At 41.0% G+C, this 71,579-nt stretch overlaps 2 protein-coding genes across 11 annotated transcripts; both read right to left on the minus strand.

Moving 5' to 3' along the window:
- Window positions 1-14,017: 14,017 nt before the first annotated feature.
- On the minus strand, window positions 14,018-35,030 carry SMARCE1 (SWI/SNF related, matrix associated, actin dependent regulator of chromatin, subfamily e, member 1). 5 transcript variants are annotated; one of them, XM_032321116.1, is made up of 12 exons: window positions 34,941-35,028; window positions 33,666-33,765; window positions 32,902-32,953; window positions 32,688-32,731; window positions 29,591-29,695; window positions 24,502-24,582; window positions 23,479-23,610; window positions 23,056-23,227; window positions 18,964-19,136; window positions 18,325-18,426; window positions 17,475-17,685; window positions 14,018-15,294 (listed from the first exon to the last, which is right to left on the minus strand). In XM_032321116.1, the coding sequence occupies exons 3-12, from the start codon at window positions 32,906-32,908 to the stop codon at window positions 15,086-15,088; spliced, it is 1,236 nt and encodes a 411-aa protein (XP_032177007.1). In that variant the 5' UTR covers window positions 32,909-32,953; window positions 33,666-33,765; window positions 34,941-35,028; the 3' UTR covers window positions 14,018-15,085. The 5 variants fall into 5 exon arrangements, with proteins under 5 accessions (XP_032177007.1, XP_032177006.1, XP_032177008.1 ...); XM_032321115.1 differs by lacking the exon at window positions 33,666-33,765 and having other exon boundaries at window positions 34,941-35,030; XM_032321117.1 differs by lacking the exons at window positions 32,688-32,731; window positions 33,666-33,765 and having other exon boundaries at window positions 34,941-35,030.
- Window positions 35,031-40,451: 5,421 nt separating this feature from the next.
- On the minus strand, window positions 40,452-49,270 carry KRT222 (keratin 222). Of its 6 annotated transcripts, none has more exons than XM_032322266.1 (6): window positions 49,038-49,270; window positions 45,808-45,936; window positions 44,858-45,078; window positions 43,246-43,322; window positions 42,937-43,072; window positions 40,452-42,537 (listed from the first exon to the last, which is right to left on the minus strand). In XM_032322266.1, the coding sequence occupies exons 1-6, from the start codon at window positions 49,131-49,133 to the stop codon at window positions 42,309-42,311; spliced, it is 888 nt and encodes a 295-aa protein (XP_032178157.1). In that variant the 5' UTR covers window positions 49,134-49,270; the 3' UTR covers window positions 40,452-42,308. The 6 variants fall into 6 exon arrangements, with proteins under 6 accessions (XP_032178157.1, XP_032178162.1, XP_032178161.1 ...); XM_032322271.1 differs by having other exon boundaries at window positions 45,808-45,932; window positions 49,038-49,151; XM_032322270.1 differs by having other exon boundaries at window positions 45,808-46,011; window positions 49,038-49,144.
- Window positions 49,271-71,579: the final 22,309 nt, after the last annotated feature.

A 71,579-nucleotide genomic window follows, 5' to 3' on the forward strand; every position in this document is an offset into this window, starting at 1 on the left:
ACAGCGATGGATATTCATGGGTGTCCACACACTGCCCTGGAGAACAGGATTTATATTCTTGGAGAAATCTTCATCCTACCCCCTTATCAGATCTGATTTCTTGAACTGGTTTTCTGATGGAGATGCTTCTCTCCTTCCTCAGCTGCGGAGGGAGAGACCATCTTTGGCAGTTCTTTCTTGAGAACTTAGGTTCATGGTGATGGCTTGCATTTTGAGGGCATTAGAAGGAAATCCCATCAGTTGGCATTAGAAGGAAAAAGCAGGCCTGCTGGGCTCAGTCAGTTTTACTAGCAGAAATGGGAAAAGAATGAAGAGGATTGACTTGCTAACTGTGAACTGGGGAGCAGAAATTGTTTTTGTTTGCGACATGTCCTTTGGATTCCCTTTAATGGTGGAAATTCTAACTTTCCTTAGGTGAGGGGATTAGGTTTACGCCTCTCTGGAGGCTGTGAGTATGATATGGGTTGTGTAAATGATTCTTAGGCGCTATTTGCCCCTGGGCTTCAGGGAACACATAGGAAAAGGGACTCCGGAAGGATGCAGTTCACTTCAAACCTTTAACAAATCCACATCACGAGAACCCAATTAAGATGACTTGCTATAAAAAAGGATTTACCACTTTGCAGCAACTCCACCACGTGATTACTTTAAATAGTTCTTCTTCATTTTGTATCCTTTTTTCCCCCCCAAAATGAATGTTTTTTTTTTTTTTTTTGAGACTGCTCTGTGTGCCTAGATCTGCAGGAAAACCACACAGGCCAGATCTCTAAAACGAACGATGCCCCCTCATTCTGTGCAAGTGAATTTTGGGGTGTCTTGGAGCACCCCCTCCAGTGCCTGGTGAAACAGTCGTGCCACCCAGGAGAGTGGGAAATGCTGCCGAAGAACAGCACCCACAACCCAGCGGTCCTGTGGGGGGCTGGCCACCCCTCTCCAAATGCCGGCAAGATAACATGTGCAAGGGCTCACAGACCCCCTGCCGGAAGCCAGGCATCCTGGGGAGCAAAGCTGGGAAGATGACATGCCAATGGCCCAATACCGGCAAGGCGCCCAGGGCGAGGGCGGCCATCGGGACAGCTCTGCGTCACTCGATTATAATAGCTGGTTCTATTTAATTCACTTTAATTAAAATAGGAGGGCCAGTTTTACCCTAAGGCAGAAGACACTGTGGAGGCAGACCGAGAGTTGAGGTCCAGGAAGCAAAAGTGTCGCCTCCCTTGCCTCTGTCCTGGAGGACTGACATGGCACTGTGTTACTCTTGTAGTCGCCCTTCCACAGTCACCAGACTGTTCTCCAGTCTGAAGAATGCAGATTCTCCTACAAGGATGCAGGCATCACTACTACCTTGAAGGGCTAAAGCCCAAGGCCTCGGATGAGCCAGGAGATGGCATGAAGGGAAATGATGAGTGTGTATGTGACACGGAAGACAGAGGTTTTTTGGGGTTTCGCTTTTTATTTGAGAGAGAGAGAGGGAGAGAGAGAAAGAGAAAGAGAGAGAGAGAGAAGGCATGCACATGGGCGGGCAGAGGGAGAGGGAGAGAGAATCTCAAGCCGGATCCCCACTGAGTGCAGAGCCTGACGCAGGGATCAATATCACCACCCTGAGATCACAACCTAAGCTGAAATTGAATCGGGTGCTTAACTGACTGAGCCACCCAGGTGTCCCCGGAAAACAGTTTGTCTCATTCCCTACTGAAAATGAACTCCTGAGTGCAGAAGTTCTTGTGTTTTGCTCATTGATGAATCCCCCAGCACCAAGGACCAAGTCTGGGGCATTGTAGGATCTCAGTAAATATTTATTCAGTGAGCGCTTCTGAAGTGTTGAATGAGGGAGTCCTTCCAATGAAGGGGCTGCTTCACCATGAAGCCATATGGGAACAAAAGCGGTGTGAGGCAGGGTGCCTGTCCTAAAGTCTGGCCATATGCTAGCCCGATAACAGTTGGCATTCATTCATTCATTCATTCAAGGAGTATTTCCCCAACCTCTCTTGTGTAATATCCTACCCAACGTGAGCCGGGCTCTGAGGTTACCATGGTGACACAGGTTGAGACCACAACTTTCCGGGGACATTCACCGGGCTGGGGTGGGGCTCAGGGGAGCAGTGGGGCAGCTCGTGTCAAAGCCTACAGTCCCACAAAGGCAAACTGGGGCCACCTACCAGCCACACCCCATCACTCTGTACTTCACTACAGAACACACTGAACATAACCTTCCCTCTGGCTAGTCCTTCATGGTTCATCCTGGCTTTGTTCACCACAGGGCCCAGCACCATAGTAAATGTTCAGCACAGATAGGGGTGCTGTTGATCCCAGCAAATGTAAGAACAGTTCTCAGTGCTTTGTGACTTTACTGGGGCTGATGTCACTGGTGGCTAGGGGATGGTGACTCCCATTTAGCTTCTGTTCCTTGGTCCGAAGCACCTGTTCCTTGGTGGAGCAGGCTGGGGAGGACTGGGCATTCCTGGGTTCTCTGCGTTGTTGAAATACCACCTGGCCCCCACTGGGGACCAGCAGGTCATAGCGCCCATGGACTCTAGCATAACACAGAGACAATGTCTTCCACGGGGCCGCCTGAAGATGGTAACAGTTATCCAGGTCCAGGCTGGAAGGGCTTTGACAGGGCAATATGGTGTTAGTATGTTGGGCCAGGGGGGCCTCACCACCCACACATTTGTTCTGATCTCATGATTCTTTCAGGCTTTGAATTTGGAACATCAGAACCCAGTCACGTGGCTGCCACCAAAAGATACTGTTAAAATGCAACTAGAATTTTGTTTTGGTATTTTTTACACGTCACCTGCAAATCTTTGTAGGATTTTCCCCTTCCCAGGGTAAAGAGAGAGAAGAGGAAGTGAAAACAGGAGGGGAGAATTTTCTTATGGTGCCTTTCGCCCTGCAGATAACAACCAAAAACCCCCTTGGGGTTAAGCCAAGACTTGTACTTTTGCGTAGCTTGAGCCCATTCCCAGATGGCCTCATTGGGTTCTGAAAGCTCCCCTAGGTGGGAGGCGGAATTCTGAGTTGCCCCACTTTTCCTCTCATTTGCAGACAGGACGCACTCCTGGGGCTAGAGGCAAGGGCTGGGCACTGGCTATTTCGGGAAAGGAGGTAATTCTTCAGAGCTGTTCGGGAGAGGCGCTGGGGATTTCTGAGTTTCCTCAGGACAGCACACACGCCAGGGCTGGAGGACGCTGCCCGGGTGGAGAAAGGTCTGCAGAAACAGGGATCCTCACCTCCTCCTCTGGGTGGAGCCCTTTGGCTGCAGAAGACAGAGGAGCTGTGCTCCCCGCACCAAGGCAACATCCGCTCATTGCTCCTAGCTGTGGGACTCTCCTGGATGCGGGGGATCCCCTACCCCAAAGCCCAGGGACTCTGAGTGCACCTGACTGTAGTATCTGCCTCCGAGAGAGGGATGACCAGCAGAGTCTAGTAGACATGTCTCCAAACTTTCCTGTTGCTTTAGCAGGCTTCATGGACGACCTGGTATATGGACCAGTTTGGCGGGGAGGGCGGGAAGAACATGGAGGCCAATGGATGACGCCCTGGTCTCCTGATGCAGACAGACATGGACACAAACATGACACAAGGGCTAAATAGAAGGGTTGGGGTCGGGGATGGAGGGAGTGCTAGAATCAGCTGAGGCAGCAGCCGACTATTGGAATCCCAATGGCAAGTGCCAGGGAGGAGTCTCCGGGCCCAGTGCCCTCTGCTCTGGGGACCACGTACTCTGCGCTGAAGATCAGGAGTGCACGATGCGGGCGAGGGACAAGTTCCAAGGTCGCTGGAGTGTTTGTTGTTCCAAAGGCGCCTTTCCTGGGGAGACTTTCCAGGGGCGCCCTTGGGGAGACTCCATTGTGTGGCTTAGTTGAACTGAGGATGTTTGACAGATATCAAATGTAGGGCTACAGGGGACCCCTGCTGGGGGTACAAAAGTGCCCAATAGAGAAGCAGCAGGATGGTTGTGCAGGAAGGCCTCCCCCCCCGCCCCCCGAGGTTCGCAATCTCCCTCTTCTGAGCTCCTCTGGCTCAGGGGACCAAGCAAGTGACCCCTGCTGGAGGCATTCAGTCCATCTCTCTCCTCTGTCTCCAAGGTTCCAGCTCCTTGGGCCTGTGCCCGGGCTTCCCTCATCTCGGATTATGCCCCATCACCTCGCTGGCGAGTAAGCTGTCAGGAAGTACGGAATGAACACGTGACAAAGATCCATCCCTCACTCCCTGGCCTCTGCCTACCATCTTCTTTTCTGGAGAAGAGGCAGCTTGCTTTTGTCTATGTCTGAGGAAGAGGCTGGGGAGTCTGAGAAAGAGGCTGGGGACAGAGCTGGGAAGAAAATTTCACAGCAAATTCTCCCCAGATCCGGGAGAGCTGAAATCTTGTCAGGATCAGGATCCAGGCTCCAGGGTCACCCAGCCAGGGCCACTCGGAATAACAAAGCCGTTTGCTGGTCTGAGACAGGAGGAAGAGGGCAGCAATGTTTGCAAACCGGGCCCCTGGCATTGTAGGAATTGGCCTGGTCTGTGAGCTTGGGCCTGGTCAGTTGGATTTCAGCTGAGGCCAGGAAGGTTCTATCCAGGTAGATTCCTGCTTCTAAATGTCCAAATGTCTTCCTAGGGTACAGCAAATGGGATGAATGACAAGGAGCAAAGGTGCTGGGCATCCTCTCAGGGTGGCCACCGAGGACCCACCCCAGAACCGTGTTTGCAAATAGGTAAAGCTCTGGTACAGAGCTAACTCAATAATGATTCAAATTTCCTACAAGCTAATACTTAGTTCCTTGTCCACAATTCAGGCCAGGCCTTGGGGGTGGGGGTGGGGGAGGCCTTGGGTCCTGGGATAAGCGCTGGGTGGAGAACATAATGGGATGGAGCCTCACTGGTTTCCCTGGAGCCTTAAAACTGGATGAACAGGAAGCATCCTGTTTAAAACTTACACAAACAACCCTAAGCCTTTTCTAAAGTTCCATGGAGAGGGGGCTGGGCGGGGGGCAGGGAGCCTGGGGTGCGTGTGAGGGGCTGAGGAAGGGAGAGGCCGCTGGGCGGCTGTCTCCCGTTGGCACTAGACCCACCTCTGAGTCCCAAAGCTGGCCCTCAGCAGCTGGGAACTTGTCCTGGTGGCCTCCGGGCCACCTTTGTCATCCGCACACACGCCAGGGCTGGAGGACGCCACTCGGCCTGGCCTGGCTGTTGAGTCAGCCTCACGTCTTCATTTTGATGGCAGCTTGAATTTATTATCCTTCAAAGATCATCTGTTGGAAGGACACCCGCCTCTTGTTCCATCTCCTGGCCTGCCTGCGGGCAGCTCTGCAAAGCCAGTGTCTCTACCTGGAGCCTGGGTGTTCCCACGCCAGCTCCAGCACCGGCAGGGTGGGGAGATGAACAAAATAATTAAGCCCCATGAGTTGAAAGGAGAATTAATTCCTTTCTGCCAACGTTGGTCCCTTCTCTTCCTGGGTAACTTCAAATGTATTGATCTAGGACTGTCCTTTGTTTTGAAACAGGTCTCATTCATAGCCATCGTGGAGGGGTTTTTGCTTTATTTTTCAGTGGCGTGTAGCACATGAGAACTTTATATAAAGACAAACTGAGTTTTGAAAAGAGAAGAATTGGGGGCGCCTGGGTGGCTCAGTGGGTTGAAGCCTCTGCCAGGGTCCTGGGATCAAGCCCTGCATCGGGCTCTCTGCCCAGCATGGAGCCTGCTTCTCTCTCTCTCTCTCTCTCTCTCTCTCTGCCTGCCTCTCTGCCTACTTGTAATCTCTGTATGTCAAATAAATAAAAAAAGTCTTTAAAAAAATGTCCTTTGAAAAGAGAAGAATTAAAGAATCATCCCCTCATCTGACCACAAACCCTCTGGATCTAGTTTCTGTCTGGACCCAGTTTCCCTTCTAGTCCTCGTCCAGATGCATAATTTAATTATACATGATATGATCTCCAAAGACATTTACTTTTTGAAACAATCTACTCGGAGAGCATATGTATATGTCCCATGTGGCTCCATCATCTTTCTCATCATCATTAGCCCCCCAAAAATACCTCTAGTCTCATTACTTACTTAATCAGCCTCCTGTGGTTGGAAATGTGATTGCTTCTTCTTTCACACTCTGAACCTAAGTGTTCACCTATTTTTTCTGGACTCTGTCCATCCCTGGGGGCCAGGCAGATGAGGTGGTCTAGCTCCTGCCCCTCTCTCAGAATTCTGCTCTCTCCTCTCCGTTCTCTGATTTCAACCACAAAATGATGATGGTCTAATAATGCAGGGTCTCAGGGCGCCTGGGTGGCTCAGTGGGTTAAGCAGTTGCCTTCAGCTCAGGTCATGATCTCAGGGTCCCAGGATCAAGCCCCAAGTTGGGCTCACTGCTCAGCAGGGAGTCTGCTCCTCCCTCTGCCTGCTTCTCCCCCGATCATGTGCTCTCTCTCTCTCTCTCTCTCTCAAATAAATAAGATCTTTTTAAAAATTCAGGGTCCCCCCACTCCACCACCTACAACCAGCTTTAGATCCCCTTTTAGTCAACAGGGTGGCCAACTTGTCTCAGCTTGCCCAGGACTTTCCCAGTTTTAGCACTGAAAGTCCCCACTCAGTCCCAGTGAAATCAGTCAACCGGAGAGTTTTGTCCCCCCAGCTCCCTGCGTCCAGTTCTTAACAGTGTCCTATAGAGGGCGCTGGAGGCACAGCCCGGGATACAGGCACCCAGGTGGAGGGAGCATTTGTTGGCCCTCCCGGGTGTGAGGCAATACCACAGGGACACCATCAGACTAGCATTTTTGTCTCTGGCCAGAAGCAGTCAGAAAGTAACCCATCTCCCGCAGGAAGCAGACACCTGTTGCAGAAGAGGGCATTACCTCGTCAGACAAGCTTGGTGCTAGGAGCCCTCTCTGTTTCTTGGCCTCAAGAAGGCAAATCATTTATAAATATATTGCTCTTCATCTCGGGCTCTCAGATGACAGCTCTGATGACCCTGCCAGCCAGACACTCCAGCTGTGCTGACCTAGACTGTCTTGGGCCATAGCAGAACAAACTGGCTTGCTTCTTTCTAAGCATGTCTATCAAGTACTCACCTGTCCCTGGTTTACAGACCTACCTTGGGAAGTGGGAGATCATAAAATTCACTTTCACAAATGGGGGGCGCTAATGGGAAGATAATCTTGCTACAAGAGAGGAGACCCTTGCAGATCCTGCTCTGGCCGTTAGCCTGGCTGTGGCCAACAGCGAGTCAGCTATTTCGATAAGCACAGATTTCCTGGTGCTCTACGCTTTCGTGCGTGACCCTGACTGCTGAAGCATAGAGGTGCTCAGCTGGGTTGCAAAGCGTTTAGAAACAGATGCTATCGTGGTGGGGTCGTTACCTATTCTTGTATTTGTTCTCTCTTTGTTATGAAGCTTCATATTTTGGTGATAATTCCTGTTCAATGGGTATTCCGTGAGATCTGTTTAGTAAGGAGGGCCTGGCTGAAAACACCAACATAATGGTGTAAAAACACGGAGCTTCCATTTGTGACTTGACATGTCGTCAGCTTGGGTCTTTCTACCTGCGCAAGTATCTGGGAACTGCCAATTAGGATACGAGGCTTTGTTAATGCTCTTGAAAGAGAAGGTGTTGGTTTTTAAGCCCGCCTCCCTCATAAAAAAATCATTTCAAGAACTGGGGGGTTTATGAGAAAGCAGTGGTACTTTGAAAGAGTTGCAGAAGAGAGAAGGCCAGGGTCAACGGGCAGTCTGAGTCCATATGTCACCGCTGGAGGTATCCATTCTCCCTAGCACCAGACTCCCGTGGGTCTGGGGTGGGAGAGGGAGGCATCCTGTCTCCACCAGGAATTGTGTGATCTTCGACAAGTTATTTCACTTCTCTGAACCTCAGTATGTCCATCTTTAAAGCTGATCTTGTCGGGTTGTTATGAGGGTTAAATGAGATGGTGCCTGTGGAGCACTGAACTCTGAGCCTGGACCACCTGTGGGCCGGGGTTCCACAACACTTTGTTGAAGAATAGAGGGGCTCCCTTTACCGGCCCTCCAAGCTGACTGCCTACTGGCTCAATACTGCTCAATACTGCATCAGCTAGAATATAGCAGTTAAGTAAGGCTTTCTTTGTATTCTGATACACTTGTTTAGTGGGTTTGACTGTTTCCCATGCTTTCCCAGGCTGGCACTCGGTCACTCGGTCTTGAGACACTGTCATCGTCCTCACCACCACCACCGCCCCCCCCACGCACTGCGTGTGTCCCATGTACCAGACATCAGGCAAGGTACTTTCATCTGCCTCTCGTTTGCTTCTCCCAATCACCCCGGGAAGTTAATAGTGCAAGAACTTGTCCCCCATTGTGCAGATGGCGTCCCGGCACATGAACCCGGAACTGCACTAAAGCCTGTGTTCTTGACCCCACTCTTCACTGCCTGTCTTCACGGGGCGGATCTCACCCTTTACAGGTTGGATTTCATGGCTTTTGCTTTTGCAGAGTCCATCCAACTCTGCTGCTGGATACTGGTCACAACTGGTTTTGGGTGTCCAGGGACAACACAAGCGGCTGTGAGCTGCTTGTAGGATTTCATTGCAAGGAAAGTGATCCTGATCTAAATAAACTGGCATGGTGGGAAACATCCAAGAACGACATCAAACATTTGGCAAAGTTCAGTTTGATTAGGCTGGAGCAGGGTTTTTTGTTTGTTTCTTAAGTAGGCTCCATGCCAGCATGGAGCTTGATGTGGGGCGTGAACTCACGACCCTGAGATCAAGACCTGAGCTGGGAGCAAGACTTGGAGGCTCAACCTACTGAGCCTCCTTGAGCAGGATTTTGAGGGTCTGATCTCCCCAGAAGAGGCTGCAAAAGAACAATTCTAGGACTGGCTCCTACGGCTGGTTCCTAGATGAGTCAGTCACTCAGTTCTCTTCCTTGGACCTCAGTTTCCCCTTTTGGAAAATGAGGGGATTAAAGCAAATTGGTGGTTCTCAAAGCTTTGATATCCTAGATTCCTGGGCTCTAATTCAGTAGGGTTTGGTGGGGCCCTGGGCAGGCTCCCTGGGGAAATTCTGATGCTCATTAATTTCAGAATTGTCCACCTGGACCATGACTGACATTTGATTTGAAAGCTGATATTTCAGGATACGTGGAGTGTTTTTTGAGGAGGAGGAAGACCCATCCAGAGCGCACACACAGGAAGAAGTGGTGGGTAAAGTTTAGAGATGCCTGACAGCCATTTGATATTGGTACTTCCTGAAATTTCTGAGACTCAAGTCTCTCAAGTCTTGTAAAAGGTTCCCCAAAGCTCACAGACTGACAGGAAACCACAACAGGGGTAAAATGCAAACATAACACACCCTATCAGACACGCAGGCCGTTCTCCATGCAGCATGGTAACTAGTAGCATTGAGGTTTAGAAGTCATTTGTTTTAAATCTGTGCAGTTTTCTTTCTTTTCTTTCTTTTTTTTTTTTTTTTTGTGGTATGGAGAACTCTGAAGGAAAGGAGATGAGGATTCAAAAGGGAATTAATTTTTACACATTTATCTCCCAGTATAAGAACACTGATCTCCAGGTAGTTTCTTTTGTCTTTAAGTCTTTCAGGTTATTGATCCACAGTGATGAAATTCTAGGACACATACGCAATCTCCATTTCATTTTATTCTCTTGGGCTACAGACTTTTTTTTTTTTCCTTCCAACAAACTGGTTTGTAGGGGTTGATTAACTCTGGCCCAAGATTACAAAGACAGATTTCACTGGTAAAGTGATCTACTCTAATATTAACTTTAGGAAATTAGAAAATAATACTCAGAGGTATGAAAAAACACATGGGTATCTAGTAAGTGCTCAAAAAATGTTGGCCTTTAATATTAGGTCATCACAGGATCAGCTTTCACTAATTTGACCTCGAGTTACAAACTGCTGTTGACTCAGGGGTCATTTCTAAGGAGACAAGGGCTCCCAAACCTCCAGGTAGCAGGAAATATCCTTCCCTTCTAGTGCAGCTTTCTCCAAGGACCTTTATCCAAACTACTCTGCGAGATCCTTCGGATGATTTTGGATAATGTGCAGATCTTCTAAATAATGTTCTTTAGAATAGTACTTATTTAAGTATAAGCATCATTAGTAAAATATATGTATTCAAGGGTATTTTGTTTTTGGGGCTTCTTGGTGGCTCAGTCGGTCGTGTCTGTCTTCAGCTCTGGTCATGGCCTCAGGGGCCCGGGATGGAGCCCCGAGTCAGTCTCCTGGCTCAGTGCAGAGCCTGCTTCTCCCTCTACATCTTTCCCCCTGCCCCCTGCTCATGTTCTCTCTCTTGCTCTCTCTCTCTAGCTCAAATAAATAAATAAAGTCCTTTTTTTTTTTTTTAAAGATTTTATTTATTTATTTGACAGAGATCACAAGTAGGCAGAGAGGCAGGCAGAGAGAGAGAGGAGGAAGCAGGCTCCCTGCTGAGCAGAGAGCCCGATGTGGGGCTCGAACCCAGGACCCTGGGATCATGACCTGAGCCGAAAGCAGAGGCTTTAACCCACTGAGCCACCCAGGTGCCCCCTTTTTTTTTTTTTTTTAAAAAAGAGTGTTTTTATGAAAAAGACCATGGTTTCACATTTATGCTGATATAAAGTTTCCTTCTAAATTGAATGATTCAAGTGGAATAAGTAAGTTGATTCAGAGAAAGCTGTTAAGTAGTAATTGTACAGATGGTACCCAGAAATGGTAGAAATTGGGGCTGTCCGTGCAAATGACTGAGTTTTGAGAAGTACTGTGTTAGTGAATTAAACCCATTTGCTCCCAGTTTTGCTCCATATGGAACTATTAATCAACACTCATTTTATGGAGTTTGCATCTGTACTATTTTTTTTAAAGATTTTATTTATTTATTTATTTGTCAGATAGAGATAGAAAGTGAGTGCACAAACAGGCAGAGTGGCAGGCAGAGGCGGAGAGAGAAGCAGGCTCCCTGCCGAGCCAGGAGCCCGATGAGGGACTTGATCCTAGGACCCCGGGATCATGATCTGAGCTGAAGGCAGCAGCCCAACTGACTGAGCCACCCAGACATCCCTGCATCTGTACTATTATAAACATTTTGTGTTGGACAGGACCTTAAGGTCATCAAAGAACAACCCCTTCTTATTTTAGACAGGTGGTTTCTGAGGTCTCGGGATGTTCCTTGACTAAGGGCAGTACATGGTGAAGGAACTATGATTATCCTCCATTAGAGAAAACATGAATGTTTTCTAGTCGTCCAGACCTCAAGGGTAGAAAAAGGCGTAGTCTTTTACCCCCAGTTCATTAAGAGACACTGAAAGAGAGAAACTGTATCTTATGGCAAGATCTCAAGGTGCGCTTGTCTTGAAATACCTGAAGGTCTTTTATTTAGGAGAGGATTACATTTATTCTTTTTGATTTCAAGGTGTGGAAGAAGGACAAGGGGGTTGACAGGAAGGCAGATTTTAGCTCAGTGAGGAGTACTTCAACTAAACAACAAATGAGCTGTGTTCAGAGAGGATGGGCTCCCCAAGACTAGAGGTGTTTATTTCAGCAGCGCATGACAACCCTAGGGGACACAGGGAAGGGGATGCTCTCTATCCAAGCACCGGATAGGACCTAAGGTCTTTGCCACTCTTCAATGTCAAGGAGTCTGAGGTATTTTTTTCTTCCTTTCAGATGGCTTATCATAGGAAACCATTATCTGCAATTGTCTCAGTTTTGTATAAAAAACAATTAAATCATATGGGGATTTCCTCTCCTGACATAACACTTGATTAAAAAAATTATGCAAAAAAAATTATGAGAACCTTTTTGGTGCTAAATGAGAAAACATGTGAACATAAGCCCGCTGGTTTAACTATTTCCTGCAATGTATTTTCAAAATCAGGTGGGGATTTGCATTTTAATCAGGACTTTGTTTAACAATATGCAGTAATTATTAGAGAGGTATGTAGATCAGTCTGGTAATCAAAAGTTCCATCATTTTATACTCAGAAAGTTGCCCTTAAGAGCTTATGCTTGGACTGTAAAATGCAGAATTATTAGGTTGCATCAGGTGAACTCGTCATTTTGTAGACAAAAACCTACACTGGCAATCTCTTATAGTTCAACCTGATACTGAAGACATTTATAAACAGTTTTATAACTTTTGATGCATTTGGATATCGTTTTCTACTAAATGCAGAATTTTCCTTTGCATACTGATCAAAGAAACATTATCACAGTAAGCCGAATTATAATTCAGCATGATTTCTTCTAAAAAGGCTCTGAGTTCCTTTTGACTTGTTATTGCACAGTGGATTTTTCATTTGCAAAGACGTTAAGCCCTCTAATGTGCAAACCATTAAGAAGCCAATTGTTCCAGCAAGGTTTGCCCAGTGGTGAGAAACAAGATAAAACTCTTGTGCGTGCTGAAACCAGGTGGAGAGCCTGTGTGTGGTAGTGCTTGGGGGTAGAGAAGATCTATTCATGAAGTGAGGATTGAACAAAGCATAATCCCAGCATCCTTGCCTGTTCACATGAGAAACCAAAGCTTCAAATTTAACTGCAGGCGGTGGGAGTTTCACACTGTCAGCACCAACTGTCTGAAACCCCAAACTGGTATCTAAATGTGATGGACCAAAACTAAAAAATTTAGAGTGACTTAGTTAAATGTCAAATTCTCTTTTCAAATATACTGAACTGTTTTATCTTTTCCATACGACGTTCATACTGTGTTAAAATGGGATAGCTCCTACTAACTTTCCCTCCAATTTCTGTTTCGTCAGAGTAATATCCACGTACTGCAGCAGAGCCATTTAAAAATACATGCTTGTTGACAGGGAAAGACAGGAAATTTGAAACTCTGGTGAGAAAACTAGGGGGCTGTGGGGGATTTCCCCCTCCCATTTTATTGTTAAAAATTAATGAGAATAGAAGCCTTTAAATTCTATGCATTCGTATGCAAAATAAATGCACTCCAAGTCATGGCTTTTTGGAGCAGTAAGGGCATGAGACAAAGCAGCTCCATCCATTTTGAAGTTGAAACAGGCTCTGAGTTTAAGTGACTTGCCCAATGCCTACAGGGATATGGGAAGAGGAAAAAAAAAATCAAAGACCTCTATTATATCCCGCATTCTCAAAGAAACTAAGGAACATCTCCAACGTTGGTGATTTCTGCAACAGATCACTCTGATACAGGGGAATATTAATTCAATCTTCCTTGCCCTGTGGTTAAAAGCGGTCAAATCATATCTGATTAAATTCATTCTCCAGCCGGTTGCCCTAGCATGCTTGTGGGCAGGCTGAGCAGATGTGCATTCCCCAGTGCCCTCTCTGGCCTGGCAAAGGCGCCACTTCATCGTCTCAGGGACTTCAATACCGCAGAAAACAACCCGATCCTGCTCTGCTACTCTCTCCACACACGTACTCAACAACCTCTCTGCCCCATTTTGAGGGGGAATGCACCAACGGAGCTATCTAATCTGTTGGGTAGATGGCTAAATTCTCAGCCCTACAACATCCGACACCTAGAAGCTCATCTATTTGACTGGTTAGTTCTTCAACTCACAAACAAGAGAAAGATCCTCTGTGTTGTTTAGAAAAACAGAGATGGAGGGTTGTTTCCACCCAGTCTGAAGCTTCCTTTCCTCCTCTCCTTCTCAAGGGGCTGAACAAATGCAGTCAGCCATAGGCATTGGGTGTTGTGAGCTCAAGTTCAACAGTGGTGAATCTTAAAAAAGTCACTATAAATGAAGTCATGCCCTTGTGAGGTTTTCTGCATGTAAGCAGAGGGCTTACATTTGTTTATTTACCTACTTCTTAAAAGGTAATTTAAATGTAGAAACCTATTTCCTTTTACTTTTGGAGTTAAAGGCCAACCTTGATATGTGATCTGACTATAAGGAAACTGATTTTCCCGAATGTCTTGAACTTGAATGCTCCATCAGTTTATAGACGTTGTTGGGTGAGCCAAGGGCCCTACCTGAGGATGCAAATCTGTAATGGCTGTGGGAACCCGCTCCCTGCTGTCCCTGCCTTATAGTAACAAAATAAATACACTTGCTTTGCATAAAAATAGTGATAAAAACACAGAGACTTTTTTCCACTTATTTATTACATTTGGACCTTTAAGAAACATATATCACCAGATACACCAATATTCAGTAAAAATCTATTCTAGGTTTTGGGAAGCAAACGGGTCACAAACTACCTTGCTTCTAATCTCCAAGACTTTACTAAGAGTTTATCAAAAAGGTAGGCTCTGATCTATGGGATGCTGAGCCTTGAGGTTTTGAGTTTCGATTATTGTAGAACAGTTTCAAAGGGACGAACTGAATTCCTGCTGTTTTCCATCTGGAATGGGCTAATAGTTTTGAAGTTGTCTAGTCCACTGCGAGAATATTTATCTCCTTAAGCTTTGTGAACTATTCTGTCTTTGGAAAACTTGGTAAAAAAGTAATTCTTTTTTCCTGTACAGTAAGGATGAATTTATCAGAACACACCCAATACAAATTATAACAAAAAGCAGTGTACATAATGTGTATACGCCATGTTCATTTTAATGACTACTTTGTAAGTTGGTAACTATTTGAACTATGGAGACTATTTCTGGATCAGTACATCCAAGCTTAGTTGCAGTCAACTCCTTAACACAACTCTTGGTATGTGACACTGATTAAAAATAAAAAAGGTAAGTGAACAAATACATATTCATACATGATTATGTTTTCAAGAAGCTACTCTTTGTGGAAGTATAGAGGAATGGGGACTTCCGGGAAGCTGCTGACGGGAACTGGGAGGTTTAAAGCTATGGCTCTGGTAAGCACCCCAGTGAGCTGTAGGAAGGCATTTGTAAGAGTAGATTGTGCAGCATCAAAGGATCACTCTCTAAGAGGTGGGCATTTTCTCAATTAATTTAAATTCTGAGGCTTTCAGTAGTTGAGGGCTAGAAATGAGACCCAAAGAAAAGAACCATCTTCACAATGGCTCAGGAAAGGAGACTGTGCCATTTGGCTTGTGATGCTAAATGGTCCAAAAGCCTTTGGTGGTGCGATATGGACAAGAAAAATATTAATACACAAACCACATAACACCATTAAAACTCAAAAAACATTTTTTTTTTTCATTTAAAAAAGTATTTAGAACACATAAAACAAGGCAACATTTATTCTTTCTTCTCGTCTTCCGGGGCGGGGTCTGTTGGCGGCTCCTCCACCGTGGCACTGTTGCTCTCCGAGCCAGTGTTACTATCACTGGTCCCTTCCTCAGCCATACTGTCCACCCCCTCTTGCCCGCTCTCCTTGTCCTCAGGAGTAGATGTGCCTTCTTCACCATTCTGTTGGCTTTCCGTTGCTTCTTCAAGGTGTGTCTCCTCTGTAATCACACATGTGTCACTGTCAGTTCCAAGACAGAAGTTTATTCTTCTAATTATGCCGACAGTCTCGAGCTATGCTGTCTGATGTGGTAGCCACTCACCGCACATGACATTAAGCACCAGAACGAGCTAGGGGGACTGAGGAACTGTTAGCACCTTTGAAGCAATTCAGGTTTGAGAATGTACTTCTCAGCTATAAATTTACAAAAGCTAAATACAGACCAAGTATTTCTGATGAAAATTTAGCTTCTAAATTTAGATGTGCTACAGGTAAAAAACACACATCAGATTTTGAAGATTTAGTATGAAAATGAATGGAAAAGTTAATCCTTAAAAATGCTGATTACATGTTGAGATATTGCTTAAGACATACTGGGTTAAATAAATATATTATTATTTTTTAAGATTTTATTTATTTGACTGATAGAGAGACAGGGGGAGTGGGAGAGGGAGAAGCAGGCTCTCCGCTGAGAAGGGAGCCTGATGTGGGGCTCGATCCCAGGGCCCTGGGACCATGACCTGAGCTGAAGGCAGACACTTAACTGACTGAGTCACCCAGGCGCTGCTAAATATATCATTATTAATTCATTTGTTCTCCTTTACTTTAAAAAATGTTAGAAATTTTAAATTACACAGGGACTTACATTTTCTTTCTATTGGACATAATGTTGTTCTGTGCTTTGGATTTAACTAGTGAGAAAGCAGGTATGGAAATGATATAAGGGCAATATTTTAGGTACATTGTTCAATGTTATGCTGGGTTGTTTTCTGTAAGAAATTAAGAACCTGAGGGTTTCTGCTCTAATAGTCTCAATTTTGCTTTTTCCTTTAGCTAAAAGGATAAAATCTGAGTGAAGACCCATAGGCATGCTCTACTCATAAACGACAGAACAGAGGCAAAGGACAGAGTGTTCTGTCTAGTTGCAAAATGAGCAAAGAATCATGCTTCATACCCTAATTCTCAAACTCCTGCTTTAACCACAAAAATACACTAATGCTCCAAATTTGTTAAGATAAAAAATATGTTCACAAAAAAAAACAGAAAAAGGCTCAGATAATGAAACTTAAAATCTGACTATCTGAAATGCTAATCTGCTGAATGAAATACTGTAGTAACATCTGGTAAAGTAACCTATATTCCATTAAATGTTTTCCTGATGTCAAACCGGAAGTTGTCAGTTGAATGTCAAGTATGACTACTGTCCCTCCCCTTGCTTGCAGTGATGGTCCAGGGAGCCTTTGGCTGTACTTCCTAGAACACTTTTAACTTACTCCTGCTTACACAGGGCACTGGGCAGGGTCAAAATAGTGCCAGAAGGTGAAGTAATCTCAAAATTTCAAATAATCGGTTTAATTGGTATTTTATGAAAGTTTTACATGTTATTTTGTGTCTTGAGGAATGCTTTTAACCAGGAAAATCAGTCTGCCTGGAAGTAAGAACTTCTCTTGGATGGTATCAACCAACCTTCCCCATAAAGGCTAGATAGTAAAGATTTTGGGTTTTGTGGGCCAGGCGTCTCTGCACCGACTCAACTACACTATGGTAGCCCCAAAGTAGCCACAGATAATACGTAAACACACAGGTAAGGTTGTGTTTCAACCAAACTTTCTTTACGGAAGCAGGTGGCAGGACAGGATTTGGCCTGCAGGTTTTACTTGCCCAACCCTGTCCTAGGACACCAAAGATGTTTGATCCTAAAAGCAACAACCACATATTACATTTTAGCAATAAAGGTTAAAACACTGAGTGCCAATATCACGTGAAATCCAGTCCAAAGTGGTTTTATAAATCCAATATTAAGTGATTTTATGTATATTTCCTCATTTTTCCTCTGGAACTCTCGAGGGCTGGTACTAGAGCACCTAAAAGTGAGGAAACAGATTAAGTAATTTATCCACTCCTATGCTAGCAAGTTGTGAAAGAGTATTAGAGCCAGAGATGTCGGACTCCAGGGCCCATATTCTCAACCATTCCTATCACTATACTTTATACACCTAACCTGGAAAATGACATGACTCAATCTGGACAAATAACCAAGACCTCAAATAGCCAGACTAAAGACCAATGCCTCACTGCCGTTTGTACAGACGTTCACATTTTACGTCAGGATTTGGAAGATGCGTAGATCAGATAGAGGATAGCCCCTGACACCGACTTCGCGGTCAGCGGGCAGGTTACCTGTCTCCGTCGGGATGCTCTCGTCGTCCTTCTTCTCTTCGGCCTTACTCGCAGCCTGCTCCTCCTCAGCAACCATGCTGCTCTGACTGCGTTCGGCTTGCTCTGCTGCCTCTTTCTCTCTTTCCTCCTGCCTTTTTCGAGCCTGCTCCTCTGCCTGTGCAATTTCAGCAGCAATTTTTTCCATATCCACTTCTACTTTTAAACCGCACAACTAGTAGTCAGAAAGAAAGAAAACTCTCTTAGTACTGCTCTTTTCTTACGACCTCTGAACCAGAGAAATTATTTCACGAGTGGCTTTTCTTGGTTATGAACTATATACATATATATGGGGTGGGGGGGAGCGATTCTAGGTCTTCTCGTAAACTCCTGTGTCTACAGGAAGAGAAAGTTGCTGTAGTGGCCATGTACCAGCAAGTGGCTGGTGAGGCAATGGTTGGTGAGGCAATGCTGAAAGCACTGGATTTACATAGAAAGCTTCCAGTTCCTACTTCAAGCTACCAAACACAGGATCTACTTGTTTTAACACAAAGTGTACACTATAAGCTACATTTAATGATTAGGTCTCAATAAAATGAAGCAACTCATGACTGCATGCATTTAAATTAAAACACCCAGGGATTCTAGGGACTACAGGCTAGTTAGTACATGTGTGGATACTATATGATATCTTAAACCTACTGAAATTTTGCCAGAAAATGGGAATAATTTCACAAAGCAAAGACCCTTACCATTAGAGCAAAGTTCACCCTATTTGCAAGTGAAAAACATTCAATAAAAACACTATTTTGGAGAAAGGAACAAGAACAAAGTCACAGTGATAAGAAGTATAGTGAACACAGTGAATTAATACCCTTTTCAGTTCATTGTTAAATGAATCTGTGCTTTCCAGGAATTTCCTCTTCTTTTCCTGGTGTCGCTCCTCTATTTGAAGAAGTTCAGCTTCTAGTTTTCGCTGAAAGACATATGATTAGGCTTTATTACTACTGAATTATTTTCTTGAAAACTAAATACATTTTTTTTTAATGGGCATTTCTTAATGGTCCATGCTTTCTCACAGTGTGACAAAAGTTTTTGAATTTTTAAATTAAATCACTTATTGCACAATGTGTCTAGTTAAGATTTTAAAAACATAAAATGCAGCACAGGGGAGTGACTACAATTAACAAGTATATGTCAAAGAACACTCCTTCAGGCCTGAGCAATTTCTTCAGGAAAAAACATTTAGTTAAGCAATTAAGGTTGAGAAGATATCTTAAAATTCTTAGTGTATAAACTTTCCATCATAAGAGTCTGTATTACAGTTTTAATGACAAACTTATTAAATCTCCAGGAAACCTCTACTACTTCAAGCCTCTGCCCTGAATCAGGAACAGGTTAGACTGAACAAAGAAATATTTAGCTCACAGGCTGATACACAGTATAGAATCATGCTACTGGGGCTCTGTGACATAGGCCCCAATTTATTATAACAAATGCTTTGTGATTTTACCTGATGAACCATTAAGGACTGGACCTGTCGTTTGAGGACCTGCATTCTAGCTGTTGTGACAACTGACCGAACATCCGGCACCACACTCTCACTGAGGATTTCACTGATGAGGCGGTGGTTTCTCTGGAAACGGGCGGTGGCTGTATGCTTCATTGAAAAGCCATCATCATAATCTGGCATAAACAAGATGTTTGGAAATGAAGTTGCCAGCAACCATAAACAGGAGACAGTGACAATGTTAACACCTGAACACCAAGGAGCCTTGGTCCTTACTGGTCTAATAAGCTGGCCCTTCCCTGCTCAGGGAGGAGTCTGCTTCTCCCTCTCCCTCTGTACCCCGCCAATGCTCTCTCTCAAAGAAATCAACCAACCAATCAACCAATCAACCAAATCTTTAAAACAAAAACAATCACAAGGGGGCCTTAAGGGCATCATGGGAGCACTGGGGAAGTCATTTCATAAAAATCTCGAGGAGGACATAATGTGTTCACTGGCCAGGGTACTGGTTATTCTCACTCTGTCTGAGAAGGTCTTGAATGGAACACAAATGTGATAAAAGCCATGTATCTTCTGGCCTGGAAATCCATCAATGGGAAGACTGCATGTTACAGCAAGACTGCAATGCTGCTGAAAGGTTCACTCTCTTGGTGGTATTTTAAGGCATTTACACCTGATGACAACACAGGAACTGAGCAGTGTCTTTGTCACTGTATTACTTTAATACTAAAGTTATACAGTGAAAATGCCCACTGCGGAGAAAACATTATCTCTAGCAATACTGTGACCCAGACCACCACATACATTTTATTTGATTAAAAAAACCCATTAAAGGGTGCCTGGGTGGCTCAGGGGGTTAAAGCCTCTGCCTTCGGCTCAGGTCGTAATCTCAGGGTCCTGGGATGGAGCCCCGCATTGGGCTCTCTGCTCGGCAGGGAGCCTGCTTCCTCCTCTCTCTGCCTGCCTCTCTGCCTACTAGTGATCTCTGTCAAATAAATAAATAAAATCTTAAAAAAAAAAAAAGTGTTGAACTTGTGATTAAGTCTAAAAAAACCCCATTAAAGCCCTAATGCAATTTTATAGAAAAAGAATATTTACTACCAAATTTTACTTTCAATTTTTGTCAATCTATACATGTACATAGTTTTCAGTGCGTAAAGATACTATGTTGTTTTCACTCCCCCAAGTACATATACATACGGCATGGATCTGGTTTATATGCTTATTTTTAATAGCTATGCAATAGCATTTCCTTCATTTCAACCTCTGCTTTATCACCTCCACAGTTTTGGACATATCTGCTAAAAAGCCATACTATCATTTATTTAACATAGTCACTTAAATTAACTCACTTTTTAAATAAAGCTTCCTCTTAAACAATACACATTAAAATAAAAGTTCTTGGGTACCCAGGTGGCTCAGTCGTTAAGCGTCTGCGTTTGGCTTGGGTCACGATCCCAGGATCCTGGGATCAAGTCCCACATCAGGCTCCTTGCTCAGTGGGGAGCTCCTTCTCCCTCTCCCTCTGTTCCTCTGCCCCCACTGATGTTCCCTCTCGCTTGCTCTCTCAAATAATAAAAAATCTTAAAAAAAAAATTTTTTTTTTTAAGATTTTATTTATTCATTTGACAGAGAGAGAGATCACACAAGTAGACAGGAAGGCAGGCAGAGAGAGAAGAGGAAGCAGGCCCTCTGCGGAGCAGAGGGCTCGAATCAGGGATCGATCCCAAGACCCTGGGATCATGACCTGAGCCGAAGGTAGGGGCTTTAACCCACTGAGCCACTCAGGCACGTAAAACATAAAAATTTTTAAAAATTTAAAAAATTAAAAAAAAAAAAGTTCCTCTCTGAACCACCTAATCATCTTAGTGTCCCACCAGAGGTGGAGGGACCACGCTTGAGGCCCAAATTGTACTGCTGTGTCAGTTTAGCACCTCCCTTATTATTTGGTAATTAAGTAGTTCCCAAAATGCTCATCATCATAAACACCACAGCTACAAACTGTTGTACAAACTACTTTTTGTCTCCTTTCAAGTAATTTCTTTAATGTACTTCTGAAATTAAAATTACTGGAATATAGGATACCATTAAAAAAAAATTCTGGGGGTGCCTGGGTGGCTCAGTGGGTTAAGCCTCTGCCTTCAGCTCAGGTCATGATCTCAGGGTCCTAGGATTGAGCTCCATATTGGGCTCTCTGCTCAGCAGGGAACCTGCTTCTCCCTCTCTCTTTGCCTGCCTCTTTGCCTACTTGTGATCTCTGTCAAACAAATACAATAATTTTTAATAAAAAAAAATTGTGACCTTATTTTTTTAAGTTTTCATATTCACACTTAAGATTACACATGGTATATTCATGCTATCTCTATCTGAACTGTATATACTTCTTTGTTTTTTTGCTTTCTTCTTTCATTTTATATGGTTCCAGTGTTGAACTCTGGTAGGGGAAAAAACTCTTAGCAATCTGGGCTTGTCTTTCCTTACCCTTAGAATTCTGACTTTTGGGGGGTGGGCTTATATTTTCTAGTTATTTTCAAATTCAACAGCTCTTCATTTTACCTCATTTTCTAAAATGTCCTTTAAAAAACCTTTCGCTGTCTTATGTGGAAGCTGCATAAGCCTTTTCTAGAATAGTAGCAGACAGCCACTATGCTCACAGTCCTTCTCTTGGACTGATGCTAATTCCCCCCTCGCAAACTTCCTCTTCTGCTATTTCCGAGGCATAAAGTCCAAGGTCTGAAGTCACTCTTATCCTGGCATCTTCATTTTCACCTGTCCTTTCTTACCAGCAGCTTTCAGTTCTTATCCTAAACTTTCTAAAACATAATGGGCTGAAGTCTGAGGAACAGAGAAGAGGATGTTTTTCTGAAAACTGTTCGTGAGTCAATCTCTGAAGTCCTGCTCAGTTCACTGTCCCCTCTCACCTAAAGAAAACTTTTAACTGCTTCTACTTGTGGCTTCCGTGTTGCTAATCTTTGTTGATACTCTTCTACTCATCTCTCATCCTTCCAGTTTTTCGTAGTCTGGATCTTCTTTTCTATTTGTTAGTTCTGTATGTTTTTCTTGCATTAATCATCCAATCTGAGTAATTCTGGCCTGTTTGCTAGCATGTCCTTAACACTCAGTATGGTTTCTAATTCATATTCTATTATTATTTACATTATTCTATTCTCTTCTGTATTTATGAGAGTATTTGTCAATATCCTAGTCCATTCTTTTTAAAAACATATTTCCTCCCTCTCCTATGGGGTACATGTTTATTCATGTTTTTAGTGGCATTATTGCTTCCTTTCTCCACAGTATCTTTCAAGTTCTTACAAGCCTTCTCTTTATACCCCTACTCTGAAATGGGGTCTTATTTTCTTAATGTTTTGTTGCTTGCAGCTGGAGCCTCTAGCTTTTTCCACATCATAGCAGCACATGAGAAAATGTGATTTATACAGCAGGTGTGACTCGTAAAGGAATATGGTCCCTGATGCAGGGGGCTAGTTCTGAGGCTCCTTGCAGCTTCAGACCCTGCCTGGCTGCAGAGACCAAGGATGTAATCTGTATACCTGCAAACGAGTCATGGAAAGCCAATCAGGAAGCTCTGCTGTTTGTGTGTACATACATTTGTGTGTGTGTATAAAGTGTGCATGTGTGCACCCTCATGTGTTATCACAGGCCACGCTGGATTTCTGAATTAACTGGAAAACAATTTCACAATGCTTCTCCCCACTCATTAACTTTCTCCCTGGAGAGCCTTTAATTCAAGAAGTTTAAGGAATCAATAGGAAAACAGGATGTTAACCAGAAAGCATGAACTTTTTAAAAGCAGTTGAGCAAAATTCTGATTGTGACTCAAAAACATTTCCTGCATTCTGCGCATAAAGATTCTGATAAACAATAAATAGGTTTTGCTATTTTCTACACCAACAAGGATGTATCTTTTTTTTAATGGAAACTTCACATGCAGATCTTAAGATTAAGTAATCAAAATATTGAAATGGCACTTATATGCTTTGTTTTCCATTTAGGTAGGACATTAACTTGGTGATTGCTTGTATTTTAAGTTCTTGGAGAATGCATAAACAAAACCCCATTTTTGTTTTTTTTTACCGTCTGGATCTTCAGCAGGCTGGATGCTCATGTACGGCTCTCCTTTCTCCATGCGAGACTGTCTCTGTCGACTTTCTTCCTCTAAAGCAGCTTCTGCACGACTTTTTGCATTTATGTAAGCAAGGTATGCGGGGGAATTATGATAGGCCTTCATAGATTCATTGTACTCTATCTGAAATTCAAATATTTTTCAGTTTTGTAATTAACATATTACAGGTTATATGGATAGCTTTATCTCATTAGAATATCAAAAGGCAGAATTATCTCCTTTATACAGACAAGGAATCTGAAGCCTAGAGAAAGTGACTTGACCCAGCAGACAGTACAGCCTCAGCTGATTAGATCTTTTGTTTCTTTCACAAAGAACAAGCGAATGTTTATGCATTTTATATAGTCTCCACCCCACTGAGGTCCCCATTCTACCTTTTCTGCTTCGTATTCGTTTAAATATTCTTGTTTTTCTTCATCAGTGAGATCTCGCCACATGCCACCAATAATCTTGCCAATCTCCCACAACTTTAGGTCAGGGTTGGAAGCTTTTACTTGGTCCCAGACCTTAAAAATGAAACATGAAATTTTCAGTATGGATGCCTAAAAATACAGAACTTTAAAAATACTTTTAATAGAGAAACTTTTAAACATAAACAAAGGCAGAAGGAATAGTATCAAATCCCCATGTTCTCATCAGCCCACTGCAACAATTATCAATAGCTGGCCAATCTCATTTCTTTTGCTGGATTAATCCATGGCAGATCTCAAGACATCTCCAATCACTGGGGTGTTAAGATGAGATAACCCAATAACACAGTCTCTGTCTCTCTAAAAGTTCACAGAATTTAGAAGGAAAGTGGTTAATCTGCATAACACAACAGACCATATCATCAAATACATGTATAATAAGTGTGATCCCAAATTTTTAAATAGTGGTGAAAACAGCTCAAAGCCCTTACTATTAATAAAGATATTGGCTCTCTTTGTTACTTTAAGAGAATATAGGTTCATCACCAAACTAAACCGCAAGGGAAAATTCAAAAGTGTAAAGAAAATGAAAATCACCATGAGCTTACTCTGTAGAGATAACCACTGCTTTCTAGGCTTTTTTCTTCTTCAAACTAACACACTGTTGCTATTGTTTTTATACAAAATAAGATAATATATGTAATTCTATATGCCTTTTTTCACTTCACATTTTTCTCATGTCACTGAATTTCTCCAAAGGGCTACGTAACACTGTCTAATGGACTTAAATGGTTTTTTTAATCATGTTCTTCTTGCTGGATTTTAGTTTCAGAATTCTGAAATCAGAACCAAGTTCTTTAAAAACTGCAATTCCTCATCCTTTCCTCTGACTATACACAGAAACCCTGGCTATGCCATTATGAAATCTGATGTAAAGCGAAGCAGCAAAGAGAACAGTCCTTCCTCCCTCTGGCTCCTGGCACCTACCTTTCTGCTGTACCTCATGTAGGGCATCAGCGGCTTATCTGGTGGCTTTGGGGGTTTTGGAATCGTAATACCAGAGGATGCCTACAAAAGAGTTAAATACATTCATTATTCAACTGCAAGTAATTCACCAGTAAAACGAAAAGAGAGTCCCTTAAAAATTTCTAATGCGCCTTTCTTCTACTCGTCCATGGATACAAGATTCTTATATTTTCTCCACTGAAAATAGCTATCACTGCAAATTCAGAAATGTTCACATCAAAAGAAAATAAAGAAAATGACTTTAGGTACATTATTTTAAAATATTTTACTTGGCAGATTTTTGCTACTGCTTTGACAACCTGGCTGTAAGAACAAATAAAGTATTACATAATAATCCATACACTGAAAATATATGGTTACATATCACATGTCCCATGTTTAGGACATAACCTAGCACCCTTTAATTGTGCTTAATTTACCATTACACATACAGTCAACACTTGATTATCTGCTGGAGTCTAGGCTCCTTCAGCACTTACCACTCTCACACTGTCTGCAGGGATTTTTGTGTCTACTTGTACTATTCCAGGAATGCACGACACCCCTACATAAACAACACCCCTACAAAAACTACCTTCTAGGTTCAAAACAGAAAATAAAACACCTTATTTCCTTTATCAGGACTAGAGATTTTATTTTTCTTAAGGTTCTAGGTCCGTATCTAGTGGCTTTCTATAAAGGGGATCAAGAATTATCAACTAAAGTCATGCCTTTTCTTGTCCTCAGTCCTAATAATAAAGTGGGAGTGGATGAGTTTACCCAGGGGCAGAGAAATCGCAGACATAGGGCCCAATTGGGTTATTTTTGAGGCCTTATACTGATTAAAAATTTTGGTTTAGTGGGGAGAAAAAAAATGAAAACACAAGGAGGAGGGAAGACTAAAAATATTTTTTAAAAAGGTAAAGAAAAAAGTAGAATAGAGGGAAAACAAAGGCGAAGAAAAAGATGAGAGACTGGTTCTTTCTGTGGAATAATAGCTAGGTAAAAGAGAGCAGGCAGCATCTAGTGGGCGCCCCAGATAACTGCGATCCACAAGTGTCTATTTCTGAACTTAGTTTCAGCTTAACATATATGACTACCTTTGATCAAGGACCCAGAATAAATTCATCATGGCTGAATCACATTTGTTTCCCCCCAGTTTCTAGGAGACAATGGATATTGATTCTTCTTGATGGGCTAGAGGGAAGAGGTGTTGGCTTCGCTCTAATTATCAAAGGACAGGGACTGGCAAATCCTCATAAGGAGACTAAGAGATATTTGGATCCCTTGCCCTTCAGTTGCCCAAACTCCTCCTTTCTGGGTTGGGACACCAATTATAACCTTATTTTTTAATCCACACTAATCTCTGAGATTAGTGTGTCTGCCCAATTCCACTGCTTTCAAACAATGCTTCCTCCTCCTAGGGTGAGGGTCTTTCTCCATCCCTACATACTTTGAGTAACTCTGCTTCTTCTTACATGAGATTGTTAGAAAGCATATCACCTTTGAAGCAGTATTTCCTCTCGTCTTTCCACTCCTCCCATACATTCATGCCATACCTCATGCTGGTGCCCATACAGACAGACCCTGGTTTTGTTTTTTTTTTTTTAAAGCCAGCATTGGGCAATGGCGTGAGGTAAGCCAGAAGGGATAGACACTGTCAACAGCAATCATATGAACCTCCAATAAGCCAAGACAAGTTCGGTTTCCAGGTCTGTAGCTCTTTCAAGGAGGGGTAAGGGAACTCCTATGAGGCTAACTTTACATCATGGGTTCAGAGCAAGATACACAAAGGTCTGATTTTTCATATGTAAAGCTACTAGAAAGCATTTCCAATTTATATCCAACACAAACCTTCAGAATTCCATGAAGTCCGTTACAAATAAAGTTGGAATTGTGCCAATAATTGAAGTTGGTATATCACCACTAACAAATTTTCTTTAAAGAGATAAAGAACTCTAAAATGTCTATGTTTTAAATATATTGACTTAAAACACTTCGAAAACAAATCATAGTAATATAAGCTCTACTTTTCAAAGAACCACATTTGGTAACATTAATAGATTTGCTTATTCTTTCTTCCAAAGGTAGGTACCCAAAATGTCTACATATTGAGGTTATATTTTCATTTGAATGAAACAAGGCTCTATTTCATTGATTAGGCAATTTATAAATACAAACCAAACCAAACCAAACCCAAACAATAACCGCAAAGTTAAAATTTAGCTGGTTTTCAGGACACTAAAGATTTTTATGTCTAAACATTCCTAATTTATTTAGCATCTTAGCAGACATCTTTCTACCATGTTTTAAACATTACTCTTTACAAAAAAAAAAAAAAAAGGCAATTTGCCCTCAAGACACTTTAACCTTATTTTGATGAGAGTCCATCAGAAACAACCCCTGCTTTCCTGTACTCCTCTGACTTGAGGAGTGAGAGCTGCTGGGCCCCTGACTAAATGGCCACGTGGTTACACCTTTGGAGGGAATGTTTCCTTTCTTAGCAGTTTCTTTCCTTGTTTCTATCAGGAAAGCTACCTCTAGTAGCAAATCTCCCTTTTTATAATTTTCTGCTTCTACCTGGCAATGAGTTGGGGGAACGTAAAAACTATGCTTAGCTTAGTTAAAACTGTGCTTATATAACAGTAATTCCTGGAATCGCCTATGCATAAAGATCATGATTCTGTGAAATTTATTTTGGCCACTCAAGAGATTTTGTTGTTGTTTCTTCTAATTCTTCCTTTTCTCTGGTAGAGTTTTCTTCTAGAATGGACTTTCCAATTAGCACAAAAATAAGCCATTTTTAACATCTCAAACTGTTTTCACACCTGTACTTAGGAGAATGTTAACCACCATCTGAGAGGACTAGGAATGAATTCCACCTCATGGCTATCACAGGCAATCCAAAAGTTTCAACACGCTGTAAAAAGTCTCACAACTATTCAAGTGTACTAGAGTCATGAGGGAAACCAGATGTTCTACAGAGCCTATCGGAAGCTACCAGATACGGTTTCAGACTCATTCTTTCAAATCGCTGACTTAAGGCTATTTGCAAACAGTGATACCCTATAGGAGCCTAAAAGAATAAAAAAAGGTAACACATTATCGGGGTCATCTTAAAATAAAATACTTCTATAATGGTCAAAATCATATCCTTTAAGTCCTAACAAAGCTTCAGTTAGATACTTTAAAAAAAGTTGTGTAAAACTTTAGGCATAACTAATTTTCTTAGACAGCAATTCAGTGACCTAAAAGTTGAAGGGGCTGGGATTAAGAGAGGCTAAAAGCCTTCAGTTTCTAGGTCCCTTCAGGTTAAGTCTAGACAGCAGTTTGATTACACTTCAGTCTGGTGCTGAGGACAACAATATCAAAAAAACTAACACAAAGAACCCAAATGCCAAATATTCCATGCTCAACGACCCTCCTGTACTAATCCATCCCAAAGCTAGAGCCAACTCCAAAAGCTAGGTTCGAACATCCCCAAGAGGAAATGAGGAGGAACAGGTAATTGACTCTAGCCCTGAGACAGTGGATGACCTTTCCTTTTCCTACTGAATGATCTCTATTAACAGAGAATTCCCACAGATACATCCAAGTTAGGAACAAAATGCTTATACAAACTGAAACACAAATGATTCTAATAATACAGTTATCACCATTTCTATTCCATTCATGTAGATAATCAAGAGCTGACTGTATAGAGCTATTAAAATGTAATCATTCTCTTGTTCACTCCTCATGAATAATTTTCTGCATTAACATGAATGATCCAAAATTGACTCTGCTCCTTGTTTAAATTAAAATGTTCTTTATCATTGGATAACCTTGCCCCCCATAACCCTTGTGAAACACATTTAGGTCAGGGAAAACACATACCGATGTACATAAAAATTGTATGCATTGTGAAATGCATACATACACACACTTTGTCAAAATTCTTTTCAGATACCATGAAATATGCATGGCACATAAAACTTGATATGCTTATGAAGTACAAATTATGCAGAAACAATGAAAAATTTAGACAAACAAAACCTATCAAGCTAAGCAATATGCTTACCAAGATAGACATATAGTTTGATAGTTACAAGCTTTTTGCTCTAGCTTGACTACAGGGTGAGAGGGCTCTTTTGAAGTCACATTAATTATTTATGAATATAGCAAACAAAAACCAAGTATTAAAAAGTTTACAGCCATTCTGGGTTGTATAAATTCTCACCAATGCCACATTCCAACATATGTAGGTATTTGGCTTTTGGATTTATTTTTATTTACTTTTGGTAAATCATTTTTACATTTATTTCTTAGCTACTTAAGCTTCCTTGAATGCAGTTTAAGATGATTCTAAAATAAATATCTGAAATATATCACTCAATTTTGGGTGTCTTAGGTTGATCATTTAAATGAAACATCCTCAGTTTCAGAAATCATACCCCTCTCCTACAGATTATAAGTACACTTTTAGTTGTTGGTATCAAGTCTGGCATGTCAAATTAATTTCATTCAACTTGCATCCTGCAATTCTTTGAAGTTATATTAAATCTCTTTTTAACTGGAGAGAAATGAATCTCAGGAAGTCGAATATTAAATCCAAAAGACAAATAATTATGTGTAGCAGTTAAAACTGGTAGGCCAGCCGAAAAAAGCCCAGGTCCATAAGCCGGGCTTTTACTCAGAAACTAAGTTCTTGAGCCTGATGCCAATTACCTTAAATGAAAGATACTCTTTATCTCAAAAAGGGTATTTTAACCATAAGAAACTCTAGGTTTATCTACATATAGTATAAGCAGTAAGTGCCCAGGGCTTTAGCTCACCAACCACCAAACAGAATGGATTCTTCTTTTCTTCTACATACATATCCAGATTTCACTGTTCTTTTGTTTTTTGTTTTTGTTTTTGTTTTTTTTCCCAGTTTAAGATCGTACAATGAATGTTTAAAATAGTCAAAAAGCCAGGTTAAAAAAATTTTTTTTTAAATGGCTGTGCTGCTGATTCAAAAGGACCTAACTCTGGAGGCATTTCTGGTCAAATCCAGTTGTTTGCCGGATGCTGTAATAGTTGATTCTCCTACCGTGACCCGGCTGTTGGTGCCCGGGTTCCCTCCCAGCCTGTAGTTGTTGTAGGCGAGATGACTGTATGGATTGTATCCCACAAACCCTGGTGTGCTGGGCATTTGCTGATGGAAACAAATGAGACAAAAACACGAATGAGAAATGAGCTCAAACGAGGAAAACACAGAAATGAAAAATGATCTGCATATGGCATGCAAAAGCAACCTGAATTTAAACAAGCAATGATGTGTTGTAACTGTTCTTTATCTTTCATTGGGAAACCAGTCTGCAAGTGGTTTTTTTGTTTTTTGTTTTTTTTCCCTTTCTTCCCTTTCTTTCTCTTTACAGGGGCAAGTCGTGTTTATCGTCAGCGTGAGTGTGTGTGCTTGTTTTTTCGGAATAAGCAATATACCGAAGTGTCTCAAACACTCTGGATTACTTTATGGTCAATAATATATATAACAACTTAGCAACAGGTGTCTGAGATAGGAAGGCCTGACATGTGATAAACTAGAAGTCTGAAACACTTTACATGCAAAACAAAATGTGATTTACTTGACAGTTATGCAGATGCCACCAATGTATTTATCTACTAAGAACAAATAAAAACAAGAAATGGATCGTGTCAGAGACAATTTTAAATCCTTCTATATAATGTGAAAAATGAAAAGGTACTCAAATCAGGAAGTCAGAGTAGTCAGTAGAAAAGAACTTATGTGGGATTCAATGGGTGTCACATACATGATTTCAAAACAAAGACTTGTAAGAAATGCATGGATTTCATTCAGGGGTGCTATCTGATCTTTTAAACCCAGTCATTCTTTTTTTTTTAGGCTTTCTCTTCCATCTCTTCTTTGATCCATCTTCCATAGGTCAATCATGAACACTTTCTGCCATTTAATTTTAATGTGAACTACTTTCACATTAGTGAAACTAGTTTACAGACTTGAACTTCCTTTTTTCATCTAGTTTCAATACCTTTGATCCTTTCAAAACACAACTGCTCATTGCAGCAATGGAATTATTGGTTTCATGAATTATGTGTTGATGTAATAAAAAATGGGCTCTTAATATAGCAGTGCCCTCATGGTTAATACAATGACATCCAATGTTCATGAGAATAAAGGTATAATGCATAAAAAGGATATAGCGAAGAGAAACCAAAAGTAGGGAATTTTATCTAATGAAATTCAACCAAAACAACTAATTTAATTTTAACATGCAATTAACAATATGAGCCCTCAATTGTAGAATGTAAAATACACTTAACACATCCCAACTAAGCTGTGGCTGTTATGAACACAATTTTCTACAACATGCCGCTGCACATATCCTTAGTGTCCAAAAGAAAGATATTCAGGCTGATATTACATTTGAAACTCTTTAGGAAAAGAGAACAACTGATCAATTCTAGTCTGTAGTTATAAAAGACGCAAATTAGGCATATTTAAGTAGGCAAAACACAGATGAGGTATCAAAGGCACAAGAGAAGTGTATATTACTTGGAGTGGTACATTGGGTGGTGGTGGTGGTGGTGGTGGTAGTGGTGGTGGTGGTGGTGATGGTAGAATGGAAAAAAAAAAAAAGGAAGAAGATAATTCATTTGATATCCATTCTGTTGGCTGTCCTAATCCCTAGTCTTCTTTATTTTATGTGTCAATGTGAAATTACAATAGTACAGAAATAGGACTAAAGAAAGGCCAAAAAAAAAAAAAAAATCCCTTTCTACATTTGAGAAGTCATAAGGGGACACTTGGTTTTTGAGCTATTTTTATTATCCCAAAAAATCAAGTTTGTTTTCCAGAGATTATACACTGTCAGAGGCAGTATATACGTCAAAATGACATCTTCAAAGGTTGCATAAAGAATGAAAATCACTGTTCAACATTATGAGGCAATAATGTAATAAAGTTACGGGAATTAAAAAAAAATCAAAACTAAAACATTACAATTATACCATTTCCAAAATTGAAGTACATGGTTAGCTCTTTGAGGTCAGGAATCTCAACTGTTCAACTCCACCTGTATAGCCACTAGCAGAGGGCCAAGGAGATGGTCATTAAGAAATGTTCTTTGATTTAAGAAAGAAAACAAACCAAACACAGGACTTTAAGATCTACTGGAAGTAACTTTAGAAACTATATGTTACTATGTTACATAAGTTGAAATGAGAACATGAGATACAGTATCTCTTTTAAGAAGTATCTTACTAAGAGAAACAAATTGTTGATAAAGGTAACTAAAGCATACATCTGAGGATTAGTAAGTAAGAGCAGTCATCTAGTGGAGAAAAAAAATTACACAAGGACCTAATTAGTAAGCTAGCCTGCAATTTTGGGGATAAGGGGTCAGGAAGGAGGGCTAACAGCTATTAAAGAACTGCTTTTGTAGGCCATGGTCAATGTTAACAGTGTTTTTTTAAAGACAAAAAAAAAAAAAAAAAAGAAAACCCAAAAAACAACAAGGAATCCGTTTCAGCAAGGCCTGAATAGTTCCTGTTATATTTGTTTTGTGGATTGGATGGTTATTTTACATGCTGTCCAAGCTGGGCCAGAACTTGCTTGATGAAAAACCTAGTTCACAAGTATTATTTAGAAACTTGAAAACATATTCAATAGGCAGGATCTGACCCACAGATAATGAAATCCTTACTTAAACAGCTTGAAAAATAAAAATTTACAATGAGTGTTATTATGGTACTGGATGCTTTACTGTTTAATATGAAAATTATATATAAACAAGGAGAGAAAGTGTAACCAGTTGAAGGTTAGGTTTAAAAATAATAACAAATGCCAGATTGAGCATTCACTCAATATCAACTTTTAAGACTCTTATAGAGATTAACTAGAAAGAGATGTTAAGCTTATCATTTATTTCCCATTTAAAAAAGAGAACTGAGCAGAGGAGGTTGGAATTTCAGCAGTATGTTTCTTTAAATGTTGGGGTCGGTTCAAGGTAAGATGCAGAGAGTTATTTTATTTAGTAGGAAGTGCTGTTTTTTGGCTGAATTTTTCATCCTGTTGCTGTGATGATTGAGTGACTGTCACTGGAAGACATCTGGGTTTTTGTATCAAGGCCAGACTTGGCTATTACATTAACAAGAAAATTAAAACTTACTGTTGCAGGAGCTGGGGTGGGAGGTGGGGCATAAGATGGTCTTTCTGTTTGAAAGAAAATAAATAACTTCTTGTAAACAACTGAGATATAATACTATGCAACAAAACTACCAATGGTCCTGTTTTGAAGAAAAAAAAATGAGAGTATTTTGGAATTCCCATTTGCTAGGGCATTAGTCTCTTATTAATAGATAAATATAAAAAATGAAACTTACTTGACATTTTGGAAGATTAAGTTCTCAGTTCCTTAAGAATGAATCTGAGACACTAAAATAAAAAAAAAGAAAAAAAAAAGAAAAAAAAAGAGAATCAAAACTCAGCAAGCATAAGAGATGTTTTCCTAAAGAATAGGGTAGTTTAATTGGTATTTCTTAGTAAAATTACACTATCTTCTAGTAATCAAATCCTTTGCATATTTTACTAAATCTTATAGGTCATTTGGATCATCAGAATTAAACGACTAAAACAAATTACTGGGGATATTAAAAGTAATATTAGGCGTGTACTTTCAAGTTTTTTCTTGCCACCTCCTTCATGGAAAACATTCTGCTAATGCCATGTAAACATTTAAACTGATAAAAATATAATGACAATAGAATGTGATGTATTAACAGGGCCCACCCCAACAAGGCCTACCAGATACTAACGGCTCACTGATCAACAGCAGCTCTACCTTCCTCTTAGAGTAACAAGTTCTATTAAAACAAGCCAGCATTTTATTTCTGGAGGCAGTGCAAAAGGTAACTGGTTGATAAAGAGCTTCACATTCTCTTAAAGTGGTAAATAGCTTTGTATCTCCTGGGAATAACTTCTGAGCCTCTACCTGAAAAATTCATTAACCCTTCACAGTCCATTTCAAAATATATATCTCAAGGGAGATTTCGTGATAAATTACTTGGGGAGAACAAATTGCTTCCTTCTCTGTACTCCTATCTAATTCACCTAAATCTATAATATTGTTCATTATATTGTATTATACCTGTTAATATGGCTAAACTGTAGAACAGAGGCCATCTCATTCATTATCGCAGTCCCAGCACCTAGCTCAATGCTTACATTTGGTCCTAGTATTACCAGCTCTGAACAAGAACATAAAGGCATGAGCTTGTTTCTTACATCAATATACATCACACACAATGTGTACAAAGAGACAAACATTTTAGAAAAAGAGCAAATAACTTCTATGACTACTGGAGTACTTTCATCAAACATTACGTGAAACAAGCATGATGCTTTTGCTTCTCTTCTACATTTTAAGGGAATTCCCTGGAATAGAAGGAATCAGAGGACTGTGTGGAAAGAAGTATTTTTTGAACAGCCCAACCTGGGTCTCTCCCACTTTCGGTAAGAACCGGGCAGAAACCATGGACTCGGGTGATCTCCTTCCTGCTCAACATGGGGGTGGGGGTGTGCTGTCAACAACAAGTAGGCCTCGCTGTGGGAAGCGCTGATAATAACCGCCAAAGCTCCCCGGTACATCACACTATTGTTAAGACTTCAAAATTACTGCTGTCGTCTGCTACGATAAAATTCTAAGGGTGGGCTTGTACATTCGTCTGCCACTGGACCCATCCCTGGCGCCTGGCATAAAATACTAGATACTTGTTGAAGACTTTCTACGGGGCGGGCTTATCACTTATCTCGGTTCAGGGTCGCAACTACCCTTCGAGATATGTATGGATATCCGTACTTTACACAAGAAAAATGGGAGCCTCGGCGGCGAGTTTAAGTAACTTGTCTAAAGCCACACAGCCAGGAAGTGCCAGAGCTGGGTTTCAAACCCAGGCCAGACTGTTTCCGAGCTTTCGCTCTCCGCTCTCCACTCGAAGCCACACCGAGTGTCCTCGGTCGCTGCCGAACCAAAGGGAAACCACCTTCCTAGGGGGAGGAGGGGGGGGGGATGGACCACGGACTTGGCTTGCCCCAAGGGGTTCCCCTGAGGTCGCTTCCTTCAGGTTGTGGTGCTGAATGCACTTCACTAACAACTCCACTAAAGAGGAATGCATGGGTGCCCTGACCCATGTCGCGGGGTTAGTGGAAGGGGCAAATCTTGCCGCCGGGGAGGGGCCCCAGACGGGACTCCCTCCCGAACCCCGCTCCGCTAGGCCTCAAGGAGGCCGCAACCGGCCCCCAGCTCGGGGCCCGCGGCCCAGCCTGAACCCCAGCAGCCCCCGGGAACTCGAGGTCCAGTCAAGCCGGGACACCGCGACTCGCCACCCTCCCGACCCGCTCGGGCCCAGTCGGAAGCACTCACCCGCGGGCAGAAAAAGCGCCCGCAGCTCCGGCCTCGCTTCCCTTTGTCCCGCGCACGCCCCGCCCCTCGCGTCCGGAGCGTCCGCACTCGCACTTTCCACACTCTTCTTAATTGCTTTCCAGCCCTCCCCCGACTCTTTTTGAAAAAATAAAGCTCCAGGTGAGGATGCGGTGATGCTGCGTCCGGTCAGGGATTTTTTCCAGACCCCACACGTTCTACAAAACCCCACGAATGTGGGCACTCTCCAGGCCGGGCGCCGATTCGTCACGGCGGAGTGGGCGGAGGGGCCCGGCGGCGGGAGAGGCCCGAACGGCCGCCGCGCGGGGCCGGAGCGGCTGCAGGTGGCGTGGCGGCAGGCGCTGGCCTCGGCTTCCACGCGCGGGGCCGGAAGACGGCGGGGTCTCTCCGGGTGGAGGAGCTCGGAACCACTGCGGCCGCGGCGGCCGGGCCTCCGCTGCGCCGGCGGGTGGTGGTGGTTTTTTCCGGGTTCTTCCTTGTTCTTTCAGTGGGTGAAAGAGTCTATACTTCAGCAAGCGAAGGATGGAGGCGAGGGCGACCGGGCTCGCGCAGTTTCCGTTCCCACGCGCGCCTCGCGGGGCTTCCTGCCGTAACGGCCAGGCATGAACCCTTGACCAAAAGCAACACGGACCTTTTTAAAGTTTTTCCAAGCGCGCGTGTCTTGTAAGTGCCAGGTTTCTGAGCCGGGGCCCAGAGACGGAAATCACCTCGGCCAAGGCTGTGCGCCCTTGCCGCGCGGGGAGTGCCACTCGTCTCTGCCCAGCGCTGCCCTGGCTCATCCCCACTTTCAGCTTCTCTGTCCTTCCGGATCCTGCTCAGATTCTCACAGTGGTGCCCTCCTGGAACTTCCCCCCCCATAGTCCTTCCTCTGAACTCCCACGGTTCTTTGGTAACTTCACTGTACTCTATACCTGATCTATTGTATTGAACTGCGTTTGTCATCTCCCGCGCATTACAGCGCATTACAGGACATTTCAAGACCCATTACAGTGGGTCTTGAAAGAAAAGGTTCAGTTAATCTGCAATGGCCATCTTTCTATTGCTTAGAAAGCAGTTCTACTTAGGGCTTGATTCATTGTCAGATGGTCAGTAAATGGGAACAGAGACAGGTTTCTAGTCTACTCTAGTCTAGTCCAAGGTTCTTCTCACTAAATCATGAGTACATTGGTTTACCAGTACTACCCCTTTCCTTGGCTGTATAAACTCCTGGCCTGTGCTGTGGGCCACTGAGAAGGGAGAAGGATCTGTAATTTTTTAAAAACACTGTTGACATTTGGTGACTGTTTGGATTCTTGGGCTGCTCTTAGGTGCTTTTCTGTGTGCCAGCAGGGACCAGGGCATCTCCAGAAGTCTGCACAGCCAGGCATAAGTGACATTTTCTGTAATTCTGCTTCCAATATTTTTATACTCATAAGTAGGGGTTAGTGAAATTGAAGGGGAAGACTGAAAGAGAGGTCATCAAAGGGTAATAGGTAGTCTGAGTTGTACTTGAGTTAATATACAGTTGACCTTGAACGGGGGGAATAGGTGGGGTGGGTTGGGGACCTCCCCTGATTGAAAATCCAGCTGTAACTTTTGATGCCCCCCAAACTTACCTACTAATAGTCTACTTTTGATTGGAAGCTTTACTGATAACATAAGTGGTAGGTTAGCACATATTTGGTACCTTAGATGTATTATGTACTGTGTTCTTACAGTAATACCTAACTTTGTCTTAAAATTTCATTGGCGTTTCTAGGCTATACAGTTCCTCTGCATTTTCGAATTGTTGCAAATCTCCAAAAAAAAAAATTTCCCAGTGTATTTATTGGGGAAAAAAAATCCATGTGCAAGTGGACCTGCACAGTTCAAACCCATGTTGTTCAAGGGTCAACTGTACTTGAAATTGCATTTTTAGTATAAAAGCATCTGAGACCTATAAAAGACTGATGGAAGATACATGGAGCTTCAGCAAGGATCTCAGTACCTTCTTTCTCTGGTCTTGTCCAGCACCTCCCGCCTGGGTTCTTCCCTGCACTTGGGGTTATGGTGGGGGATTGGGCAAGTGCAATGCTGGGGCAGGTGCTCCATTGTGTCATCTCCAGGCAGTCCTCAGCAGGTGCTAGATGTTACACTGTAGTGAGAAAGGGATGGCACAAAAATGGTGGAAAAAGAAAGGAGGGGAGCTGAGTGTGACAGGGGCACTGATGCACTTTCCCACCTCCTCGTCTTTACTTAAATGCCATCTTCTCAGCGGGTCTTCTCAAACCTTTTTAGAATTGCAGCTCATTTTCCAGCTCTCTCCATGGTCTTTGCTTCATTTTTCTCCTATAGCTCCTATCATCACCTAACATACCATATTTGTTACAGATTTTATTGTCTTTTTCTTCTCATCAGAATAAAGGCTTCTTGAGGGTGGGGACTTTTCACATCTGGAACAGTATATGGTACGTCCAGGTGCTCAGTATTTGCGGAATGAATCAATGGGTATCTCATTTTCTCTGCTTGGCTCTTTTCCCACTCCCAGAGAGTTGTAAAATTAAGAAAGGAAGAGTACAGACAAAATATAATGGGGAAAAAAGTCTGTTCCCTAGTCCTGAAGAAATTAAGACTGAAGAGAAAAATATTCAGCAAGACAGACTCTGTTTACACTGAGTTGTGGTGTCGCGCGCCCCACCCCCCCGCCCCTCGCAAGCGAACTCAGGTATGATCTTGTATGTACTGGGGTATTTATGGGAATGAGAGGACAGACTTTTGGAATGGTGGTTATTCCTAGAAAATATGAGATGCATCATTAATTATGACTAAACTATTATAACTATAAAGGTTGTTAGGAGCCCTCATAGAAGCCTAGTCTTAGGCCCAAGTAGTTTAGTTTTCTTTCTGGCAGCAAGACCCAGAAACTTGGCCTGCTTTCCTCTCTGACACTTAACTGTACTTTTCTGAGGTTCTTCCTCCCCCCCAAACAGGGAAGCCAGAACTAATGAGTGATTAAGTTGAATTTAAGCCCAGGTCTCTTTGATTTCTTTCCATAGTACTGTGGGAAAAAGCTGAGGAAGGAGACAGAATGTGGGGTAGAAAGAGAACCGTGGCTCAAAAGGAAGAAGGAAAAGGAGAAATGGGAGTCAACGAGGAAAATCCTGCAGTCCTTGGATACTTAGGTAGTCCATGACCAAGCCCTAAAATTCTGTACAATTTTTTGTGCTTCTCCTGCTGCTTCCCTCCCCCTCAGCTAGATGATTAGTGTTCAACAGATTTTTCAGAGATCTGTGACAGCAAAAAGATTTTGAACCAACCACTGAACCATGTAGTTTGTAGTATTTTTAATGAAGCTATTTTAAATGGATTTTTTCTTTTCTTTTTCTTTCTTTTTTTTTATTTTTTATTTTTTAAGATTTGTTCTTTTATTTGAGAGAGAGATATTGAGCAGGAGGAGCAGAGGGAGAAGAGAGAATTTCAAGCAGACTCTGTGCTTAGCACAGAGCTTGAGGCTGGGCTCCATCCCAGGACTCCGAGATCATGACCTGAGCTGAAATCAGAAGTTAAACACTTAGCTCACTGCACCAACTAAGTGCCCCTTAAATGGATTTTTTTCCCCCTTAAAATAAGGAAAGGGATGAGAGCGTTCTTCCTGGGCCAAATAGCTTATAAAAGCCTGGTTATAGGCAAAAGGGTGAAATAGGTTAATTTTCTCAGCTGTATCTGTGAAAGCAGAAGTCATGGGTATTCAGTTTCTGTCGCTAGAAATATTTGTGATACATTGAAACCCAGTAGATTTCCAGGATAGAGTAATTCACAGTGTTTTGTAGAATTTCACAAAGTATGGTTTGCTTTAATAAATTTCCGAGTTGCCTGCAAAATGCCTTGGGGATTTGGGACACGGGCTTTGACACATGGTGTGGGAAAGGATGAAAACACGATGGTCCTGGAGAATCTGGGGGTATGGTCTAGCATCTACAGACCTTATTTGAGGGTCTAGGACAGGTATGAGCAAACACCTGGGATTGGAACTACTGCAGACCCAATCTGAGCTGCCTCCTGTTTTTATAATTAGGACACAACCATGCCTATGTGTTCCCATATTATTTATACTTGCTTTCAGCTCCAAGGACAGAGTTGTATGGTTTTTACAGGGATCATATGTCCTGGAAAGCCTACAATATTTGCTATGTGGGCTTTTACGGAGCAAGTTTGCCAGTCTTGGCCTAGGGTCTAAGTGAATGAGGGAAACAGGAAAAGGCTTGTACTGATCACATGTATACCTTCCTTTAAAATCTGTATCTGTAGGGGCACCTGGGTGGCTCAGTCATTAAGCATCTATCTGCCTTTCAGCATTTTGGGATCAAGCCCTGCATCGGGCTCCCTGCTCGGCGGGAAGCCTGCTTCTCCCTCTCCCACTTCCCCTGCTTGTGTTCCCTCTCTTGGTCTGTCTCTCTCTGTCAAATAAAATCTTAAAAAATATATATATCTATAGTATGTCCATCTATTAACAATCTGTGGGTCCATGCTGGCCCTAATTTATAGACGAAGTAAATTCTCTGTGCACACACTTTGATTTTATGTGTACACACATTTGAATAATGTGTGTATACGTGTTATTTAACTAAAGTTTAATTTTGGCCCATGTCCCATACTACGTTTCCACTTGAAACTTTCAAATTAAATTTAAGCATTTTTTTTTTAAGAGAACGTTTTTGTACTTTGAAAACTATTGTGGTAGAACAGCTCCAATGAGGCAACTCCCTGGGAAAAGATAATTTGTCTGGCAGCAATGGAAGAATCAGAAAATTAGAAAATTTTCAGATTACTGTTGTGTTTTGAACTATTACTTAATCACCGTCAGCTATGATTGTTCTCACAAATTCCCAATGACAATTTTCATTCAAATGGTGCCGTATATTTGAGTAGTGCTTTATCAAATATTTTCATGTGTATATTATTTCAAACAATTCTGTGATGTAGGCAGGGTAGAAATATTACCAAGCACCGCATTTCCTATTGTTTTCAAGTGTGAAATTGAGGCCTAGGGGGACTCCAGTGATTCCTTCCTGCTCACATGGGGAATTAGTTACAGCACCCGGGGTTAAGGATCCTATAAAATTGTTAGTAACTGGAATTACTCTTTGCTTTTGTATTTGTATGTTAACATACACAAAAATCAGAGTGAAGAATATTAATTTCTACTCATTCATAAAATGAGGATAGAATCTTGTAGCCCAGCTGTCAGGATTAGAGAACATGTCTGAGCTTGCTCAGGAAAGTGCCAGGAGCAGAATAAGCACTTAGCAAATTATGGCTATTATACTTTTCCCAGGGTGATGCGATTGTTTTGATTCTCTTAATTAGAATATATCATTTATTAAACTGTACCATTCTTAACTTTTCTTTTGCAAAAAAAGTATAAAAACTATTTTCTGTCTATGGTTGCAGTTTTATTCCCCAAGGGAACTAACAATATGGGAACAATTAAACACAATACAATGTATCAAACTCAAATAAAATGCAGCTTTGGAGTTCATGTTTCAGGTTTTTTTTTTATTGTAGTGGTATCATTTACTTTGGTAAATTCATATCCCGATTTAAAATGCCCCAAAACAAATAATTTTTTTAAATAAATTCAAGTACTGTATTTTAAAATGTACATGTTATACACACAAGAGATGCATAGCGGAATTACTATAACAAGCAATTATGATGCCCAGTACTGTTCTGAACACTGCATGTAGATTAACTAGATATTGTTTTATTATGATTACTGTTGCTTAGTACAGTAACTTTAGTACAATAGTTTATATGATTGCATTTTTCAAAGCATTAATGAAATTAGTAGTAGCATAGCATTTAACTAATATTGAATGAAAACACTGTATAAGATGTATTTTAGGACAGATGCTTACACAAGAATAAGCATTTAACATGCTATTGTATCCTTGACAAAACAAATCATCCCTTTTGCTAAATAGAATAAGAGAGGCTGAAAGGAATCTAAAGGTAATTGAAAAAGAAAATTTTAAAATTTTATATCCCTGCATTATGTTAAAGATGATTTAACATAATTTTCTCCTGGTTAAAATATATATTTTGTTCTGAGTGAAATGAGAGAGAGATTGCAAAGACTGGTAATGAAAATGCTAACTGAGCTGTAGCCCTTTGATGATACTTTAGCTGGGAAAAAGTATGGTAAGTTGTACTCAACATTTTTTGTTTTTTGCTTAGAAAAAAAGTGATAGCCTATAAATTTCTAATGTTTTAAAACAGGTATTTATTATTTAAGGTCTTAAAATAAATAAATATGCCTGTATTAAACAAATTAAGTTGTTTAAAAAACTTTGCAACAGTACTTGGCTTATTCACAAATAGGTTTTCTGTCTGTATTTATTACAGTTTGAACAATTTGAAAATGGAAATCCTGCAAATACTCATCACTTAGATAACAATATTGTTCTCTTAACTCACATAAATGATTGCAAGAAATATTTATAATACTTTTACCTAGTATCTTACCTAATGCTCACACTAGATATTCAAATTAGTCACATTTAATTTTACAGAAGGAAAAGTTGGGATGGTGAGATTAGAGAACTCTATTCTAGTAATGGTAGCAACAAGATTTTCATCTTTTATTTGTGCCACTGGCCTTCTGATTTTTTGTGGGGGAGGACACAACCTTAAAGGTCCTTGAATAAAGTAACTCTTCGGAAAACCGATCATATTACAAAAAGCTTTTGGATGAAGATTTATTTAATCATCAGATTAGCCAGGGGTGTGTTCTATAGTTTGTTTGGAAGTGCTTGTGGAAAGTAACTCTGTTATTTTTCTAAGTATGCAAATGATTGTCTCAAAATAAAAAAAAATTTTTTGATATGTGACTAGTGAGTCCTCTTTAAAAGTTTGTTTACAATTGCTTTCTTTTTTAAGTAGAAAAATCTTTTTAGCTATAACCAGTCATGGAATAATGATGAATAAGTCAGTGTGATTCTTAATATAATACAATCATACTTAAACAAATTGTTCCTTTTCCTTAGAATACTCAGCCACTGAGTGAAATTTCAAAGACTTTTAACCAAGCCACCTTAATGCTTATAGTCTCTGATAAAATTTCAAGAGGAAAAGAACACTATTTGGAGTAAACAAAATAGAAACCATACTGAATTTCTGATTTTATTTTGAAGCTCCTCTTCTTCAAAGAATGCATCCATAATTAGATTCAGAGAAATTGTGTCCCTTCCTGTTTGTTTTCTGAAGAGAATCACACATTAATCATTGCACACATACTTAATAACTTACATTTTGGGACAGAAAGCAGTCAGCATGGCCCACCTTGGTCCACCCTAATGTCATTTTCAAATCAAGTCAAGTACTGTCGTTGGATTAATTAGCTGCTGATGGAGGTTTGATAGAGGGGATACTGCATGATCTTCTCATGATAAGCCTGACTTCTATATCTGGTAGATTATCCTGCTTAGTCTGTAAACACCCTTCATCAGTGGCTGCTAAATGAAGATCAAATCGAAGAGAAACCGATTTTTTCCTTAATCGAGGGTTATCTTTAAAGAAGGAGCCTTCCCATTCTTTAATAACTTCATCCACCTTCTCTGTCCTGAAATGATACAATAAACCTTTCCATATGAAGAAGTATGGATCTATTTAAAATATGTAATATGGATTCCACATAAAAAAGAAATCAAGAAATTTATGTAATTCATAATTGACACATTTTGAGTTATAACTCACAATTTACATTGTAGAGTTTATAATTTACATACTTTAAAAATCACACAGGTATAATTTCTAAGGAATTCTAGGGAATTTTCATGTTTTGATTATATTTTTGGAAAAATAGTGAATTAGGATTGAGTACTATATCTGAGTTTTGTTTAAATTTATTTAACTCATGTCAGAGTTAAAAAATAGCATATTAAAATTATGTTTGAAAACACGCAAAGATTACTGAAGTTTGCATGTGTTTATTATTATTAGTCAAAGTTATTTTACTTACTGAATAGTGCCACGAGCCTCAGTGCTCTCCTTCACAATATTTCCATTTAGTATTGCCTGTTTGGTCACTGTTTCCACTTTTTCGTTCTCATACTTTTGTGGGAGCTTCGTTGAAAAAGATATTTCATTTATAATGGCTGTGAAAATGTTATCGTGAAACGTTAAACCACAGTGTTGAGTACTAGTCACAGTTGATTCATATGTCAAACTTTCAAATATTGCTTGTTTTTGCTACTTTATAGTATTTAGTTATAATCCTTATAAATGGCACTTTATTTTTTAAGTTTGTTTACTTATATCAGAAACTCACCTGAAGGTAAAACAAAACCAACTCTACTTGTCGAAGGTTTTTGTTCTTTTTTCTCACCTTGGATACAACCATAATATCTGAAATTGAAAAGAATTATATTATAGAAGCAACACTGTATTAGCATATAATTGAAACAAATGCTCACCAGTAAGAGAATGGATAAAATGTAGTGTATTCATACAATGGAAATTCTATTTAACAATGAAAATAAATGAACTAAGGGTACACTGTTTCTTTATGATGAATCTTCTAGTATACCACTGAGTGGGAAAATTGAAAGGTAGTTTGTAGCTAATTTTATAAAGGTTAAAATAATAGGCAAAACAATTTCATGTTTTGTTCAGGGATATATATACATATTAGTAGAAAGGAATGTTTAAGGCAAATAAGCATCAGATTCAGGAGCTAGGTTAGACTAAGAAAGAGAATGGGGGTATGGGATAGGGTTAGGTGCCTGGAGTGGGGGTGGGGAGACTTCAGCAACACCACAAATATTTCACTTCTCAAGCTGGGGGAAGTGTGTACATGAAGTTCATGACATTCTTGATATTTTCTTGTGTATCTTAAATATAGCATAGTGAATGTTTTAAAAATTGTGTTAAAGGAATATTAAAGACCACTTTTCAACATCTTCAATGATTAGGCATTAAATAAAATCCACAACCACTTATTTTATTTAACAAGACATTATATGTGTGTGTATATTAACATACCTCTGTTTTAAGCACTTTACAAACAATCTATTCAATGCTCACAGGAATCCTATGAGGTGGATACTATCATTCCCATTTTATGGATGAAAAAACCGAGGCACAGAGAGGTTTGGTAACTTGCCTGGTGTCACTCAGCTAGTAAGTGGTAGATTTTGAATTCAATCCATGTTTTTCAAAACTTTAGTAAATGTCAAAACTTATTATAGGTTAAAGCAGTTTCATCTAATTTTGTAGAAGACTCAGAATGCTGGAGCAAGCAAGAATAAAGTTTTCTTTCTATGGGAACATGGAAAATTGGAGGATGTCCTGAGCTCAAAGCCATGTGATCTTTTAAGTGATCGCTGATTATGAAACTGAATTAGTAAGAATTCCTCTTTTGTGATATTTTGATACTTTTTTTATCAAGAAATCTGGAAGTCTTTTAAATCATGTATTCAGAACTAAATTATTATTAATTTTGGCTTTTGATCTGTGGTGGGAGTGGGCCCTGGGTGGGGGGAATGTGGTAATATGTGCATTTTCCAAGCTTTCTTTGTGGGTGGTCCATAGAAGGCACTAACTAATTCTAAAAGAGATGAATGACAAGGAAAATGAGCAAGTCCAGAAAGGTCATTCTTGTAGTGATTGAGAATTATTTACATTTCGCTATAGGTGTGAAGGGCTCTTTGTTGTAGCTACTGTCCCTGACTTCGGCCATTCTGTTCATAATTTTGGGAGGCTGGAACTAGTTCTTCCACATATTCTTCACAATGTCTACTAATCCTATTTTGCTGTAGGAACCCAGGGAGCATGCCATGCTGATGATGGCTTTTTAGACGTAATTTCTCTACCTCAACAAAGACAGAAGCTCTGTATTTCTGGTCAAGTGACCATTAACGACTGCATATGGAATTAGGTACCTGATTTCTTCCTTTTCTAGGAGGCGGCGATAAGTGGCGATTTCCTGTTCTAGCCTCATCTTCGTGTTGAGAAGCATCTCGTGCTCTTGAAGCTGCTTTTCAATGCCCCGCCTTACTTCCTGCAGCTCTTTTTCTAGTCCTTCAATCACGGCCTCTAGATCTTGCAGCTGCATCTGGTAATGTTGCTCACTGGCGTGTAGGGAGTTTTCAAGGCCTCTTTCCTGTTTTATATAGACTTTCATCAGTGAAATCAGTGAGACAAAATGTGCTGCTGAGATCGGATTTACAATGTCTCCATTCTATCGTGTTCTTTCAAAGTTTGCCATAATGGTATGTCACTTATGCAAAAGATGCTTCCTTACAACTGTGTGGAGGACTCAAATGAAAAAAAAATGTATCTAGATAGCTAGAGAGCTTACTATTTCAAAGGAATCCCGTGGTAATTCTTATGGCAAAAAAAAAAAAAAAACTGCAGTGTGACTGACTTATTATCATTCTGATTTATTTGGCTTTTTAAAAATTGGGAATATAGAATATTGAATGTTAAAGCAGAGCAGGCTGCTTAGAAAAGGCATTTTAGGAAGGTATTTAAATATTTTTTACTATTAGAAATTTTAGGCATGGAGATAAAAGACTCCCTCCCCGCCCCCCCGCCCCTCCCCCACCAAGGCTATATTCTCCCACTGCAGCTCTAATTAGAGAACCCTTGGATGATAAGAAAGGATTACTCCTTCTTATAGCCATGAACTAGACCTTGAACGAACTGAGAATAGCAATGGCCATGATGGGGGTGGGGGTTAGTTGAACTAGGACCAGGGATAGAATTCTGTGGCCTTGCTTTTCAAGTTTCTCTCTGTAAGGTAATGGGTATTATTCCTTTCTCTCTTTCTCTTTTAATCAACAAATGTCTGGGGACTCAGTGGGCCAGTCTCTTTTGAGCTCATTCTCACCACTGCCTGGAGAGACTCAATTTCCACTTGCAGGTGGTGCCACTGGCGTCGCGCTTCCTTGAGTTCTGCTCGAGCTGCCTTTAAAGCCTCTTCATCTTTGTCCATTTTTTTGCTCATATCTTCTTCTAGCTTTAAGTAAGCCACCAGCCACAAGAATAACAGAAACAAAGAGCGCTCTTGAAAATGAGACCTTTAAAAGTCATCCTAGAAACACAGCATAGGCGCCTCATCAGTTTTTCTTTAAACTGTTAAATTTCAAAAGTGCGTCCCAGGGCTTAGTTACTCATTAGTCAGATAGGGGAGCATATGAATTGCTTCAGTGTTCTGAGACATAAAATGAACCTCAGGCATTTCTTCCTAATATGATAATCTATGAAATGCAGAGAAAAATACTTCTATTAAATGAAAAGTACCATTTTGGAGAATCTAAGTTGAGGCCTCTGATTCTTAACTTTCTATTATTTATGACCTTATGAGGAAGATGGGTTGAAACTTAGCTATTATTTCCCCCTGTATTTTCTTGTAGGCTGCTTTGTAAAAGCAGATAAAGTTATGTATCTGAAACCGATCAATTCTGGAACTGGGCATATGGACAGAGATTAAATACTGCTGGGAAGTTATATTATGAATAATTTAGAGAATTAGGTTATCATAGGCATTAGAGGCTCTAAAATGACTTCCGTAGAAGGAGAACCCCCAGTCAATTTACCTTATTTAACCGATCTTTTTGGAAAGCATGTTAATCTTGGGTATCTGGGGAAGTAGCCAAAATTACATCTTTAAAGATTGTTTTCTAAATGTCATCATATTAAATAACAAGTGGAATATGTTATATTTGGCTTTGAATGTTCTTATGCTGATGTTCAAATCAAATGAAAGTATCCTTTGACAGAATTCTCAACATTTGGTCCCAAGAGCAGCAGAGGCAACGTATGGAATTGACTGTAGTATTTTGTAGCAAAAATTACAACTTATTAATGCTTTTATAAAAATTCATTTTGCAATCACAAATTTTAATTTGATGGTACAATAGATTTTTTTTTTTTTTTTAAAGAAAGCACTGCAGTAAATGAAAGTTCACAAAGTTTAGGGCAAGGCATTAAAGAACAAAATTCATACATCTCTTTTGGTTTGTTGTATCACTTTTTCTTAGTGTTAAGTTGGCAAAGTTTAGCAGCAACACTTAGCAGAGCAACTACAAAAGAGAATGTCGAGAATGTAGGAAATAGGAGAGCATAAGAATGCTTGTATCTGCTGGTCTTTTGGATTTTGTGTATGAAACCAGCAGCTACATTTATGTGGTAGCTAGATGTTGAAGGTGGTCCCCAATGACCCACACCTCCCCAAATTCATGTCCTTGTGTGGTCCCCTTCCGTACCAAATCTGGGTGGACCTTCTGTCTTGCTTTAGCCAGCAGAATGTGGCAGAAGTGCCAGCTATAGCCCTAAACCTCAGGAAGCCCTGACAGCTTGCACTCCTGTGCTTTTGGGGAGCCTTGGGCCAACATGTTAAGAAGTTTGGATATCCGGCTGGAGAGATTGCAGAGAGGCCAGATGGAGAGAGACCCTGAGGGGACCCAGAGACAGAGAAACAGACCCAACTGTCTCAGCTGAGCTGGCCTTCCAAAAATCCCCTGCCAAGGCGCCAGACACGGGAGTGAGCCACCTTGGATGTCCCAGCCCAGCTGTGCCCCAAGATGATTACAGTCTCAGCCAATGTCATGCACAGCGGAAGAATCACCCCCACTGAACCTAGTCAACCCACAAAATCATGAGAGAATGTCATGGTTGTTTTAATCCACTAAATTTGGGGGTAGTTTGTTCTACAATAATAAATCACAAAAAGCTTATGTTTCTTTATTTTATAATAATGAATCAGGCTTCCCTGAATTTATTCTGACATTCCGAATTCTTTGGGGGAAAAAAAAACCTAACTTCTAAAGTAGATATATGTTAAACAGACCCTAAACAAAACTTACTGTAGCCTTACCTTTTCCCTTTAATTTGCTAATTTTGGCATTGTGACTTACAAACTAAATAACTTGTATTGGTACCATGGCCAAATAAAATGTTTATTTGGTTTATAATTTTCAGAAATTATCATCTAATAATTTTTTCCTTTCTCTTTACAAAAGGTGAGTGAACTATTCCAATACTTAAATATCTCAGTGACTTTGCTTGATCTAGGATATTGATCATTCTTTGTGAAGAATGAAAATATTACCTAGAGGTAAAATTTATATTGTCACCAAAAATGAATTGTTAATGAAATAAAGTCCTATGATTTCCTAGAAATATTTTTTTACTTTTGGTGATTCTTCTTAAGTTCACTCTTTGCTGTATTTGGGTGCCTGGAATAGAATTTGAACTTAGATACAATAGGTAAAACAACCCCCAAACCCAAAAACCAACCCTGAATTTTTAAATCTTCTTTCTAAAATATTTGTTTGTGCATTTAATTTAAATGTTTGAGATCTTAATTAATTGCTAAATGCATTGTCACTTTAAAACAAAGTAAGTCTATGAAATTAGGATTTAGCCTTTATTCAACTGGGCTCTCCCTCTTTTTAATACTTAAATATTTCATGACTTGTACTGGAAATAAACATTTCTCATCTTGTAGTACAAAAGCAAAAATCTGTAAGTGGAGAGTCAGTATCAATTTGGGGGATTTTGATTCTCCCAGTTTATATCACTGTTTCGGAATGCCACCTTCACATACTTAGATAATTTCTATTTATAACAATCTGGTATAAAACTGATGACAGAAACCTTTCAGAAATATTTTATTTCGTTTTATCTCTACGAAGTGAGCAAGCTAATACATGTTACCATAAAGCTTGCCATTTTAAAGACGTTATTGAAACATTCTCTATAAATAACTCTGTAATATCTTTCGAAGGGTATTTGAAATGCCTCCTTCCTGAAGGATGGCTAAAAGAGGTTAGAGTGCCCCATTTTATTGCATGTTGGCCCCATGTTTTGTTAATGATAGGAACCTCACCACTGATGTAAAAATCATCAATTGACATGAATCAAATGGCCACATAACAGTATAATCCCAGCGTTTCCCCGTGGTCCCAGTCACATCGCAGTAAAACCTAAATTCCTTCCCCAGTAGACGCTGCATTGAAAAGGAAATACTGTACCTCAGAGAGGCCGGGACAGGAATTGGATAGACAGGGATTGTCTCCTTATCCTGGAAGGTGCCTGTCTGTATGAAATCATTACCTGGATCCTTGTTGAGAGCACGGTCTCTATCTGATTTCTCGTGAGGAGCTTTTCATAGTTTGCCCTGATCTCATTGAGTAGCTGGGACAGCTCCATTCTTTTCCCATCCTCCACCTTGGCTAAGTGAACCTTATCGATAGGATGAGTCGCTGCGGCAGAGCTGGTCTGTCTGCGTCGAGCAGAGACCGAGCTCCGCGGAGCCTTAAAGACGCAGAGCTCCCTTTTTCCAGAAGCACCGAAATTCCCGTGCTTCCAATCAGTTATGCAAATAGGCAGATCCTTTTCTCCTGCTGTCCTTGGTAGAGTAGAAGCCTCAGACTCTCCGTAAAGGAACAGGAAAAGGAAAACCTCCTCAGCATTTCTGAATTGGTTCTCCATAAAATTGAGCGTTTGAGGGGTGGGGGTGGGGGTGGGGGTGTCCACTTACCTTGGGTGTGAAGAAAATTGTTTTTTGTTTTCCCCCAAGATTCTGCATGGCAATTAATGAGGGCTGAAAACATGATAGCTAAAAATTTCTTTTATCGTTTTTCTTGCCATTTGGATTATTTAAACAGAGATGTTGTGGTGGGGCATTAGAAGATGTCATAAATCTCGAATATTTGGACAGGAATTGGGAAAAACTACCATCAGATGAAGCTGACAGTTGTCATTAGCCATGGAACTGACTGTATTTCTCTCAAATGCATACTGTGTGGCTCATGGCCCGCTGCTGGTCCCATGGCACAGTTTGATGGCTTGAGGTGGGTGGATTCCTGAAGGCATACCCAGAGGAAGCGGCAGCTGGAGGTAAGCGCTAATAAGCCGTGAGAGCTGAGAGTTAACATTTCCAATACTTTAACAAAGTTGAAGAAATACAACCAGATGGTCTATGTTCAGGGGGTCTTCACTGGGGAAGACTCACTGTAGGGGTTACTCCTTTGTTAGTAAACGTATAGTAAATGACAACTCATATAACATTTGCACAGCCCTCCTAACTTTAAAAAGCATCTTTATGTCTATCATTCCATCTAAACTTCACAATCCTTGTCACTTTGTAGTCTGAAAAGGTGACAAGCCTGAGGCCGGAGGGCTTGAGCGTCTTGCTCAAGGTCCTAGGGCTATGTCATGGCATCTTTGGGACTGGAACAGTGCCTGCCTTTCTGTATCCATATATTGCCCCATTGGCCTCTGCATCCTCTCTCTCTCCCCACCTAAATTCCTTGTTTACTCTGGCCAGCTGGCTATTGGAAGTGACTGAAATATTTTGGAGAATAGATCTATCGTCATCGTTATTTGTAGAGTGGCTTGGCTGGAATTGTATCCAAAGAGTAGTTCAGGAAATAATCAATCCTTGGCTCTAGTGCTCACAGGACCTTTGAATGTGCATTGTGTTCTTTTAATTTCTGAATTAATTCACTGATGGCCAGGCCAGTCTGTGCTGGGGATTCCTACAGTCCCCTGTAGCATGGGTGGTTCAGTGGTAGAATTCTCGCCTGCCTACAGTCCCCTGTAAACAAAGCTGGCCATCCATTGACCCTCCAGAGAGGAGAGGTTCTGGTCATTCTTGTCCTTTAACCTGATCCATGCCTCCTCCACCCTCCCCATTAGCCACAAATGATTGGTCTAGAGATGAACACTTGACCGAAGGATAGCCAATCCATGAGGCAGAGACCTATGTGGTAGCCTGGTACAGAAGCTCTGACTAGGGGAACCTAGGTGGCTCAGTGGGTTAAAGCCTCTGCCTTCGGCCCAGGTCATGATCCCAGAATCCTGGGATCAAGCCCCCACATCGGGCTCTCTGCTCAGTGGGGAGCCTGCTTCCTCCTCTCTCTCTGCCTGCTTCTCTGCCTACCTGTGATCTCTGTCTGTCAAATAAATAAATAAAATCTTTAAAAAAAAAAAAAGCTCTGACTGAAGAGGGTCACTTATGATTACCAAGGTCAAACTGATCCCCTTTCTCGGTTACTGCAACAGAGAAATACGAAGAGAATCAGGCACTTGGTAGTGGGCGGAGAAGCAAGAGAGTAAAGAATTACAGTCACTATGTAGCTCCTACTCATCTCTGTGGAAAGTACAGAAAGTTGAACTAGATTCCACAGGCTGGTCCTGTCAATTCGCATTTTAAGCAGGACTCCCAGATATTTCCTATGTACCCTAAAGCAGTACTTTCCAATAGAAATGTAAAGCAAGCCACAAATGCAATCCGCATACTAGAATTTTAAACTTTCTAGTAGCGAAATAAAGAGAGAGAAACAAAAACAAGTGAAACGAATTTTAGTATTATACTTTTCTTTAACCTGATATAGCCAAGATATAATTATTTCAACTTGGAATCAAACTAAAATATTACTGAGCTATTTTACGCTCTTTGTTTTTGATAGTCTCTTTGAAAGCCACGTGGTGGGGAGACAAGAGGAAGAAGGCATTATAGAGGAAGCAGTTAAAAAGAAAAGTGGTCGGGGTCAGATGGTGGAAAAGCAGGTGATGAAGATGGGGTTTTATTTGGCAAGTAATGGGAGTCATTGCCGGTTTATGGAAGGGGAAGTCCCATGGTTGGATTAATTTGGAAATAGTGCCGAAGATTTCAGAGTAGGGACACCTATGAGAGAAGACGTATTAATGAAAAAGAAGGGAAGTTATTTTAGAAGTTCGGGGTAACTGGAATCTGGAAGCTGAATCTGAGTAACGCTGTAGGAATAGAGCAGAGGGGAGAGGCAATGACCTCTTAGAGCTTTAGCAAGGGACCGCTATTTACAAAGGAAGGGGAGGGAAGGACAGAGGTGACTCAGGTTTGCACTCTCTGCACCTAGAACCTCAGGGAGACAGGGAAGACAGGAAGATAATGAGACAATTCAATCCAGACCCTTAAAGCAGCAGGATATGGTTCCTGCCGGTTACTAACAAGGCGAGCTTGGGTAAAGTCCTGATGGTTGTTGAACTCTAAGGTCCTCATCTGTGAATTGAGATGAATGATACATTTCTCATGCTACTTCTACGGCTTCTAACATTGTAGATATTGTTGTCGTCATCCTCAGTTTACAGATAACACTGAAGTCCAGTCGACAGCAGAGGCAAGACTCAAGGCCAGGCAGTCCGACTCCCCAGTCTACCCTTCACAGCACAGCTGCTAACTTCTTAATAATCAGAAGTAGAACCCAGGCACAAAATAGAGGTCTTTAAATCCTTGCTACTTAGGGTGGGAGCTGGTTAGAAACGTAAGGCTCTCAGGCCCCGTCCCAACCTCCCGTATCAGAATCTTCGTATTATCAAGATACTTAGTTGATTTGTGTGCACACTGAAGTTTGAGAAGTACCGTTTTAAAATCTCTGGTTCTCAAACTTGCTGTGCAATGAACTCACTTGGGGGAACTTTAAGAAATAGTGATGCTCCAACCTCCTGCCAGAGATTTGAAGTTATTAGCTTACGATGTTTCGCCTGGGAATTAGCACTTTTAAAATTCCGCAGCTGAGTCTTATAAGTAGCAAAGTTTGACAATTATAGCTATACATGTTACAAATGTTTCCTTCTACTCCTTCCCCATCCTGCTTCACCCAAAGGAAATGGGTCGTTAGTACAGGTGTAGTAAGACTAGTCGTTAAACTAGCAATGGCTGGTTTATTCATGCTGTGACTGGCAGATCTGAGTCAGGTAGATACGACATTATACCTTGTTTATTTTTCTGTAACTAATCTTTACTTTGAGCTCCGGTTCTGTAGAGGAGGAGTACTTGAATCTCCTCAATTGGGTTTCCTGCCTTTTCTCCAGATGTTGCATCTAAATTTCAGGGAAGTTCGGTAGGTAGGATCAGGGCTGGTCAGGATGGTCCTTGATGTCATCCCGTCCGTCCAGGTCTGTGTTCACTAAGTCAATGACTGTACTTTCCCTTTGTCCTGTTCACGTTATTGGGGGAAACAATTAAAAACAATAACTCCCAACCCAGAAAATCTTTCTGCAAAGGGAGAAGAGAATGAAAACACTTTTATTATTGGATAAACATTAAATCAGAATGGGAGACACAGTATGAAAGACCCCTGCCCTAGAAAGTCCCCTCCCTTAAGAGATAGATAGGAGAACTAACCGCTTGTTTGCTTTTCTGTGAACCGCTGGCTTTTAGGTATAAGGTTAGATTATAAATTGTGTGATGAATTATATAATTAACTGCTCTTTTGCCTTTCTGTAACCGCTTGGCTTTTAGGGTGTGATACAGGTAATCCACCGAGATTGCAAAAAACAGAAAGAAATCTCACCGTTTTGTGTACTTACAACCCATGCATCCCCGTTCTCAAGATAAACAATAGCTAGTCCTCAAGTAGGAGGACTGGATGTAGCAGCTGCTTTTAGGCAACAGGCTTGAACAATGGAAATTAGAAAGGGCCCATGGTAACCACCCATCACTGAGCTGACGACCCACCTCAAAAGATCCGTAGGCCCTAACCTACCAATGGGCTACTTACAACCAGGCACGGTTACCAACAAGCGGGAAAAACTTCATAGTCCTCATACCTCCTCCCCTTCCCCTCTAAATACAGCTCCCACCCACTGCCTCATTGCAGACCCCCTTTCCTTTGCTGGCCTGCCCGCTGCTCCCTTGTAGTTTAGTCAACTACCTCCTTTGTTCTGCCTCAGGTGAATCCCGGCACTGGCCACACCCCCAGCCCCCACGCTACTGACTGTTGGCTCACCTCTGGGGGCCCCCATCCGATCTATGGGGGAGAGACACACTCGACAGCCCCATTAGTCACACATTCATCCAGTAATTTTGGTGACTTTCCCTGGTTATGGGGTGACCATCTGTGTTCACTAAGAGGCTTCACATAAAGGAAAATTACCCTTTATAACAGGATGTAGTTTGGAGAGAGGCTCCTACCTCCCCATGGAAACAGACAGGACTGTTTTGTTCCCAGGTCCTTGAGGAAGACCTTCCAGGTCAAGACCCTCCAGGTGGCAAATGGGTCAAGGGCTTATTTCGCTTTTAAAAAGATTTACTTACATTTCAAAGAGACTGAGAAAGTATTTGCAATTACAAGGTTTCCGAGGTAAATGCTCTCAGAGAGGGGGAGTTTGTGTGTCTTCCCTTATTTTCTACCTGGAGCCCTAGGCCTCTCCTTTCTAATTTGCATTTGCCCTCACTGCCTCCAGCTGCCTGCCCTCTTGCAGACTCCCTTCCGGGAGGAGAGCCTCGGAACCATTCTGCTTGGGTGCCACGGCAGGGAAATAGCGGGTAGGTTGTGGCCCCATCTGCCCAGACACACTGCTCAACCCAAACCTATTTGGCCCTCGTCCCTTTCCCAGGGCCACAATCCAAGAAGCAGTCCAGTCCCCAACTTCCCTCCTGTTTTGCTGCTTTGCAGGGGCTCGGACTCAGAAGCAAGGCCTGGGGCTCCGGTCCCAGGGATCCACCTGTCTTCCTTTCTCCTCTCTCCCTCTGGTCCAGAGAAGCTTTTCTCTTCTTGAGGGTTCTAGTGTAGGATGGTTCCAAGACCTGTCTGGTCCTGAATCCTGTGTGTCTGGCACTGAGACAGCCGGCAGAAAATGTGTGTGGAAGGAATGATGTTTCTTCTGTACCTTTACTCAGTCCTGAGTCCTCTTCAATCGAAGACTTTATAAATGGCTTTATTCACTCTCCCCAAAGGCAATGAACAGAGTCACTTATTTGCTCCAAGGAGGTGGGAACCGGGCTAGTGAGGAACTAGCAGGAGACAGGTAAGCAGTTCAAGAACATTACACACCTCACGTTTTGGTGTTTGTAAATCCAAGGGTCAGGCACGCACCCATCTACCATCTTGGTGGATTTTTGCTGGGTGATATGAAGAGATTTGCATTAACCTTTGTGGGAAATAACATCTCCCCTGACCCGTTTCTACTTAAGATTGGATTTTTGCTTTAAGGAGGAAAAAAAATACATGGAAAAGAAAATAATGGGCAAATTTATTTTTATGCATTGCCGTTGGGCACATATGTATGCACTTTTAATGCAAGGCACTTGGGCCTCCTTTAAAGAACTTAATTTTGGGTGCCTGGGTGGCTCAGTGGGTCAAAGCCTCTGCCTTCAGCTCAGGCCGTGATCCCAGGGTCCTGGGATCAAGCCCCATTGGGTTCGCTGCTCAGCAGGGAGCCTGCTCCCAACCCTCCCCCGCCCCCTCACCTGCCTCTCTGCCTACTTGTGATCTCTGTCTGTCAAATAAATAAATAAAAAATCTTAAAAAAAAAAGTACTTAATTTTGTTGTATACAAGAGCCACAAATCTTAGTCCATTTAATGTTTTATCCTACGCATCGAAGTGATCAGGTTTTATTCTAACAAGCATGCCAGATAGAACTGACGGCAACACGTGTTTATATTAAATGGATTTCTTCTCCAGGCAGTTGTAAATAAGAACCTCTTTTCTTTAGACAAGACATATCAGTCCAACTGATCTTTTAATTTGGGTGAGAATCCCATAGAGCTGGGGTATTATTTTATTTATTAAGTGTAATTTCTTCAGTAGCTAAAGATCCTGTTTTTTTTTAATCAATCATGCATTTTAATAAGATTATAGATGCATAATTAGTCAGCAGATAAAGATATATTTTTGTTGTTGTTGTTGTACTTGTGAAAAATCATGTTATGTGACAGGCCTTTACTTTTCCTGGTTTGTCCCCTTTTTGTTACATTGTTGCTTTTCCTGCTCATAGGAGCATGCCTCCACATGATATGGTTTCATCTTGTTTCATGTGTCAGTTAGGAATATAATTAGACAAAGATTTGTGTTGGAATATATCTGTCAGCATTTTCTCAGCATGCTTCAAGGTGCATGTGCAACGGATATGTACGTACAATATGCCTTGCGCACGCATTTCGTACAGAGTAAGTGAACAGGCTACAGTACACACACAGGCCTGCCCTTGGCGGCTACTGACTTCATTCTTTGCTGCTGCAACCCACGGATGAAAAGCCAGACCATTTCCCCAGTCGAGGACTCTGCCTTTGGATCATGTCTCCTCTCGTATCTTCCTATAGGCCTTCCTCTTCCTACTTTGTTCACTGCAGCACATAGTGCTGGTATGCAGATGTTTCATGCTCAAAAATGAGCGCCACCAGGGGGTGAGGGAGATTGAAGATCCCTGTTACGTCCAGTTTCAATGTATTGCAAATACAGCTCCATTTTACTGGTAGCTTTACAGACTATAAACCCTAAGCGAAACTATTCGGGAAATTCAATTTTCTTTTCCCCATAGCCTTTTCCTCTGGAGGTGCCTTCATTAAATCCCAACACTGGAAGGTATAGCTCTTTTTTTTTTTTTCTTTTTAAGATTTATTTATTTTAATTTTTTAAAAGATTTTATTTATTTATTTGGCAGAGATCACAAGTAGACAGAGAAGCAGGCGGTGGGGGGGTGCGGGGGGGGGGGAGCCGTGTGGGAAGCAGGCTCCCTGCTGAGTGGAAAGCCCCATGCAGGGCTGGATCTTAGAACTCTGAGATCATGACCTGAGCTGAAGGCAGAGGCTTAACCCACTGAGCCACCCAGGCACCCATAAGATTTATTTTTATTTAAGAGAGAAAGAGAGAGAGAGAGAGAGACAGCATGTACGTGAGCAGGAGGAACAGAGGGAAAGAAAATCTCAAGCAGACTCTGTGCTGAGCATGAAGACTGATGTGGGGCTCGATCTCACGACCCTGAGAGCACAGACTGAGCTGAAACCAAGAGTCAGATGCTCAACCCACTGTGCTGCCTAGGCGCCCAGAAGGTATAGTTCTTAGGCTGAAACTGTGAACCTTTCCACTGGTCCCACCCGAGCTACATTATTTGCTTTGCTTTTCTGATCCTTAGGACAGAGGTCTTTGCTGGGTCCTGAGTACAATTTTCTCACCAATTAGACAGGTGTTCCCTCAGCTTCCCTTTCTATCTTTGAAATACTGGTTTTTCTAAACTCCCCTTCTTTCACTGATGGCGTTGGCCTTGCTGTCTTCTAGTGTTCTGGATATTCTGCTTTTAGTTATTTTCCCCTCATCTTGGTTTATTCTAAACAACTGAATCTCTTGCACTTGAATCCATCCTTTCTTGGATATTAATCTCTGTTATCTTCTTTTCTCTTTAAAAAATTTTTTTAACAGGTTTTTTTTGTTTGTTTGTTTGTTTTGTTTTTTACTTAGGCTCATCTCACAGGTTTTCCACTGTACCCAGAAGACCAGACGGGTCTTCTGCACAGTTACCCAAAGGTGTCTCCTAATTCTGTGTAACTCTTTCCCTGCATACAGCTGTGAATTTTCTTCTCTATAGTTGGTCTGTTTTTCTTTTTATCGTATTCTGTGACTAGTGTTTGATGGTTGATAATACACATGTGTTTATTTATTCAGGACCTTTTTGCTTTTTTACTGAACTTTTTATTTTGAGGTAATTGTAGATTCAGTTGGAAGAAATACTACAGGGAAATCCCACATACTGAGGTTCCCCGGTGATACCACCTTAGAAAACTATAGGATAATATTGCAACCAGCCAAACTGTGGGAAGAGCCCAGATGTCCATCAACAGATGAATGAATAAAGAAAATATATTGTATATATATATACAATGGAGTATATCAAAAGTAATGAAATCTTGCCATTTGCAATGACTGGTTGGAACTAGAGGGTATTATGTTAAGCAAAATAAATCAATCAGAGGAAGACAATTATCATATGATCTCACTCATATGCAGAATTTTAAGAAAGAGGGGCACCTGGGTGGCTCACAGGGTTAAGCCTCTGCCTTCGGCTCAGGTCATGATCTCAGGGTACTGGGATTGAGCCCCACATTGGGCTCTCTGCTCAGCGGGGAGCCTGCCTCCCCCTCTCTCTCTGCCTGCCTCTTTGCCTACTTGTGATCTCTCTTTCTCTGTCAAATAAATAAATAAAAATATTTTTTTAAAATTTCATAAAAAAAAAAAAAGAATTTTAAGAAAGAAATAGGACCATAGGGGATGGGAGGGGAAAAAAAAAAAAAACAAGATAGAATTAGAGAGGGAGACAAATTATGAGACTCAATCACTGGAAACAAACTGAGGGTTGCTGAAGGGGAAACTGAAGACTGTAGTCTTCTGCAATACTTTGGCTCAGGTCATGAAGGGGAAGGGGGATAGGTGGATGGAGTAACTGGGTGATGGGCATTAAGGAGGGCACTGGGTAATATATAAGACTGATAAATCAGGGGCACCTGGATGGCTCAGTTGTTAAGGGTCTGCCTTCGGCTCAGTTCATGATCCCAGGGTCCTGGAATTGAGCCCCTCATTGGGTTCCCTGCTAGGCGGGAAGCCTGCTTTTTCCTCTCCCACTCCCCCTGATTGTGTTCCCTCTCTCACTGTATCGCTCTCTCTGTCAAGTAAATAAATAAATAACTTTAAAAAAGACTGATAAGTCACTGAAATCTACCTCTGAAATTAATAATATACTATATGTTAATTAACTGTGATTTTAAATAGACAAAATTTAAATAAATAAATAACAAACATTCCCCCCGCCTCACCACCCCACAAAAAAAAAAAAAAAAAAATGGAGTCTCAGAAGAGATACATCCAGGCTTTTAACAAAGAGACATTTTGCAAAAGAAATTTTAGGCATACAAAAAATTTTTTAAAAAATTTATTTCCCCAGATAGAAGATACTATCTAACCTTGAGTATTAAATGAATGGCATTTAAAATATATAGATTAATAAAAATTTTATTTCTCCATAATCTTTAAATGAGGTTCAAAATGCTTGGTAATTATTTTCTCCTTAACTAAATTGTGAAATTCTCAAGGGCACACAGTGCGTGTTTTATATTTCTTTGGAACCTGTCCCAACTCCCACTAATTTAATGGGTTTTGCCATTAATCCTTTAGACTTGATAGATAGTCTTTTATTGACTTTATATCTTGTCTTAAAAATTAATTGAAGATTGTTAAACTTCTCTCAAAAATGTTGAGAAATGTTCATTGCAAGGTTCAGGTTTGTTTGGATTTCTTATTGTATAACCAGGAGAAGCGTTGCTCTCTTAGGGATTACTGTTGTATATTTAGGATAGAATGAGAATCTTTTCCTCTTGGGTGTGGGCTGTATTCAGATTAAAGACACTAATCCAGCATACCCAGCAATTACCCAGTTTAATGCAACATAATTATCTCTATAGATCATATAATTTTATGTGAAGATTGTACTTCTATTTCCGTGAATAATTTTATGCATTTAGAGGAAATGCTGGGATCGGTAGTTTTGACCTTTGAAAATCATCATCTTTGAAACCTGCCCCCAAGCAGCCACAAAACTAGCCATCATGCTCTGAATGATATGTTCGTTGAAGTTAGCAATGTTGGAAAATTCGGGAAACATTTCCTATTCTCTTTGATAAATTCTCAGTGTTAATGTAGAGATTGAGTAAATCAAAACCCCTTCTTTTCAACTATATGATTCTATATGATAACTTTGATAGTTTAGTTATATTACCTTTTTACTTTTAACTATACCTTCACATTTTTTAGCAATCAATAAGTTTGGAGCTGGGACGCCTGGGTGGCTCAGCTGGTTAAGCGGCTGCCTTCGGCTCAGGTCATGATCCCAGCGTCCTGGGATCGAGTCCCGCATCGGGCTCCTTGCTCAGCCGGGAGCCTGCTTCTCCCTCTGCCTCTGCCTACCACTCTGTCTGCTTGTGCTCACTCTCGCTCCTCTCTCTCTCTCTGACAAATAAATAAAATCTTAAAAAAAAATAAGTTTGGAGCTATTAAAAATAATCTGGTATTAAAAATGTGCATGGGGGCCCCTGGGTGGCTCAGTGGGTTAAAGCCTCTGCCTTCAGCTCAGGTCATGATTCCAGGGTCCTGGGATCGAGTCCCACATCAGGCTCTCTGCTCGGCGGGGAGCCTGCTTCCTCCTCTCTCTCTCTTTCTCTCTCTGCCTGCCTCTCTGCCTACTTGTGATCTCTGTCAAATAAATAAATAAAATCTTTAAAAAAAACTGTGTATGATTCAGGGGCACTGGTAGCTCAGTGGATTAAGCCTCTGTCTTTGGCTCAGGTCATGATCTCAGGGTACTGGGATTCGGCCCCACATTGGGCTCTCTGTCTGTCTCTGTTTGCTTGTGATCTCTCTCTGTCTGTCAAATAAATAAATAAAATCTTTAAAAAAAATTTTTTAAAATGTGCATGATTCATTTTCTGATTTAGTGCTGAACACAGTTGCTGACTTCCTCAAGACTGTAGTCTTCTGCAATACTGTACTCCTTGGTGGTACAAAGTGTTCTGAAATTAGTGAACATTTTTTGTTTCCTTTCATTTTTTGGCCCCTCAATTTGACGTTTGTTTTTCTTTGGCTTCTTACGCCACTGGTCTATTCAGTTAAAAAAAAAATTAAAGTTTAATACATTTTAAGATGTCTTTTGGCTTAAATCTTAAACAGTTACATTTGGAAATTAATGAACTTTCTGAAATTTAGTCCAGTCCATATGAAAAACAAAACTGTTGGTAGGGCCAGAATAGTTGCCCTTCAGTGATTCCACATTCTGCCACACCTTTTATGAATATTTTCACACTGTTGCCTTCGGAAAAATTCATTATACTAATCCATTAAGCTTCAACTCCTTCTTAATTGCTTTTTTTTTTTTTTCAAGTATCTCATCTCACCAGTGGCTCAGTACATTTATCATTGCTGACTCCTGAAATGAAATTAAATTTGGTGATAGGTTGACATGCAGGTATGACAAGCTCAGTTACTCTCAAAAATCATTACCTTTGAAACTCCTCCAAGTAGCCAGAAAAACTAGAGAGTCATACCTTGGAAGGGATGGTCATTGAAATCAGCATTGTTTGAGAATTAGGGAAACATTTTCAGCTCTCTTTGAGAAATCCTACCTGTTAATCTTTTAGGGTTCACTTTGGTGAATGAATGAATGAATGAATGAATGAAAGGCATTTTTGGTTCATAGTGTATCTTCTTCAACTGTAGTAGATAATAACAACTGTTTTCCAAAGTGTTTGCGCTGATTTATACTCCCATCAGTAGTAGACATTGAGTTCCAGTTGCAGGATATTCTAGTGGCTTCACATCCTTGTCAACACTTGATATTGTCTTTTTAATTTTTGCTCACTGATGAGTATGGACTGTCATCATATTATTGTAACTTTAGAGCTTTGTGAGCCTTTTCTTGGCCTCTCTGGCCCTTATTGAACTCTCATCTATGAATTCCCTTGGCACTTATCATCTGTACTACTAATTTTGGTGCTATGTGATATTCTGATGTCATTGAACTTTCTCATGGGTATCTCTTACATTCTAGCTAGATGTTAGCTTCTAGATGGGCATACTTATTGTTTAGTATCTTGAGTGTTTAGCCAGGCACTTGGCCCAAGTTGACTGCTTCAGACCAGAACTGAAAACCTCAACATTAGACCTCCTGAATTGGAGGTGTACTCATTTTTGTTAAATTCACAAAGATTAAAAAAACTTCAAAATCAAGTGAATCTGTTCATATGACTTTCTTGTATATAAGCCAAAAAAGGTCTCTAAATATCTTGGTGACATTTCTTGTTCCTGTTGTTAAAAGATCAATATTGTGTGAATGTATCATGGTCTTCACATCTCTTTCAGTCTGACTTTCTAAACATTGCACGGTTTATCCTACATTCACGACCAAGATTAAATGGTCTTTGATTTGTCTTACTTCTTGTTGCTGATTTGTGTGATGCTTCTTAAGCTGGTCTTTGGTGAACATCTTTTATTTGTGATGAGACAATGATAGCCATCAACAAATTCTTCAACAATTGTACTGGAATATTTTTGTTGGTTCTGTGAAAAAAATAATGGAAAATGAAACATCAATTTTATGTTGATGGATTTGAAGGAAATTGATAAAGCATTCCACTTCAATCAAAAGTGAGATAGCTCTTTTATTGGGCACTGATTACTTACTGAATAGAAAGATAAGCATGTAAATCTCATTGATTTTGATCTTTACTTTTTTAAAAAAGATTTTATTTATTTTTTTGAGAGAGAGGGCAAGAGCACAAGCAGGGAAGGGTAGAAGGAGAGGGACAAGCACAGTCCTCACTGAGCATGGAACCCTATAAGGGGCTTGGTCCTGTGACCCTGATATCGTGACCTGAGCTGAAGTCAGACACTTAACCAACTGAACCACCCAGGTGCCCCTCAATCTTTACTTTTTAAAGTTTCACTGATTTGGAGTGGTTTTGATATAAAGTCCAGCAGAATTATGGTTAGTGCTTTATTATTTATATATTTACATATATTCTTTTTTCTTTCTAGACTGTCGATTCATCTACAGAGGGACCTGTGCCAGAAACTTGGAAAGGTAACCTACTGACTGCCTTGGCCCACTTACTTAACTTACTCTGTGTCTTAGTTCCCTCATCTGTAAAATGGGGATACTAATAGTCTACCTCATAGGGCCACAGTGAGAACTGAATTGGTTGACATGTATGAAATGCTTGGAACAGTGCCTGAATGATGTGATCCAAATTTAGGAGATGGTTCTAGCAGCAGTATGGAAGATGAACAGATAGAGGTAGAGACAGGTTGCAAAAAAACCCCTCAAAATCCCAAAACAAAAACAAAAGGGTAGTTTTCCAACTTTATTTTGGCAACCCACAAAAAAAATGCATTTTATACTGTAACATCAGTACACAACACCAACACACACACATGCACATGTATATAATTAAAACAAAACTTCTGTAAAATAATATTTATCATTCATAGCTAACATGGACTTTACTGTTTTGTTTCATTCCATTTAAAAATGCTGACTGGGACCTAATATATTTTTTTTAATTAAAAAAAATTTTATTTATTTTCAGCATAACAGTATCATTATTTTTTCACCACACCCAGTGCTCCATGCAATCCATGCCCTCTATAATACCCACCACCTGGTACCCCGACCTCCCAACCCCTCGCCACTTCAAACCCCTCAGATTGTTTTTCAGAGTCCATAGTCTCTCATGATTCACCTCCCCTTCCAATTTACCTCAACCCCCTTCTCCTCTCTAACTCCCCATGTCCTCCATGCTTTTTGTTATGCTCCACAAATAAGTGAAACCATATGATAATTGACTCTCTCTGCTTGACTTATCTCACTCAGCATAATCTCTTCCAGTCCCATCCATGTTGCTACAAAAGTTGGGTATTCATCCTTTCTGATGGAGGCAGAATACTTCATAGTGTATATGGACCACATCTTCCTTATCCATTCATCCATTGAAGGGCATCTTGTTTCTTTCCACAGTTTGGCGACCGTGGCCATTGCTGCTATAAACATTGGGGTACAGATGGCCCTTCTTTTCACTACATCTGTATCTTTGGGGTAAATACCCAGGAGTGCAATGGCAGGATCATAGGGAAGCTCTATTTTTAATTTCTTTCTTTTTTTTTTTTTTTTAAAGATTTTATTTATTTATCTGACAGAGAGAAATCACAGGTAAGCAGAGAGGCAGGCAGAGAGAGGAGGAAGCAGGCTTCTCGCGGAGCAGAGAGCCCGATGCGGGGCTCGATCCCAGGACTCTGGGATCATGACCTGAGCCGAAAGCAGAGGCTTTAACCCACTGAGCCACCCAGGCGCCCCTATTTTTAATTTCTTGAGGAATCTCCACACCGTTCTCCAAAGAGGCTGCACCAACTTGCATTCCCACCAACAGTGGAAGAGGGTTCCCCTTTCTCCACATCCTCTCCAACACATGTTGTTTCCTGTCTTGCTAATTTTGGCCATTCTAACTGGTGTAAGGTGATATCTCAATGTAGTTTTAATTTGAATCTCCCTGGTGGACAGGAATCCATCAGAATCCTAGAGGAGAACATAGGCAGTAATCTCTTCGATATCAGCCACAGCAACTTCTTTCAAGATATGTCTCCAAAGGCAAAGGAAACAAAAGCGAAGATGAACTTTTGGGACTTCATCAAAATCAAAAGCTTCTGCACAGCAAAGGAAACAGTCAAGAAAACAAAGAGGCAACCCACAGAATGGGAGAAGATATTTGCAAATGACAGTACAGACAAAGGTTGATATCCAGGATCTATAATGAACTCCTCAAACTCAACACACACAAAACAGACAATCATATCAAAAAATGGGCAGAAGATATGGACAGACACTTCTCCAATAAAGACATACAAATGGCTATCAGACACATGAAAAAATGTTCATCATCACTAGCCATCAGGGACCTAATATTTTTAAAGATCTACTAACAGATCAAAATCTGCAGTTTGAAAAATGGTCTTCAACTTGCCTATGAGCTTAAACCTTGTTTCATAACATTTTGTCATCCATGAAGTATCTTTATCTATTTAATCTGTCTCCTTTCTTTCTTTATATCCTTTGGCCTTTCAAAGTAAATGTACATTAACATGTCCCCCCATGGGTGTCTGGGTTGCGCAGTCAGTTAAGTGTCTTGTCTCTTGATTTTGGCTCCAGTGATGACCTCAGGGTCATGTCAGGATCTGCACTGGGTGTGGAACATGCTTAAGATTCTGTTTCCCTCACGCTCTGCCCCCATACCTGCATGCTCGCTCTCTCTCAAAAATTAAGATAAAATAAAATAAAATAAAATATCTCCCCACATTTTGAGTTGAACAATGTTGAAAGGAAAGCATTTGAATATGATGTAGTAAAAGCTTCTAGGACATTTATTATCATTTATATAGGTGTACATTTCCAAGAAAAAATTACAACACTATTTTGATAAATATCTCAGTTGAAACTATTCCATAAGTCAGATCCTTGATTTCAGATGCCTGTAAATGCTTAATATAAATGATAAATTCATATGAAAACTGAATTCTCTTGGCCCTGGAATATACTATTCCTCCAAAGAAAATGAAATAGGATAAAGGAAAATCTTTCTCATTGAACTTACCCTTGATTTTATTTCCCTTTTCTTATCCAGTTTCAAACTCACAACTGAAAAGAAAAATAGAATCTCTTATACTCTACATTGATTGTTTGAGATAGTCATAAAAATTGTAATACCCAGGAATGTTTTTAAAGACTGAGTTGAAGACATTGACTTTTAACTTTTTGTGTTTTTATTCATTCTGTTTTTGAATTACGTGGCTCCGAATGACTATTAAGCATACCGTATGTTGGATATAATGTGCTTGTTTCCTGAGCAGGGACAGTAGAACCACAGTGCTGCCCTAAACTTGAATTCAGTTGAGTAAACATTTCTGGAGTGTCCTGTATGGGATGGCAATGCATGAAAGTGGGGGAGGGGAGTTGGTTTGTAAATCAAGGCCTTGGTCACCACCTTTATAGAGCTGGTGAGGGGGGCTATTAAAAATGGTCGGGCACCTGGGTGACTCAGTGGGTTAAGCCTCTGCCTTCAGCTCAGGTCATGATCTCGGGGTCCTGGGATCGAGTCCCACATTGGACTCTCTGCTCAGCGGAGAGCCTGCTTCCCCCTCTCTGTCTGCCTGCCCCTCTGCCTACTTGTGATTTCTCTCTCTGTGTGTGAAATAAATAAAATCTTAAAAAAAAAAATGGTACAAGATGGGCCTTATGGAAGTTTGTTCAGCCCTTGTGGTATAATACTGTTGCTTTTAATTAAGAATGTAAATAGGAGCCACCAGATTCCTATACTAGCCCCCAGCCCCACCTTCTCCTCTTCTTCACCAAACTCACAGCTTCTCACCTACCAGCCCTGTCCCTGGAGCAGGTGGTGGTGGGTCTCCCTTTCATTCTCTAGGCACATCTTGATGTCCTGCTGGCAGCCTGCACTCTGGCTCTCTACCTCCCTGTGAACTTGAGGACCTGGATCTCCAGGGTCAGTATCCACATGTGGGTCTGTGAAAGCTGAGCCTGCTAGTCGGCGTCAGATTCCGTCAGCCTGGCTTCCATGCATGTTTTCTGAGGATGCTGTGAAATTTGAGGTTTTTCCCAGACAAAAGAAGAAACAAATAGTTATTCAGGCAGATGAATATCAGAAAGTGTTTCTATTCATGTTGTAAGAAAGAAGACACAATGCATAGCCATTTTTCCCCCTCTATTCTAGCCCTTCCTCTTTCAAGTGAAACAGAGATAACTTTTCCACTTGGATACCATGTTTAAGGGGGTGAATTTTTTTTTTTTTTAAAGATTTATTTATTTATTTGAGAGAGAGAGACGGCATGCACCCAAGGAGGGGCGGAGAAAGAGGGTGAGTGAAACCTCAGCGAACTCCTTGCTGAGATCAGAGCCTTAACAAGGGGCTCGTTCTCAAGACCCTGCGATCATGACCTGAGTGGAAACCAAGAGTTAGATGCTTAACCGACTGTGCTACCCAGGGACCCCAAGGGGGTGAAGTTTTCAGATTTGAGGAAAGGAGAGCATTTCATCTTTTGTGTTTTGTACCAAGCCAAGCATTTCAAACTGTGGTGAGCACTTGCTTTTGTGGAGTATGAAAATGCTGACTGTGTATGAGAGCACTGATTCTCAGAAGAATGTCTTTGCTCCTCTTCTGGGTATGTGGCAACATTTGGAGATGTTTTGGTTGTCACAAAGGATGATGGGGGATGCTACTGGAATCTAGTGGATAAAACCTATAGATGATATAGTTATAAACTATAACTGATAAAGTTGTACAGGCAGCCACCCCCTGCCTCCAAATTATCCAATCTCAAATGTCTAGAATGTCACGGTTGATACACCCTACCTTAGAACCTGACATTGGATGTTGTGTATTACAGAATTTTCAGCAAATCCCTTGAATTAGGGTGAATCTGACCTAACTTTAGTTCGCTATAACAATTCATTTCACCACCTTCATTTTTTTTTTATTGTTTTAAAAATTTAGTTGCCTAGATTTATAGATTTTAGAATTGGAAAGTACCTTATGGATTACCAACTCCCTTGTTTTATAGATAAAGGAAAAATGAGGTCTAGGGATAGATGCATTTAGAAGAGTGACTTATCTAAGCTCACAGTCTGAGTTTAGAGACAACCTAGGACTGGGGCTCAGGTCTCCCAGGTTGATGCAAAATATAGCAACTAGCTAATGCATTATTACTTTAGTAAAATCTTCCCTGTAGTTAAAGTGTGCTTCCCAGAAGACAGAAATGCCACTGCTATCTTGTTTCCTCTCTCACAGCTTCTGAAACATCAGATACTTGATAAATGCTGTCACAAATAATCTTGTCTTTTGGTAGTACAAGTGAAAATTTATGTATATGTGTGTGTATTTAAAAAAGATTCTGTTTATTTATTTGAGGGAGAAAGAGAGAGAGAGAGAGAGTGCACAAGCGGGCAGAGGGGCAGAGGGAGAGAAGAAACAGACTCACTTCTGAGCAGGGAGCCTGACGTGGAGCTCCATCCCAGGACCCTGGGATTATGACCTGACCCAAAGGCAGACACTTAACTGACTGAGCCACCCAGGTACCCCTGAAAATTGATTTTTTAAAAATATTTTATTTATTGGGGCATCTGGGTGGCTCAGTGGGTTAAGACCTCTTCCTTCAGCTTGGGTCATGATCTCGGGATGCTGGGATCGAGCCCCACATCGGGCTCTCTGTGGGGACCCTGCTTCCCTTCCTCTCTCTATGCCTGCCTCTCTGCCTATTTGTGATCTCTGTCTGTTAAATAAATAAATAAAATCTTAAAAAAAATAAAATATTTTATTTATTTATTTGAGAGAAATAGAGAGAGAGAGAGAGAGAGAGAGAGCACGAGAGGGGAGAAGGTCAGAGCACACTCCCTGTGGAGCTAGAAGCCCAATGTGGGACTTGATCCCAGGACTCCAGGATCATGACCTGAGCCAAAGGTAGTTGTTAAACCAACTGAGCCACCCAGGTGCCCTGAAAATTGATTTTTTAAAATGGAAAACATTGTTATTCAAGTGTAAATGTGTAAAATCTTCTTAATTAAAACACAACATATATATGCCTTGATATTGAAGGAAATCGTAGTTGGATCTTCATGAAGACATTTTACCTAGATTAATTCTCTTAAGCTTTCAGACAGGAGTCCTGCCTTACCACCTACCTGGAGATAGAAACAAGTGATCTCATTCTGGAAATGAGCCTGTCCAGTGTTTCTCTAACAGTGAGCTCATGTTGACATTTGCGGTGTCTTAACTGATTCAGAGGCTGGAGTATTTTCAAAATAGGGGTGGATATGTGCAGTTAATTTTGCTTCTAGATATTTTTTGTATAATCAATGAACACTCTCCTGTCTGAGTTAGTACCTAAGAAGCTGAAGATCTTAAAATTTCAAGAGCTTTTAAAAATAAATTTTGTTAGGGAATGCAATATTTTGGAAACCTATTGTTGAGGTGAAATCATGAAATTACCTGTGAGGACAAATTGGTTTTTTGGCATATTCACCCCGGAGGAGACTGTTACATACTGGAGCTCAGGCAGACTGTGGTTCTAGCTCCATGGCCTGAATAGTCCACTTCAGCCCATTCATCTGAATCTTAGCAGAATTGGATGCGATCTGCTGAAATAACAGTCTCCTCCGAAATGCCATTATAAAACAGAGCCGTTTATCATGGAAGAGAAGTCGTCCTAATTTTCTGACCTTGACTGTGTTTCTAGTTTACCTTGATGTTGAACCTAATTTTAGCATCCTGGTGATTCTGTTCAGTTAGGGCTTCACGGGGAGTTATCACGTCATGGAGGAGCTCAGTAGGTTAGCTAAAGGTATGACGACCATCTCCACATGCCTGTCAGAGCCTGTGGTTTCTGGCAGGCCTTCCATTTCTGGAATAGAAAACAACCCATCAAGGGATTCAACCATGATGGCACTAGAATTCACTTCATTTATTAGAATTTTCCTTACCCTTGGGACTCCTGGGTGGCTCAGTGGGTTGGGCATGTGTCTTCAGCTCAAGTCATGATCTCAGGGTCCTGAGGTTGAGTATAGATAGCATCAGGCTCCATGCTCAGCTTGGAACCTGCTTCTCCATCTGCCTACTGCTCCCTCTGCTTATGCTCTCTCTCTCTCATTCTGACAAACAAACAAACAAACAAAGACTTAACCTCATCATTAGATTGGAATTGAGAACAGGAAATAAGGAAGAGGCAAGTTACATTTCAGCCTCTGGACAAACACATCTTCATGGTTCTTCATGAGATCAGCCAACTACTCCACCAGGTTTCAATCTGCATTTCCAGATCCATGTTGGAAGAAGTGAGGTCATCCTAGATTCTGCTCAGGCCGTAGCTGTTGGCCTCCACATTCTGGCACAGGGCCGGTTCAGACTCAAACCTGAAAAAAGTTTCAATTTCTCTAAGTGGTTTTTAGGTTTGTGTTAATACTCTATTCTGAACAGTCTTTTAAAGGACTGTTCCAGAAACACTAAGCTTCAGTTTAACATTTTTTAAAAATGTAATTTGCTATTCACCTTTCACATTTGGGGGGGGGTACCATGGCGTCACTAATGAAATGCTAAAATCTTTTTATCTGAGGAAAAACTCTCTAGCATTTTTATTTCTTAGCACACAGTTGCCACAATTTATTTCCCTCTTGTTCACGAGGGCCTTGTACACACATGTAAAGAAGGGCATTAAAGAATCTTCAGAAACACATAATAAATGGTACTTTTTAGGAGCCTCACTTAAAATATACCCAGTTTGGGGCACCTGGGTGGCTCAGTGGGTTAAAGCCTCTGCCTTCAGCTCAGGTCATGATTTCAGGGTCCTGGGATCGAGCTCCGAATCACACTGGGCTCCCTGCTCAGCAGGGAGCCTGCTTCCCCACACCCCTTGCCTTCCTCTCTGCCTACTTGTGATCTTTGTCTGTCAAATAAATAAATAAAATCTTTAAAAAAAAAAAAACAAAACCCAATTCATAAAAGCTCTTACTTACAAACTAGGTGATGATTCTTTGAATATAGAACCACCATGACGTTTTTGTAGATAATGGCCTTCTCTGGTGTATTCAGCTAAAATATTTTTCCATCTTTAGGATTTCATTTATTTCTAAGAAGAACAATACTCCTTTTGTCACTTGTAATTCCAGGAAAAAAATAAGCCTCGTGTCCCCTACTGCTTCTCTTCACAGCCTATGTTTTCCATTGTGCTCTTAAAGATAACCACACCTTACTTCTGTCTGAAGCGTTCAGGGACTCATTTTACACTGTCAAGTCTGGTGTTGCTCATGGTTGCATTTGATATATGGACAACAGGACACAAAAAGCTGTTCGTTGCACTCACATTCTGAAGTTCTGCATTCTGAAGTTCTTTAAGAAGGGAGATTGTTCACTTTTTTTTTTTAAGATTTTATTTACTTATTTGACAGAGAGCGGGAACACAAGGATGGGGAGTAAGAGAGGGAGAAGTAGGCTTCCTGCTGAGCAGGGAGCCCGATGTGGGGCTTGATCCCATGATCCTGAGATCATGACTTGAGCCACCCAGGCACCTCATGCACACTGGTATTTAACAAAGCCTGTGTCGGGGTCTTCACAGAAATTTTATAAGTATGTGTTCTTTAAGAACAAATACATTAAATAGTTCTCTAACTGTATCTTTCTAGCATTTATCTCTTCTTTTGAGGATACAACAACTGCAGGCAATTTACTTAGTTTAATTTTAAGTATTTTCGAAACATTTCTGTAATTCCTTCCAGAACATAACCTATAGAAAAGTAAGCAAGTTAGAAAAACAACAACAACAACTGAACATAGCTAAGAAGGACATTCTGTTGCTTATTAAACTCCTTAATCTGGTTAAATTGAGGAAAGAATGGGTAACGGTGTCAGATGGTCTCCCATCTTTTCATATTTTGTCACTTTTCCTATTCTGTTGTCCAGCAGCAGCAAAATTTCTTACCTTGTTTTTAAGTTCCTCAGTTATCTGGTGATACTTCTTTAGTCCTGTTTTACTTCTTGACCATTGCCCCAGGTCCAAATTTCTTATACCCTGCTTTGATTTTATATTCATCTTTTTGTGTCTTTCTCAATTTCTTTCATGAGTGTTTTGTAATTCCTCGAGTACAGATCCTTTACCTCTTTGGTTAGGTTTATTCCCAGGTATCTTATGGTTCTTGGTGCTATAGTAAATGGAATCGATTCTCTAATTTCCCTTTCTGTATTTTCATTGTTAGTGTATAAGAAAGCCACGATTTCTGCACATTGACTTTGTATCCTGCCACGTTGCTGAATTGCTGTATGAGTTCTAGTAGTTTGGGGGTGGAGTCTTTTGGGTTTTCCATATAAAGAATCATGTCATCTGCGAAGAGAGAGAGTTGGGACTTCTTCATTGCCAATTTGGATACCTTTTATTTCTCTTTGTTGTCTGATTGCTGTTGCTAGGACTTCTAATACTATGTTGAACAAGAGTGGTGAAAGTGGGCATCCTCGTCTTGTTCCTGATCTCAACGGGAAGGCTGCAAGCTTTTTCCCATTGAGGATGATATTTGCTGTGGGTCTTTCATAGATAGATTTGATAAAGTTCAGGAATGTTCCCTCTATCCCTATACTTTGAAGCGTTTTAATCAGGAACGGATACTGGATTCAAGTGAATGGCTTGCGGGCTCCATGGTGCCCTCTTGTCCTGCGGACCATGAGATGGTCACATTGTATCCTTCTCATTATCACAGAGTGACCTCCTCTCCCCTCCTCCCTACCTGGCACCCCCAAAGTTGGTGC

The sequence above is a fragment of the Mustela erminea genome, chromosome 18, assembly GCF_009829155.1.
Source record: "Mustela erminea isolate mMusErm1 chromosome 18, mMusErm1.Pri, whole genome shotgun sequence".
NCBI classification, from domain to species: Eukaryota; Metazoa; Chordata; class Mammalia; order Carnivora; family Mustelidae; genus Mustela; species Mustela erminea.

Excerpts from the sequence above, each read along its gene's own strand:
- KRT222 (XM_032322266.1), bottom strand. The coding sequence starts at position 49,133 with ATGGAGCTGTCCCAGCTACTCAATGAGATCAGGGCAAACTATGAAAAG. Across the intron at positions 43,323-44,857 it reads CTAGAAAAGGAAGAAATCAG|ATATTATGGTTGTATCCAAG; the intron begins GTACCTAATTCC and ends TTTCAATTTCAG. Across the intron at positions 42,538-42,936 it reads GAGGCTCGTGGCACTATTCA|GACAGAGAAGGTGGATGAAG; the intron begins GTAAGTAAAATA and ends GTATCATTTCAG.
- SMARCE1 (XM_032321115.1), bottom strand. Across the intron at positions 23,611-24,501 it reads ACATGAGGTACAGCAGAAAG|GTCTGGGACCAAGTAAAAGC; the intron begins GTAGGTGCCAGG and ends TTCATTTTTAAG. Across the intron at positions 18,427-18,963 it reads AGTCCTTAATGGTTCATCAG|CGAAAACTAGAAGCTGAACT; the intron begins GTAAAATCACAA and ends TATGTCTTTCAG.